The 72089-nt window shown below is 40.3% G+C and overlaps 1 protein-coding gene across 2 annotated transcripts; it reads left to right on the forward strand.

Moving 5' to 3' along the window:
- The first annotated feature begins 12184 nt into the window (after positions 1-12184).
- On the forward strand, positions 12185-42454 carry LOC307157019 (uncharacterized protein). 2 transcript variants are annotated; one of them, XM_079868759.1, is made up of 3 exons: positions 12185-12238; positions 18616-18762; positions 39567-42454. In XM_079868759.1, exons 2-3 carry the CDS (start codon positions 18678-18680, stop codon positions 40613-40615), a joined length of 1134 nt encoding a protein of 377 aa, XP_079724885.1. In that variant the 5' UTR covers positions 12185-12238; positions 18616-18677; the 3' UTR covers positions 40616-42454. The 2 variants fall into 2 exon arrangements, with proteins under 2 accessions (XP_079724885.1, XP_079724886.1); XM_079868760.1 differs by lacking the exon at positions 12185-12238 and adding an exon at positions 12926-12982.
- Positions 42455-72089: the final 29635 nt, after the last annotated feature.

The following is a 72089-nucleotide window of genomic DNA, read 5'->3' on the forward strand; positions in this document are numbered from 1 at the left end:
TTGTTTTGTATGTAGACCACTGTATGTACAACTTAGTGTTGGTTGGGATGTACACTGTGTACATTGTTTTTGTGGGAAAAATAAAATATATTTGTTACCGTGTATTTGTGTGTTCTGAGTAAAAAAAACAATATTCTCAAATATTTTACAACACACTTATGTATGTCTGTAGTAAGTGTAACACTGAACCAAAAAAAGGCCTAAGTCATTATGATGAATGGAGAAGAAGTGTTTTCCATTCATCATAGTGTTTTACATTGAGCACATCTGTGTTCAACTGGTTCTTATAAATGTCTATTCATATGATAGTTTGTGTGTGTCATTTGATAACAAAATACCATTTTGAGAAGAAATAACATTGTTTTGAATGTAAAGTTTCATTTTGCAGGAGAATTGAGGGGTTTTACCCATTGTGTGTGTTTTTTGATTTGTGTGTAGAGTTCTGAGAATATGAGGCATGCTTTCAGAAAATGTGTGTAAACAATCGAGAAAAACTGTAATAAAAACTACACAGTGGGGGTCACGTGATGCATTCAGAGTGAGAGGATCGTTTTTACCGACCTCTCGCTTCCTCAGCCGATAATCTTCATTTTTGACGGTCAAAACCGCAACTATTTTAGCTCCTTTCGGAGGAAAACATGTATGGCACTAAAGGGAATACTAATACTCGGGAGACATCGCGTAGAGCTCGTCCTGAAGCAAAGAAGCCGTCCGCGTCAAACTCGGAGGCTAGCATGGATGATGGCGACATTTCGTTTGAGGAAAGCGTGGCTAACACAGTTTCTAAAACTGTCACTGAAAAGATCGGCGCTCTCATGGATCAGAAGTTCACCGAGCTGCATTCTACTTTGGACAAGTTAAGCAGCCGTGTAGAAGACAACGTAAAGCGTTTAACTGAGGCCGAGAACCGCATTTCTGATGGCGAGGACCGTACAACCACCCTGGAAAACAAGTTAACTGAACTTGAACAGAGAGTGAAGATCCTTACCGACCGAGCCGAAGACAGCGAGAACAGGAGCCGCAGGGATAACATTCGAATTCTCGGTCTTAAGGAAGGTACAGAGGGGAATCAGGCCGTCAAGTTCTTTGGGTCATGGCTTCCAGATGTACTGGGTCTAGAAACCAAGCGAGGCTCGATTAAAATTGATCGGGCACATAGAGCCTTGGGCCCGCCGAAGAAAAACTATAATCGACCAGTTATGATCAAGCTGCACAATTTCAGTGACAAACAACAAATCCTCGCCGCAGTCCGAAAGAAAGGTGAGATCATTTACCAAGGCGACAAGATTAACATCCGTCAGGACCTATCAATCCAGGTGAGGGAGTCCTGGCGTCAGTTTAATGGAGTCTGTGAACGCCTCATCCAGAGAGGACTACGTTTCCAGATGCGCTACCCGGCCAGCTTATGCTTCATCTTCAACGGAGAGGAACGCTCTTTTAAAAGCCCACGAGAAGCAGAGGAATTCCTGAGCAAGAATGGTTAATTCCGCGTGTGGAATATATGGATAACTTTGTTTTCTCTTATTTTATTTAATTTAATCTTTTTTCACCTGATTTATACAGTAGGCCTAGACAGTGACTAAACTTTTGCCGAACGGAAGATGAGGAGTGAAAGGTTATATCGTCTGTGACTGCTGACATGGGACAGCATCGGAAGAGATGGATACTGGGCGACTATTTTTCGTTATTTAACTGGTTTGCTAATTGGACCACTTATATGAGCCTTATCTTTTGAGAGTTTACCTTCAGAGTTACAAGATATGAACGTGGACCTCTCTCCTAATTTTTTACAGGTATTTGTCCCTAATTATTAACTTATAATTTTTGTTCTGAGTTTATTTTTATTTAGATATTCTGGATATACACAATCTATCGATATTTTGGCTCTGACCAGCCCTGCTACATATACCGGTGCAATTTTTTTTTTTTTTTTTTATTATTATTTAATTGTTTTATTATTATTTATTGTTGCTGTTATTACTGTCATACTCACTTGCTCACTCATTGCTGTGATAGACACATGCGCAGGCAATGTGTCCGCGTTTTGTTTCCTGACGATATTTAACCACTTAAAGTTTACGGTTTAATCATACCGGTTGTTTGGCTGGGGATGTGGGAGGGTTGTGGAGAACGGGTATTGGCGGTGGGATGCTGGTGGCCATTCCTACTGCTGGTGTGGCTTTTTCTCCCACAGGTGGGAAGATACCTCTCTGCCTCACCTACCCTGAGACTTTTAACGCCCTTGCTGGGTTTTTTTTTTCCCCCTTGTTTTCTTATTTGGGGGGCTCTATTTCGTTCAAGGTTCTGAGCCACTGTTCCGGGAGGGGTTCCCACAGACAGCTTCATTTTTTGTGTTTCTTGTGTTTTTGATCTTACAATGTATGTTTATCGCCAGTCCTTTATTGATTACCAGATTGATTGCTGCCTTTTCTCTTCTGTGTTTCTTTAATGACTGTATAGAATATCTCCAACTATATGAAGGGTTTAGCTTTACATGAGTGACCTTAAGGTTGTTTCACTTAATGTGAAGGGCATCAACCATGTCATTAAACGACAGAAAATCCTGTCCTTCCTTAAAAAAGAGAGATGCCAAATTGCCTTTCTTCAAGAAACCCATCTCTCGGATCTGGAACATATAAAATTGAGGAGAAGCTGGGTGGGCCAGGTATTCTATTCTTCTTACAACTCAAAAAGTAGAGGGGTTGCAATTCTTCTGCATCGCTCCCTGCCTTTTACCCTTGATAAAACAATATCGGATAAGGATGGACGTTACGTACTTTTGTCTGGCTACCTATATGGGGAACATGTCGTTTTTGGATGTATCTACGCTCCAACAATATATGAAGCCTCTTTTATTCCACAGCTTATCTCAGATTTGGCAACATTTTCTTCTCCATATTTACTTTTAGGAGGTGACTTTAATTGTACATCTGACCCAAATATTGATGTGTCCCCCCCTCAATCTACTCGTTCCAAGAAAAGTATAAAAACGGGCGAATTTTGTAAAGATTTAGATTTATATGATGTCTGGCGGGTCTTATACCCCCTAGACAAGGACTACACATTCTTCTCAATCCCCCACCAGGTTTTTTCCAGAATAGATTACTTTCTGTCTTCAAGGACAGTTTTAGGCAGAATAATGGATTGTACAATTGCTACCAAATTACTTTCTGATCACTCCCCTATCAGCGTGACTATTTCTCCTCCTTACAGAGATCCAAACTGCAGACATTGGAGGCTTGACTCTACCCTATTAAGTAATAATTTTTTTACTGAGTATATCACTTCTGAATGGCGGCAGTTTATTTCTATAAATAAAACCCCAGATATTAGTCCTTCCACGCTATGGGAAGCTGGCAAAGCATATATACGTGGGGCTATTATGTCCTATACGTCAGCACAAAGGAAAGATGCCCTTAAAAAACAATTGGATTTAGAGAAGACTATTGCTACTTTGGAAGCTCAGTTCAAGAAATCCTATAGTAACTCATTGGCAAAACAGTTGGATGCAGCTCGCTCTGCTTTAAATCAGCTCCTAACCAGGAAAGCAGAGACAACGATTTTTTTTGCTAAACATAGACTGTTTGAATCGGGCAATAAACCAGGCAGGTTACTAGCTCGCCTTGCTCGCGGTAAATCTGAGCCGAATGTAATCCCGTCTCTTATGGACAAAAATGGAGTCAGGCGCTTCACCTCATCTGAAATAAATAAAGAAATGAAATTGTATTATAAAGACCTCTATAGTTCTGGAAGTACAGTCTCTTCTGAGAACGTGGCAACATTTATAAACAAAATAAAACTACCATCTCTTTCAGATGCACAGAAGGCAGATTTATACAAACCAGTTAGTACAGAAGAAGTCTTACAAGCCATACACGCACTTAAGGGAGGTAAGGCTCCAGGGCCAGATGGTTTTGGCCCTGAATTTTACAAAACTTTCAGTCAGGAACTAGTCGGCCCTCTAACAGATATGTACTTGGACTCCTTTAATAATGGTTTTCTCCCCCCTACTCTAAGTACTGCTAATATATTGGTTATTCTGAAGAAGAATAAAGCCCCTGATATGTGTGGCTCTTACAGACCGATTAGTCTAATTTCTGTGGACAGCAAACTGCTATCAAAACTCCTTGCCAGGCGACTGGAGAAATTACTCCCCACACTTATAAATTCTGATCAGACTGGCTTTGTTTATGGACGCTATTCATCCAGTAATGTGAGAAGGCTCTTGAATATTATACAATTTACCTCACAGTTCAAACAGAAGGCACTGGCTGTCTCCTTAGACGCGGAAAAAGCCTTTGACAGGGTTGAGTGGGGCTATTTATTCGATGTTCTGGGAAGATTTGGCTTAGGGGGGGATTTTCTTAAATGGATCAAAACCATATATCATTCACCTACAGCTGTTGTCATAACTAATGGGCAGCGTTCCGAACCCTTCCCAATAGCAAGGGGTGTCCGTCAGGGGTGCCCTCTCAGTCCGCTTCTCTTTGCCTTAGCATTGGAACCGTTAGCTGAAACCATCCGGCTTCATGCTGATGTAAAGGGAATAACAATAGGAAGTAAACAACATAAAATTGCCTTATACGCAGATGATATCCTTATATTTCTGTCTTCCCCTCAGCGTTCAATTTGTGCAACTATGGATATTCTCAATGAGTTCAGTACTATATCAGGTTATAAAATAAATTTTAATAAATCTGAAGCTATGCCACTTGGAGCCCTAAATACTGTGGATGTTCAGGAGAGTTTTCCTTTTAAATGGTCGAGATCGGGCATTACTTATTTGGGAATTAAAGTGTCCTCAGATTTGAAGGATCTCCGAAAATTAAATTTTGCCCCAATTTGCACTTCAGTCAAAAGAGACCTGGAGCGATGGCAGAACTTACCTCTTTCACTGTTTGGTCGAATCAGTCTAATTAAGATGAATGTGCTCCCTCGTCTTTTATACCCTTTGCAAATGCTCCCTTTATATATAACAAAGAAAATAAACCTAGATTTAGAAAAGACACTCTCCAAATTTATTTGGCAAGGCAGAAAACCAAGGCAGAAGCTTAAGATATTACAATTACCTACAGACATGGGTGGTCTCTCTATGCCTAATATTCTGCTTTACAATTGGGCCTGCCACGCACGTCACTTTTGGTGCTGGTTACATTCATATATTAACAGAGAGACCTGTATTGACTCCTGGCCCTGCCACCCACATTCCCCATGGAGCTTAATTACATGTGAGGCAAAGAAGATAAGCTTGGAAATAAAACGCAATCCTATTATTTACAACAGTATCAGGATATGGCGTGATGTATCTAAATACCTAGGAAGGAGAAATGTAAAATCTTTACTGTCCCCCATAACTCAAAACCCTGACTTTCCCGCTGGTGTCAATTCACCCATGTTCCTCTCTTGGAGGGACATGGGAATTCATATACTCGGCAATTTATTCAAAGATAGCACTTTGCTGTCCTTCCAGCAGTTACAGGAGACATTTAATATCCCCAAGCACCATTTTTTTGGGTATTTACAGATTAGGCATTTTGTGTCATCACAATCATCCTCTTTCCTTGTTAACACTTCTTTCAGTGAGATGGAGAGTCTTCTTTTAAAGTGCAAAAACAGAAAACATCTTGTAGCTAAATTTTATTCGCTCCTTGGTTCTGCCGCCATGTACCACTTACCAGATATATCTCATAAGTGGGAAAAAGACCTGAATAATGAATATATTGAGGATGACTGGCTGACCACTATACGCCTGATCAGATCTACCTTTACCTGTAACCGGCTGAGAGAAACTCAGTACAAAATACTTCATAGGCTGCATATTACTCCCGTTATTTTAAATAAAATTGATGTCTCCATTTCCCCTTTATGTACAAAGTGTAACTTAGAAAGAGGGACATATTATCATTATTTTTGGGAATGTAAACTTATTTCCAGATTCTGGACACTTATTTCAAAGGTGGTTAGTGGGATATTTAAAATGAAAATCAAGAAAGACCCTGGGGTTTTTCTCTTAGGCCTTCCCTCTAGAGACTTACATCTCAATGCACTACATCATAAACTCCTTGATAAACTCCTTTTAATTGCTCGAAAGTGCATACTTCAAAACTGGATCAAAACTTCCCCTCCTAGTATCACCCTTTGGTACAGGGAGATCTTTAATATCCTCCCTCATGAAAGATTGCATGCGGTTGTAAAGGGTAAGGACGAATTATTTTTAAAAGTTTGGTCTCCGTTCTTAGTTTATATACCTGCAAATCTGAAAAGTCTACTACTGATGGGCAGACAGTTTTCTGATTGGAAGAAGGCATCTTCTCTGAAACCTTCAAATTATGAGACATAGAATATGATAGAATGCTGATGACTGGTGTATGTGTATTTTTATTCTTTTTTTTTTTTTTTCTCTTTTCTTTTTTCTCCATTTGTATTACAGTTTTTACCAATTGCTTACACACGTTTTCAAAACTAAGTCTCCTTTTTTCAAAACTCTACACACAATTCTCAAAACTGCACACACAAAATGCAAAATGCCTCAGATCTCCTTCAAAATGCAACACTGCATTCAAAATGCCATAAACACATGTCAGAATGAAGCATTTGCATCAAATGGCAAACACTTCTTTCATAATAATACATTTTTGGATATACCATGTAAACACTGCTGTTCTAAATCTAAAACTCTTTGGTCTTTCATAGGCTTATATCTACATTTCAATACAATGTTCTACAGTGAAAGTAATCTGATGTAACAAGTACACTGTAAACACCAAATGCAATGTAGAAACAGAAAATATTTATTAGGTCTAACATTATTGTTGTTTACAGTAGCATACAACAAAACCATAAACATATGTACTGTAAACCAAAAGTATATTCTTTAGAATACAGTAAATACAGTTTTTCTCAGTCGCTTTGGTGCATTTCTCACATTTGCACAACAGTTAATGCAGTTCTCAAAACAATTAGTAAAAACTGCAAAACCTAGTTGATAACCTGCAAAAGCGTGTCACTTGCTCAAAATGGAGAGCTCATTCCTCAAAAGCAAGTATTCATGTCACTGAAAGTGTCAGTGTCATCAAGATGAAAAGTCCTGACACATTGTTTATGAACAAGGTCTTCAAATGGCTTTGTCATGTTTTCATTAGGACAGTTTACTCTGTAAATGTTTTCCAATGCAACAAAGTCAGATCTTGGTGACACTACCTGAACATGCTCAAGACAGCACTATATACTATTGGCACAGCCATTTGAAAAATACAGTTAAGTTACACATTACTGTATTTAGTGAGGTAACTGAGTACAAGACACTAAATATATGTATGTTTCACATTTTTACTGCATATGCTCTTTGCAATTCTAATTTGTTCACAGCATTGTGCAAAAGAAAAAATACACCCTTATTTACAACAAACACAAACTCCCTTTGGGTAGAGCTGTGCACAACTGTAAACAATATTGCAGTACATATTGGAACTGAACATACAACATATTATAGTACTGTAATCATTCATGCACATCCAGACGTTCCTCATCAGTGAAAGCTGAGATTCACCTGAGAGAAATCGTTCAATTTAGGAGGCATTTTCAGGAAAAAAAAAAAAACATTTTCATTTGACAGTTTTTCTCGATTGCTTAAACACATTTCTTGAAACTATGCCTCGTATTCTCAAAACTATAAACACAAATCCATAACGTCTCACCCAATTCCCCAAACATCCTATTTTCAGGTCAAAATGAAGCTCTACACTCAAAACCATTCACTCTTGCTGAAAAACCAAACCTTGACCTCAGACTGGACACACAAGCCATCAAAATCACACACACTACAACATAGTCTAAGACACTGGTGCAATAAATTCAAAACAACATTTCCAAAACTGGTAAGTTATGTTGCTTGTGGTTCCCCCTCACAAACCTTTTCACACGATGAACACAAAAGACACAACCAATGGATACATTGGCACATTTTTATTCATACACAGAAAACACACACAAATATTTTTTTTTCCCGTTTTACTCTTTTTTTTTTTTTTTACTCTCTCCTCTAAATTTTTTTTTATATTTACTTACAGTAAGATGTGTGTGACCAACATATGACAGTAAAAGAGCACACACAAACCATATTCTAATATGGAATTTGAATTGTATTGGAATGGTAAAGAGTGTTGGGACGTGAGGGTCTCCACTCAAGGATACAATATGATGAACACGTCTAAGAATGTTTCACGTATACGGTTGAAATACCATCATTGGCCTAGAAAGATAACATTCTGGGAGTCCAGACTATAAAGGAGAAAGGATGCCCTCCCTTCACTGTCACACTCTGCAGCCACTCTGTGTGACTGTACGACTGCTGGCCTTTTCTTGCAAGAAAATAAACCTCATCAAAGACTATTGGAAATGTTTGTCTCTTATTCAGTAATTTTGTTTGCCACCACACCTCCCTGAAGGCTCTCGAGGCGACGGTAAAGCGACTCAAATTTGGCCTTACTCGTAGCCCAGCCTCCCTCATAGTCATACCATTGAATAACACATGGGCAACTAGAGTGGCTTGAATTTCATCCGAGACTGCTTGTCTTCTAGCCCTTCCTCCTCCTCATTCTTATCCCTCTTCCTTCATGTCTTTCTGGATCCATTGTTCCAAAACTCAATAATCTGATTTGGGCCCTTTTATATATCTATTGAAGGTTCTGATTGATGTGTGTTAAATTTTGACTCTTAGTGTTTCCACCTGGATAATTGTGTGCTAACTGAGCTGAAGCTGTGCTGATTGAGTGAACAATTTTGAATGCTAGTGCTTTCTATATGACAACATGGTGTAGGCAATGAGAAATGAAGGGATTTGTGTGTAGAGTTTTGCAGTGACAGTTCAACAAATTTGACTCATGTGTCAAAACAGGGAATAGTGTTTATAGTTTAGTGAAATGGGTGTGCTTTTTGAAAAATGACATTATGGTTTTGAAATTTTAGTTCAAAAGCCTGGTTATAGTGTTTAAGCAATCGAGAAAAACTGTAAAAAAATGCGTAAAATTTGCTTGACAGATTTTGACAACTAGTTCAACATTTTTGCATGTAATGACTCAAGCAATGAAATGAGGACTATTAGTTTTATATGGAATGACTATTCGGCATTCACAAGTATAGTTAATTTTGACTGACATGACATAAGCAAATGATAATGTTATAAAACAGCAGACTTGTATGAAAGCAATAGATGCATGTCCAAAAGCATTTGCAATTTGTTGGAAGGAATGAGAAACTGCTACTATGATGTGCACAAATGACTAAATTTTGTGGAGGTTTGATTGGTTGGGTCCCGGGGGGTCCCAGGAATCCATTGTTCAAAACAGATCATCTGACCTTTGACCTATTTAGGCCTATACTACAGTAAAGCAGTGATTGGTTAGTGATCAGTTAAGCAATTAGTGTTTGCACATGTGAGGAGTGTGTCTGTGTGACCTGGTGAATAAGTGTAGCATTTTGATTGGTTGTGTTTGGAAAAGGAAAGCAAGTCACTTCCTGATAGATCTTTGTGTTTTAGGTAGAGAATTGTGTGTAGTGTTTCGCAAAAAGTGTTTTATGCAATTGAAAACTGAGTCAAAGGCTGAGAAATAGCTTATGGTTTTGAAGATTTGGCATGTAGTTTTGCACTTTGAGTGAGAGGTTTCAAAAATCGTGTGACATGAAAAGATTTTGTGTGTAAGCAGTTGGTAAAAACTGTAGTTGTAACTTTGCCATATGCTGTCTGATGGGGGGAGGGGGGTCTTGTTTCTTGTTTCTGTATTCTGTATGTCTAAAAACAATAAAATGTGTTTAAAAAAAAAAAAAAAACTACACAGTAGTAAGAGCTGAACTGTTGCTTCATTTATCCAATATGGAAAAAGTGCTAATTTGGAATTCCACCATGGAAAAAGAGGGCCGGTCTTGGGCCTGAAACTCCCGGGCTGAAAAGTGGCCCCACTCCGGCCCTGCCTCAACCTCTTCCTTCATGTCTTTTTGGATCCATTGTTCCAAAACCCAATGAACTGACTCTGGCCCTTTTATCTATCTATTGAAGGTTCTGATTGGTGTGTGATCAATTTTGACTCTTAGTGTTTCCACTTGGGTAATTGTGCTAACTGAGCTGAAACTGTGCTGACTTGAGTGAACAATATTGTCAAGTCAAGTCAAGTCAAGTGTATTTATATAGCGCTTTTCACAATACAGATTGTATCAAAGCAGCTTCACAGTATTAAATTAAAATAATACATCAATGTTTGTTTCTAGTGGAAAACGTCCACGTTTGGTAATGCTGATCAATAGTATTGTTGATTGATTAATTAAATTAAGTATCCCCAACTGAGCAAGCCAAAGGCAACAGTGGTAAGGAACCAAAAAAACTCCATCAGGTGACCTGATGGAGAAAAAAAAAACCTTGGGAGAACCCAGGCTCAGTCGGGGGCCAATTCTCCTCTGGCGTTTATGAACTAGAGGTCGGATTTAACTGTAAGATTAAAAGTATTATATGAATGCCTGGCTGACGAGATGTGTCTTTAATCTAGTTTTAAACTAGATTATTGAATGCTAGTGCTCTCTAAATGACAGCATGGTGTAGGCAATGAGAAATGAAGGGATTTGTGTATAGAGTTTTGCAGTTACAGTTCAACAAATCTGACTTATGTGTCAAAACAGGGAATAGTGTTTATAGTTTAGGGAAATGAGTGTGCTTTTTGATAAATGGCGTTATGGTTTTGAAATTTTAGTTCAAAAGCCTGGTTATAGTGTTTAAGCAATCAAGAACAACTGTAAAAATGTTTATTTTTATTTTTCAAAAACATTGATGCGTTATTATTATGAACTAGCACTTTTTTGTTCTCATATTATTTTATCCAATCAACTTGTCATCAAACAATTACCATGTCTACGCTATCAGCATGAGCGGAAGCATATATTTATTAACTCTGTCAACTCACCTAACATTCCTTGACAGTTTTCAGCATCCCTCCACTCACTCTTGGCTTGTTCTTCCACCGCCTGGAATACGGGGGGAGTACTTTGGGTTCGGGCCGAATACCGAGCCCGGAGCCCTCTCCTCGGACAGCACGCCAAATAGGCATTTATTCTATCTAACTTATTTGTAAGTGTGAAATCTCAATTCTCCAGCGGCAGTCATCTTTGTTGTAAACGAATTCAACCCAAGTGCTCGTTGGTGACGTGGATGATTACGTTACTGTTGATCATCTGTCCATCATCGTATAAAGCCCGCCCTGACAATATGATTGGTCCGAACAGCTTTTGTTCTGGCATAATAGCTCAACAACGGATCAAGTCCAGACCAAGACTTCCAGACTTCCTGACCTAAAGACAGGGACAGGGATGGGTAGACTATATAATTGGATATTGCGATATTTTAAAGGAAATTATCAATACGATTTTTTTTCTTACATTTCGCCCAGACTTAACTACCACCTTCAGCAAAGGTAAAACCGCCCACCACACGATTTGTCTTGGGTCTTGTGGGATCCCAATCCCAGTGCAGTATTCTACTGTGGGGTTTGATGAGGGGTTTGAAGATGCCAACTTGAAAGTATTTGGGATGGGTCCTATAGAGAGTAAACAATATTGACAAAAGGTTCTGAGGTTACACTTCTTTCAGGAGCTTTGTGGATATTAGATCTAGCATGCATGTTGTTGGATTTAATGCTTTACATCTTTAAATGTCCATTGCTACTATGTGACATTAATAACTAACAAAGTAGGGGAAGTATCATTAAAATTATTACATAGCCAAAGCATACTTAAAAATATTTAAATAAGATATAAATACAAACTGGTCTTTTTGTGGAACTCCTAGTGAAACAGCACTTAATATATTTCTGGGATTGTCCTTATACACAATGATTATGCATTGATTTTGTTAAACGTATTAATTTAAATTGGCTTTTTATTTTTTTAAAAAGAAGAAGAAATAAACAAAAATGAAATACTGAGGCACTAAGAGCTATATTACTCAGATGTCACTGCAGATTTAGTTAAATATAGATTCATGAGTGTTTAACATTAATATTTAAAAGATACAAAATTTGAAGATTTAATACTTATATATATATATATCTATACTACATGTAACAGGCAGAATGTGCACAATAAGCTGGTTTGCAAACTGCCATGAAACGTCAAAGAAGGACTTTTATTTTAGTCTGTGATGTGACGTCATAAGGCTGCGCGTCCCCTCGTCTGTTGTGATTCGGGCTGAAGAAAGGTTTGTGTTTGTAAACATTTAAAGCGTTTAAATCGATACAAATCGTTCAATCACATTTATACCAACGATGTAAAACGAGTGAATTATAATTCCTTGAAATATCATATTGCTTGTTTAACATTAATTAACGTTATTTTTGTGAGTAAAGCGCATCCTTACATAAAAGGTGCTTCTCATTTTGCTCCCTATGAATCAGTTTATCGTAAACACGAATTTGGTACGGCAATTAATGATAAAGGAACAGCTTTTCCAAATAAGGTTCATAATGAATCATGATTTCAAGCGCTCGTTTCATCGCATGCTGAAGAAACATGTTGGTATAAATGCAACGAGAACACAAACATTGACAACATTTATTAACCAGTTGCTAATGTTTTGAACTCATTAAATAGCCTACAACTAAGTATGAAATGTCTGTATAATTTGTGTGTTTTTATATTAGTTTTTAGTGCTAGTTTTGAGGGGGTTTTGAGGCCATTTAACCCTTTAAGCCCAAGGCATTTTTTCGAGTTGTTTTTTTTCTTTCTTTCTGAGTGACATACACACAAAGACTCATAAGTCCAAAACTATAGCAAGGAGAGTCAAAAGATTGGTATTGATAGAGAACCTTTTAGAAAAAAAGTCATTACATTTGGACATCCTCATGCTGAGAAACTGCTGAGAAAATACTTTTTTTAAATTACATTACACAATTAAATTACACATCTTTTTTTATTTAACATGCAATAACTCGGAGGAAATAAGGTAGGAGGACAAATCTTTGTTTGGTCATGTTCCCCTACATGTGAGCTGAATGTAAAATAATTTAATTTACAAGTGTCATGCTTATGATTTATTACATCAATTACTGCTTTATTTAATTCAGTGACCCAAGTAACTTCAAGTTATTAGTGTAACAACAGCCACCCCTAAATGGGTCATTGACGCATAAGACTTTTTAATAGGCCAATTTTAAAATACCAAAAATATGGATATGTTTGGCCATTTTCTAAACATTTGGAATGTAGTGTACACATGCCTTTATAAAGAAAAGTAAAAAAATGGACATTTTAGTGTTTTTACACTTAAGTTAATAATACATAGCCTTAAAAAAGTCATCTGGGGTGACTGTAATATATCTCAAAATTCACATTTTTATGTATCATTAAGACTAGTTGAACTCATATCAGTAAGTAGATAAACTTTAGTGCCCTTTCATTTTATGAAAACCATTATTTCACAAGTTTATTCTATAATATCAGAGTCTCCCTCATAATCCAGTTACAATACTGATTTTCACTTTAAAAGCAAAAAAACAGAATTACATTTAGATATTACACATTCAACAATAGCATACCACTGATTAATATTTGAGGCTAAACTGATGGATATTTGGTTATGAATTTATTCATTTATTCATTCATTTGTTGGTTACCCCACATGACATATGGTCGCCCCAAATGATAAGAAAACCACAGGTATAAAAATTTCAGTTAAAATGTACACAAAAGAGTTCAAGACGAAAGAAAATTTAACTCTTTTTATTCAAAGAACATTTCAACATTTAAATATAACAAATCAGAAGGACATTAACATTTAAAATTATATAATTTTATTGCAACACACATTAAATGCTTCAAGAACTTAAGAAGCTGAGTAAAGAATCTCTTTTTTGGAACCTTTTTGATTCATTGGACAGGGATGAACACTACTTGCATCTCAATTAACCTTTCAACATTCAAATATCACAAATAATAAGTTTCTTTTTCTGGACCCATTTAGCCACATAAGGCAGTGATGAACACGACTTGCATTTATCTAAGCTGAGGTATTTCTGAACTTCACCCAATCTTGGAGAGTCAGCTTTGAGAAGCGTGATGTTGCTGGCTCAGGCTCTGAGATCACAGCATGCACATCTTTTCTGTAGTAGAAAATTAAATCTACAGTTTGTGGCCACATGAAGAGGTTTTTGTCACCAGATTGTAGCATACAATTGACCTGCACTTCTTCTCCCACAACCTCAAGCACTTGGCCAACATAAGGCTTTTCATCATAAATGACAATAACAAACTTGCCACAAAGATCTAGATTTTCTTGTTCCCTAGGTGGTTGAGGAGGAGAGCTTGGGGGATTCTCAGTGTTGCACACAGTGCGTCTCACTCTCAGGTCTACTGTTACGGGCTTGTAACAAGGGCATGGACTCCTCTCTGTTTTCCTACAGAAGCATGACACAGTCCTGTGAGTGATCTGTGAAGGCTGGGTAGACCAAACCTGGTGTATTTTAAAGGTGCCCTTCACAGCCTCCAAGTTGTCAGGAATTAGCTCATCACACTTTTCAATGCTTTCTCTGTTTACCCAATAGTGTGTGATGCTTGAGCCTAATCTTGTGTTCAGCATCTCATAGAGTTGCTGTGGTGTCTGAAGTTCACCACCTCTTTGGACAAAGCGATCTGCTTCTCTTTTTATTGCCCCACCAATCCCATCTGGGGCCCCTTTCCCATGAGACTTTTCTGAATAATTCCAGGTCACCTTAGTGGGGACAGTACTGAGGAGGTAGAAGTTGTTTTTATTCCGGTACTGTGTAACCAGCCCATCACTCTGAATGTGGAGGGTTGTGATCTGTGGGAAGGTTTCACGAAGCTCTCCTAAGATGGGCTCTAGATGTGCCCACACCGCCCGCTCGTCATGGCGCAGGCTGTCAGAGAGTGTTGCATAGGACTTTGTTCCATGCACAGTGTACAGGACTGCTGTGTGGATAGTCGCTTGCTGTCTGCTACCTCCAAAGTGAAATGCCTGAACCTCTGTGTTCAGCTTACATGCATAATTCTCTGAGAAGTCAACATGCAGAACAGCTTCACACCCTGTGATGTTTTGTTTAAGGTAGCGGAACTGCTCTGCCTGGTGCAGCCAGTTAAACTGATGTATCGCCAAGGACTCTAACTTCTGAGAGAAAAGCTCCATCAAGTCCTTGATGGTTCCACTATAGATCTGTTTCACCATGTTGCCAAACATTCTCTCTCCATTTGTGGAAGTTACCCTCTTCCACTGCTCCCAGGTGACTTCTGAGCTGCTCTCTGTCTCAGGGAATTCTACCTCCTCAAAGCAGCACTTGGCACAAACACGGTCCATACAGTCCTTATTTTTTGGATCACACACTATCATAACCAGCAGCTCAGAAATGCTTTTTGTCTTCAACAGCCCTCTGCTGTAGAGCTTGTTGGCCAGCAGGTGGACATTTTCGTGGTCCATGCATGCACATGTGTCCCGATCCTTGGCTTTTGGCTCAGTGACATAGAAGGGGCGTCTTCTAGCAAACTGCCTGTAAGATAGGTGGAGGCTCTTCTTCATTTCACTATTGTACAGCCCATGGAGCTCTGTGAGTGGCTTTGTGAGAATTCTTCGCTGTTCTTTTATTTTGTTTTTTGTGATGGTATCTTTTTTCCATGGTAAAAGTCGACTATTCTCATCTCTAGTCAGAAAACTAACAACAGCCAGCTTTCTCTCTTTTGCCAGTTTCTTCCCCCCTTTTGGCTTGAGCCTCTCACTGTGGCTTAACCGTTCTTTTGCCCTCGTCTCACCTTTTCTGGCCCTTTCCTTTTCTTTTCTCATCTTTGCAAGTTGTTTCCTCAGATTTATGTTTAGCTTTCTTAATTCATGCTTCTCAGCCTGCAGTCGTTTACAACGTTTCTCAGCTTTCTTTTCTCTATCTTTTCTCTCTGGTGTGGAGGACATCTGTGGATGGAAATCCTCATTTTGAGGTGGAGCATCCACCACCACACACCCCCCTGGACTCTCTTGCTGCCCCTCCACTCCTTCTACACCTGCTGGATCTGGCAGAGTGTTCTCTATGGATTGAGGTGTCAGGTCCAACATTGCCTTCTCCATCTTTCTTCTCTCCCTGTATCCTCTGGATGCAGCCTTCCACTTGTTTCTCAGATTATTCCTCTCCCTCTCTGATAACTCATCTGACTTCACATTTGGATTCTTCCCCTCATGCTTTCTTTTTTGGTAGCTGAAACAATAGTGTACAGAGTTGTTCATCAACAACAAGATAAACATTCTACACCTGTGCTCTTTCCTCCTTATCCTGAACCTACTCTCTTTAGAGAACAGCTGTTTCGGTGACCAATGTTTAATAGCTCATTGAGCATACAGTCTAAACTGTTTATTTGATCTACCCTGGTCTCCTACTTTCTGTAGCTCTAGTGACTCTAGCTCACTGCTACAGAAGCTCTTTTTTCTTTACCTCTCTCTTTTCCTTGCAAGATACTCTGCTCTTGCTGCAGGGTCGGAGTTGACTTTCTGTCTATAACGAGCAGTCTTCTCTTTGCTTGTTAATCGTGCCATCTAGGAAATAGGTAAAATAGGTTAAAACTTGTTTTAAATGACTAATACATGTATAGTCACATAAATAGAATGTCATTGTGTAGTTTTTTATTTATTTATTTATTTATTTTTTACATTTTTCCTGTAGGATTGTACTACAACAAAAAATAAATGTTTATCCCTATAAAAGGAATGGAAAATGGCTGAATTAAAAAAAAAAGATAAAATATACAAATAATTATGATTAAACAATTAACTCCACAAATTTACAAAATTAAAACTACAAATATAGGACATATATCTATCATTTAAAACACTCAGCAGTGGTCGCCCCACATGATACTCGGTCGCCCCATATGATGTTTTCAAGTTCACTCAAGTATAACAGGCTAACAGTTAGCCTCAGAAACCAAACTAGCTTCTTCTAGTGACAAAGCACTATCAAATTTATCATCAAAATATAGATTTGTGGGAAAAAAATTATAATTCACAGTTTTGGGGTGGTCGCCCCACATGATGACCAAAAGTGACTACGACATTACAGCAGTTAAAAAACAGCTTTTTCTTACTATATGAGAGAGACTGATTTACCTTACAGTTGTTTCCAGGGGGTCTTCACTTGTGTCTGGCTGATGCAATATCCCTTCCTTGAGATGTTTTTCAAAATAAAGGTCCCAAAATTGTGGTTTGTTGATGGTCGCCCCGGATGATATGGATAGAATCAACTTAATTCGGACAACATTCGTTTGTATATCATGATAGAAATATATGTGCAAAAGCTTTATAGTTTTGTCAATGGATGTAAAACATGTTTGAAATTATGCCAACTAGGAAAAGGGATATATTTAAGTTGATTTAAACTGTTTTTAAACCAGTTGTCCTAACAAAAGTCAAGGCTGGACGGTCGCCCCATATTATGTTTTGGCACTTCGGATAGCAGAAAAATGATAAAAAACTTAAAAATTTGGAGAAGTTAGAGTTGTTTAGTAGGTGAAGAAGGTATAACAAGTAGATGAGAAATTTGTATGTATTTTTTATTTTTTCTGCAAAATAAAATTAACCTGGACAGAAAAAGGGGGCGTCACGTCATTGACCCAAATACATTCTACTGGCTAGGACCTGGAGGACGCATCTGCGCATGCTAGAGAGTAGAGCGTAACTGTTGACGGTTAACAGACAGGTCCTTCTGTACTTGCATTCTCAAAATCAAGGTAGCAATTGACCACACTGCTGACATGATCTTATCTCTAGCACTCCTTGCACACGTGAGTTATTGCAGGCACATATCAGCACATTATCAAACCGGCATAATTTTTTCATATGACAATTATATTTTCAGCCTTTATCGGCCGATTCGGATGTCGTGCTGATAATATCGTGCATCCCTAACATATGTGTTATTCCATTCAGTGGTTGCTTAGTAATTCTTGCGAGAGCACAATTTGAATTTGCTCAGCGAGTTACTCTGGTGTCGAGTAATGATGCTCATTAAATATGCCCCTCGATCCGAGCTTCACCAATCACATCGGGTAATCTGATATAGGCGGGCCAGAGGCGAGCTAAACAGATGACGACAGTGCTGTGACATCAAAGTCATTAGTAAACATTGCAAGATGCCTATGGATGAACATCAGTTGTTTGAAATGGCTTTGGCCGCTACAATGAACAAGTTAGACTTGGCTTTTTATCTATAACAGGAACAGAAGACGCCGCTCGAATCGTTCCTTTGCAAGAAGGACGTTTTTGCTGTTTTGCCGACCGGATACGATAAGAGTGTAATCTACCAGTTAGCTCCGCTGGTAGCTAAGCATATGGAGTTTATTGTTGTGATTGGTCGTAGTGTTATCCTATTGCGTGCAGTGAGATTTTCAAATGCATGCTTGGTGCCGCCCCTTGAGCTGGCCGATTTTCATTAGTCGACGCCAGACCATTAATCTTTTACATTTAGGTCTGGATTTACAGGCTATCTTACTAGTGCTCTGACTACTGAACTAGGGAGCTGATTGAGACACACACAGAGATTTAGTTTTGATTGAATTATTTCTGTTAATTATTGTTATCTTAAACAACAGTTTGTCCAAACACAGAAAACTCCTGGTGAAGCAGCTGAGATCCACGTGACACTATTATAAAGATGGCGTTTGTTAAAGAGGAGAGTGAAGACATGAAGATTGAAGAAACATTCAGCGTGAAACAAGAAGATACTGAGGAACAAACAGGTTGGTTTTTTTATTCTCAAAACTGAACTCAATCATTTAATATATTGACATCAACAGAAATGAATTATATTTTTGAAGAATGTCACATGAGTGTCCTAATTCAAGTTATTTTATTTGACATGGAGCGGGTCACTTGATGTTGAGCATCAGTTATTATGACATGTTACACATTAAGTTAGAAAAAAGTAATATGAATTAGGGATATGACGGTTAGGAAATTTTCCCACCGCTTATTTGTCGTGTTACAACACCGGTATGATCGGGGTGGGTGGGTAGTTTTTCCCTCTTTTGCACCTCGCTTTTAAATCGCTCATTCGAAGGCGAAAGTAAAATTCGCACGGCCACACTGGCATTGATAAAGGTGCAGAGCGAGCGTTTCAATTAATTCCTATGGCATTTGTTCTTCCATACGAATAAACTCAATACGCTCTGTGCCAGTGGACACTGTAATGAATATGTCCGTGCGCATTTTACAAGCCGGGGTGACATTTGCTTGAATGGTGAGTTCATTATTATTCTTAATGAAAAACACAGCAAGTAGAAAGACACAAGTCAGCTCCTGGATTGAGCAGACACATTCAGTTTTTAATTGTCTGTTGTCTAACTGAACTAAATTATTTTTGTTACTATAAGAAATCAAAAGGGCGGTGCTACAGTGGGCAAGTGATGTAACAGGTGCTGCGGCTGAACACTGGTAACACCGACTATCGCTGCAAGCCTAATATGAAAGTAGAATAAAAAATAATTACTAACACTATATCAAAGTTCCTTTCAAGGATGGTCTGTTAACTCGGCGGCCATAGGTGTCCTCCGTCTATTTCGGGCATCCAAGACCAAGGCTGCATCCGAAATCGCATACTCTCTTGAGGAGGTTCTTATTTTGAATAAGTAATTACTTCACAACCACTAACAAAGTATGTTCTATATATCATGAGTGTGTATGAATGTAATCCGGAAGTACTACATTCACCATGCTGTCATTACTACTACCAGCATCAGTTATGTCGCTTCACTGCAATTCACAAATCCTCTGCTGTGGCCTCATGGTATAGCACACTTCAGAATTTAGCCAGAAGTCGTCACCCAGGTACTTTTTACCTACTCTTTTATGAGTACTGTGAATTCGGACAATTATTTCTTCTATTAATCGGATGAAAAATCCAAAAAATTATTGAAATTTGTTTCATTAAAAAGTTCACAAATATTGATAGTTGTTTAAAACAAATGTTATTCCTAGAGATGTATCGATTGATTGGCCAGGGACCGGAAACAGACGATTTTTCACATGATTGGCCCGTATCGTTCACCGGCCGGTCAGTCTCACGTCTTTCCAATTCCGAGCCGTTCCGTTTTGTTGCCAGTGGTGCAGGCAATAAATGTCACAACCACGCTCACACTCACACTCACAGCCACATGTAAACATCTCATTGGCTTGGGAGTTCTTTACTGTGAGTAAAGACACAAAGTTTGCAATTTGCAATACTTGTAAGGCCAAAGTAAACCGTGGGGAAGCCACCACAAAAATGTTTAGAACATTGCTTTCCTAATTATACACTAGTTTTGTCAATACGTCCATACATATTGTCAATACAATTTGATACATATCAATACTGAAATATCTTAAACCGTTCTAATATACCTTTTCTGCAGTATTGATACCCTGATACCAACTGCACGTTCTTGGCCTTTTCTTTCTGACAGTAAATTGACACACACCCGCCTGCTCACTCACTCGGCTCATTCGTTCTGGTAGAATAGTGCTTGTATTGCGCATAATTTTACTAAGTCCCACAGGGCTCACACCAAAATCAAGCGCACCACTGATCTATACAAGTGGCGGACACATAAAGCCTTCTCTCAAACATCTTGTGAGTCTCAAGTACCAAAATGGCTAAAACAGAGAACGGTGTATCTACAGTGACAGTTTTTGAACAAAACATATTTTGTATCCGTATACCAGGAGAAGGGTAAATTTTTACAGTTTAAGCCTGTGCATTGCTCCTGGCTTTAGGTGCTGTTTACATGACACTGTTTTCAACTAAAAACGGAAAACTTTTCAGCGTTTATTTACATGACAACGGCAATTGTTGTCTGTACGTGGAAAACGTTTTTAGTACATTGGTGTCGTGTAAAACATAACCTTTGAGCAAGAGAGAGAGTTTAACATTTAAAATTTGCACAGATTCTAAATCTTGCCTCAAAGCACTTAAATCTTATAAGAACGACCACCCCACAATTGTTAAAATAACAGCAAAATTGAATCTTTTAAAGGAAGAATATTTTAATATTACTTTCTGCTGGATTCCGGGTCAAATGAGGCTAATTGGTTATGAACAGGCAGATGCTGCAGCAAAGAAAGCTCTCCCTGAGAATTACAGAATGTCAAATTCCTCCATCAGATCTCAAACTTGTACTAAAATTGTATAAAATGGAATGGGACAACTGTTATATGAAGTCAATCCAATCATCATTTTTTTTTTTTTTTTTTTTTTTTTTTTTTTTGCGCCGTGTTTCGTTATTTAGTGTAGACATGACCAGACTGTTTACACAAGATGCTTAATTGGTCATTCCAGACTTACTCAATTGTTTTTATTGAAAGTAATGTATCACCAACATGTACTGTTTGTCAGACTCTGTTTATAAAACATTTTTTGTTGGAATGTACTGCCTTAAATGCCACTAGGCTATGTTTATACTCAGTCAATTTTTTTTAATCAAATATTGAAGTGAAAAATCGTATAATATTTGTTATAATGATGTGAGTTGGTTGTCAGTTTCTGTTTTCCATTACTACTGCATGTTACTACTATTTGTTTCTTTAAAAATACATGGATCTTGCCATAAAAATAGCCATAGATGACAGTAAAAACAAACAAACATACCAAACTGTTATTCTGAAAATACATTAATAATAATAATTCATTGTATTTTTGATTTTACTGTATGCTAGTATTTTTTGCAATGTAAAAATATTTATTTGATTTATTTTTTTTTATTTTTATTTTTTGGTAATTTAATAAAAATAATACTTTGAATAATAATGGTTACTATTATTACAGTTTTACTATAAGTGAAATCTGAGCCATACAGCTATGTCCGTCTTGAGTCAAAGATTTCAAAGTTATACCTTGAGTCTGTGACTAACGGTTCAGGAGTTATGGCCAAAAATTTACAACTTTTATGTTTTTAGTGCTGTAGCACTAAAATAGTGTAATTGCCTCTAAAAATTGAGCCCTACCATCTGGTCAAGTTTCAAGCCTTACAGTTTCGTCTGCATAATCAAGTTTAGGGCAGACAAAATATAATAATAAAAATCCAAACAATAACAATAGCGTTTTAGTGCTATGTGCTTGAACCCCTAAAATCCTTACAATGACAATAAGGTTTCCATAATAAAAATCTTTACAATTACAATGGGGTTTCAGAACTTTGTGCTTGAACCCCTTATAATAGCCTGATAAAAATCTAAACTTACATTTTATTAATACACAACTGATTTTTTTTTCAATTCTCCAAACCAAAAATTCTTCGATTTAACCAAATTGAGCTTATTTATTGACCCTGCAACTGTTTTAAGGTGGAAGAAGGCTGTTCTACAAATGTTAGAAATCAGAGGACAAATCCATTCAGATCTACAATCTATTGTGCAGAGGTTTTTGATGCAATAATTAATTCTTCAGTTTGGTAGGAATTAATAGAATAAATTATCTTGACATTCCATAGTTTATAACATTAATACATTCTGCTACAGAGTTGATGTTTTGTTAGGTTGTGGGGAATTTTAAAACTGAATATCATCTGCATGAAATAATGATAAAAGCAGAGGACCTAATACTGAGCCCTGTGGCACACCAATACTTGTGTTTGATAAGATATTTCTTAATTTACACAAGTTAAGTTATAGCAGTCGAATAGATGGGACCTGAACCATGCTGATGCTTGTCCACAAATGTCAACATAATTCTCAAGCTGTCCAAGAGAATGTTGTGGTCTGTGTTGATGAAAGATGTAATGAAAGATGTAACTTTATTAAGCACAGTTTCTGTGCATCAGTTTTTACAGATACTTTTACTCTGCATAAGTGATTATTGTTGAGAGAACAATGTTTTTCTAATATTGTTGACATGAATGTTAGATTTGAGATTGGCCTATAATTAACCAGTTCCCCTGGACGACTGTGTGTGTGTGTGTGTGTGTGTGTGTGTTTAGACTTTATTTTGATGGTCCCCTTTGAACATTCTGTTGACTATAATTATCGTTAATGAGAGTTAGTAATAATAATAAAAAATAGTGTAAGAATTGAGAAATTAGGAAATGCCGGACAGTCTGTTTGAAGAGCGACCAGACCCTGAGAGGACAAAGGACCGCTCTGGATATTACCATTTGAACTCACCATGTGAGAGGCAAAGTCTCACCTCAGAACACATCTCTCCCCTTCTCTCCCCCTCACACCTGAATTCACCCAAGAAAATGTAATGGGACTGGTACAAATGTCTCATTTCTAAATAAGTAAAACAAAAGGTAATAAGGTTTTTAAGAGTTTAAAGATAACTGACTTACAAAGGAAGGTGGTCTCTCAAGACAAATGGTCACACACCCCCAAAAGGTGCAACCTCTGAATGCAAATTTCTTTTGTTAGCACATGTTTCCATGTGAAAGAGGTCTAGCTATTTAATGAAATGCAGCAGGGAATTCAGGGCCTTTTCTGTAACTCAGATTAGCCCGTGAGGCTGAGAGGGAGACCTCTCAGCCTCATGTATTTCTTAGTGTTGGGTTGCATCTTTTCTCTTTATTTCTGAGCATTTGATGTTTTGTATCGATTATCTTTGAATTGATTATGAAATTGGCATGATACATTTACCTGACATAATAAATTGTTACATTAGATTATTCTAACTGACTTTGACATTGTTTTCATTAAAGAGTTAAAAGGAATAGTCAAACATTCGCTCACAATTAATGATCCAAAGATATCATTAAAACCTTTTCATTTATGGAGTCAGATGAAATAACGAGAGAATACATATTCAAATGTATTGCATTTAATCAAAAAATACTTTGCCTTGAGAAAAGGACAGTAACACGTTAAGACCTTCCGCGCTGGTCAGATGCCTGTTTTGGGCCGATTGAGCGCGAGCTTCCAATAGTAATTTGGTACATTTATATAGAGCTTTTCTGGGTACTCAAAGCGCTTTACATGGAGGGGGGAATCTCCTCAACCACCACCAATGTGCAGCATCCACCTGGATGATGTGACGGCAGCCATATTGCGCCAGAACGCCCACCACACACCAGTTTATTGGTGGAGAGGAGAGAGAGTGATGAAGCCAGTCAGTATGTAGGGATGATTAGGAGGCCATGGTGGACAGAGACCAATGGGCAAATTTGGCCAGGATGCCGGGGTTACACCGTACTCTTTTTTTCAGAAGGACATCCTAGGATTTTAATGACCACAGAGAGTCAGGACCTCAGTTTAACATCTCATCCAAAGGACGGTGCTCTTTTACAGTATAGTGTCCCCATTACTATACTGGAGCATTAGGACCCACACTGACCACAGGGTGAGCAGCGCCCCCCACTAACATCTCTTCCAGCAGCAACTGTTGTGGCAAATTCAAAGTTCTTTTTGGTTCAGGTCTCAAAGAAGTCTCACGGAGTCGAGGCTCCAGGTCAGAAGAATTAACTTTATTGTACAGACAATAAAGGAGAAGCCAGCTGGTCATTCTGAAGTTACAATATCCAGCACTCATTTTTTATACCTTTTTCATATCATCAAGTCTCCAATGGGTACCCCCAAACCTATCTCTTCCCCTCTGTCACGCCTGGTGACCTTGGCACAGTTAAACGTGTCTTCTCAATTGGTCAAACCTCACACAATGGTGCTCTGTTTCATACTGTATTTTGACACTTTGCATGTCTGGGTATTTTTCCATTTTCTCATCTTTTTCAGACCTATTTTTTCATGCTTGTCATTTTTATTACATCATACTTAGACATGAATCAAGGAAAATTCTCCAACATATCCCCCCTTTGGGACTAATCCTAGTCCCACCTTCATTTCTGTCCCAGAATGTATCTTCATGATCAGGCTTCTCTCCATTATCTTTCAATCATGGCCAATATGGACCATCCATCTCTCTTATCAATAAGCCCACTCACAAAGGTACACCCTGGAGGAATAGTGAGACCAAACATCTCCGCCCCCACTTGACTAGAGTGGAGTAAAAGATCCCACCTTCCTTTTCTATTATCAGTCTTGAAGGGATAGATTACTTCAAACATTTGATTTTTCAGCATAATCAACATATCTCAGTGTATAGGCTTAAAATTAAGATTGGTTTCAGCATAATCAACATATCTCAGTGTATAGACTTGAAGTTAGGATTATCCCACGGTGCCAGAGGAACTGCACAGGCGCTTCCGGTGGCCTGGAGTGCTATCTGGGTTGCTCCATCGTTGCCAGAGGTGCCCTGGGCACTATCTGGTGTTGGAGCAGACAGCGGGTTTTTAAACCACCAGTTGAGTCTGCCCTTGCTGGTCCGGCAATTGGCGACCGCACTTTGTAATTAATTTCTCTTTTTACCCCGTGGAAACATCTACCAGTAGTCTAATGCATGTACTTCACTTTTGATTCATAAAAAACTTTAAAATATTAAAAGAACTCTGTTATAAGAGTAAAAGGATTAGTAAGTGATAAAAAATAGTAAAAACATTCTTATCTTTTTCGTTTATATCTGGTTGCATTACCTCGTACCACGGGCAATGACCTGCTTCAAACCTTGTATCGTCCCCTCTCATTCACATATTCATATTTGTGACAGTTAGTGTGATTATATGTAAAAATATTCTCAGTAGGATTATAAGTGTAAAAAGAATAGAAAAAACACTCAGGAAGGGGTCCTTTATAAAAATCATATAAACAATTAAAAACCCCTCTAACTAACTCCCTGCTCTACTCATGTTCTAATGATCTGTCTAATTTTACCCCAAAAATAAAATGCACAGTGATACTACCTCCCTCTCTATCAAAAACAGAATCAAACTGTCAGAAATCAAAAGTAACAAGGTACCCCATTCCTTACTCCTTCACCAGAACTCCTTACAGGAAGTCATCTAGCTCGTCCAGTCCTGGCCCAATTTGGTGCACTCTTGTGTTTGTGCACCCGATGTCAACTCCCGATGGTTTGACTGACACATTAATCATCTGTTTGGCGGCCACGTTGGCTAGCATGGATCTGAGAAAAGGCACAACACAGCAGAACAGCAAAAGAAACATAACAACAGCCACAGCTATTATTATTCCCACCTTAATGAACCATTCTTTCCAAGACCCAAACACAGAATCAAACCAGTATCCAACGTCTCTGTCTTTCCCCGCATTTTCAGCAACTTCTTGTCTCAGATCCTTCAGCTTCTTCATGGCCCTAGTAAAAGCTCCATCAGGGGCTGTATTATTCGGAATAAAGGTACAACAGTCAGTTCCAAACATCACACAAACCCCTCCTTTTTCTGCCAATAGCCAATTCAGAGCTTGTCTGTTTTGCCATGTCATTTTGCTGGTGTATTTTAGTTGATGGCCTAAGGCATCCATTGCTTGATCTGTGTAGTTAATAAATCTCTGCTGATTATAATAAATATAGTTGATCCACTCTTATTTGGTAATATCCATACAAGTATTGACTCCCATCCTGCTGTTATCTCATTTCTAGCTTTATATTCATGGGGTATCCCCCTTGGTTGTCCAATTGAGTCTATCGTCACTTTGGGGTCTGGGACATAGGCTCTTTTAACTCTTTAACTTTTAGGCTCTTTAATGTTTTTGTCTATTAAGTTCCTCCAGTGTTCCTGTGTCATTAGGATCCCAGTCTACAATTCCCACCTCCTGGGCTAATCTTACTCTGACACAAAGTCCCTTCCAGTCTACTAGGGTGGCTCTTAATCTCTTTCCTCCACACAACCAGAAATAGTCAGCTATTGCTTCAGTTTGATTTTCTAATGGTCCTATCAAAGGAAAGGTCAAGGTGGCATTTTCACAGTTCTCTTGAACAGTCGTTATTGTCATATTATTGTTCACTGTTGCTGTGGCATATATAATGCTAGAGGACTTATACACATTCGGGTCATAATACATTTCTTTGTCTAGATGCCATATTATGGCACATTTGCCTCGGAACGTCCCCATATCTCATTGGCCTATGGTTTTTTTAAAGCATTCATATTCCAATGATCTGTCTAGTATGTAGTTAGTTGGGGTTTCTCGTTTGGTTGGGTCTATTCTTACATCAAGCTTTTTGCATTCACTCCCCCACCCTCTCTGATTGTAAAACTGTTTGTAATAATGATTCCCCAACATTGCTAAACATTCCGCTGGGCAGTACGGAGTTATTTGTCCAGCTTGACTGCTACAATATCGCGAACCAAATCTGGCACAGTGCACATGGTCATATTGGTTTGGTACTATCATTAGCTTTTTCAAAGGAGAGGGTGAACATAACACGCTTGTGCTCCTTTTTGCCTGTTTTACTGTATACTCTGCCCACCTGTACCATTCATTGTGATAAGCAGAGTCCAATAATTTCTCTTTTCTTAATTCTGATTCAAAATAATATTCAGTTTGTGTGTATTTCTCATGAGTGGCCATAGCCCACTTCAGGGACCTTCTTACATTGTGTTTGCTTGTTTTGTTACCTCGTGTTGGTTTACTCATGTTATGGTAACTCATCCCATTCAACGTTGGAGAAGTCGATGTCAGGAAGATCAATGTCGGGGAAATCAATGTCCCGGAGGTCGAGTACATTGATCCCTTCTTGTTGGTGTGGTTCACTGGTGGAAGGTCCTGCTTCAGCAGACTGCCCTTCTGGAGGCCCTGTGCCTGAGGCAATTTCTGCATCAGAGATATCACTGCTAGGATCAGTATCAGGACCTCTCTCACCCTCATGGCCTGAGTCCTTCGGAGAGGGTACACCATCCTGCATCTGCATTTCATCTCTTGGCTCAGCGTACTCAGCTTCCCTAGAATGAGGTTCAGCAACATTATTATCCTCCCCTTCAGCTCTCCATTCCCCATGGGCATTTTGAGCTATTCCCTCTTGGTTTCCCTCTGATCTATCTGTTTCCTCTTCTTGTCTCCTATTCCTTAGTCTTGGGACCCTGGTGCAATGGTTCAAATGATACCAAGTTGTGCTGCCCTCTACCTGTCCTGCTGTTGGAGTTGCTCTTATTACAGTATAAGGTCCTTCTCGCCTGGGTTCATTCCACTTTCTCCTAAAAATTCTTATATACACTTGGTCTCCAGGAACTACTGGACAGGGAACTTCCTCTTCTTCTCTCTGTCCCCTGTTATGCTCCTGCAAATGAATAGCTTTATGAATAGCAGTCAATTGTCTCATATACGCTCTCAGTTCCACTTGCAATTGTTCTAAAGATGGTCCTTCATATGGACCCCTCAAATGAGGTACAGGCATTGGTCGTCCTGTTAGCATCTCATGTGGAGTCAAGTGAGTGATTCTGCTGGTCTGCATTCGGTAGCTCATCAGTGCAAGCGGTAAGGCATCTACCCAGTTCAGCTTAGTGTCAACGTAATTTTGTTGATTTTGGCCTTAATAATTCCATTCAAACGTTCCACCGTACTTTGTGATTCCGGATGATAAACAGCCCCGAATCTTTGTTTTATTCTTAGCTGTTGAATAACTGCCTTTACTGTCTTTTGGATAAAAGCAGATCCATTGTCGGAACTTATCTGAGATGGAATGCCAAACCTTGGTATGACTTATCTGGTTAGGAACTTAATCACAGTTTGTGCTCCTTGATCTGCTGAAGGCTCTGCTTCCACCCATCTACTAAATCTGTCTACAATAACTAACATACACCTTTTTCCCCTTACTGATTTTATCATATCCACATAATCCATTACCAGATGTTTAAAGGGTCCTTCTGGAACTGGGATGGAGCCTATTGGAGTTGCGATTCCCTTTCTGACATTATTCTTTGCACAGATTTCACATTCACTTAAGAATTCATCTACCCTTGCTTGTAAGTATGGGGACCAGAATCCTTGTCTTTTTATCTTTCTTATAATCTCCCCCCTTGCGCAATGGTCAAAACCATGCGCATCTGCAATTAAAATGTTCAGCAATGGGGTGGGGGCTATCATATGACCTTCATGTGATCTCCATATATTGTTAGCATCTCTTGTCGCTCCCCTTTGCTGCCATAAAGTTACTTCAGATAGACAGGCTCTGGATTGCATTTGAGCTATACTGTCTATGGTTGGCAGGGGCTGAATCAGAACAGATGGAGCCATGACTGCTAATTGACATCCTGAAGCTTGTTTAGCTTTTAGATCTGCCTCATTGTTACCTTTAATCACAAAGTCATTGCCTTTTTTATGCGCTTGACACTTGATTATGGCCAATTTGGTTGGAAACATCATAGCTGTGATTAGTTTAGCCACTTGGTCCCCATGTAGAATTGGGGTGCCATCACTCTTTTTGAAACCTCTTTGTTTCCATACTGCACCAAAAAGATGGCATACACCATGGGCATATGCAGAATCAGTATAAATGTTGGCTATTTTATTCTTAGCCAACAGGCAAGCTTCAGTAAGTGCTTTTAATTCGGCCAATTGTGCCGAGCAAGGTTGTTCACAATGCTGCATCACAACAGAATTGAAATCATCTCCATCTCTCTGTACAACAGCAAAACCAGCATGATTGCCTAAATGGTCTCTAAAACACGAGCCATCCACAAAGTAGTCCACGTCTGCATCAACAATTGGTGTTGATTCCAAATCTGATCTCAGACGAGGAAAGGCCAGAGCGGCAGCAACACATTCATGTGGTGTTCCCTCCCCCTCCAACGGGACAAAATTAGCTGGGTTTGCTGTGGCACATTTCTTTATTGTAACATCAGGATATGTTAGCAAATTGGAGTATGTCAAACATCTGGCTTGAGTCAAAACAAAGCGTCCTTGCTCTATTAATTCAGCAACTTTATGATGAGTGTATATTATGACTGGATAACCCATGGTGACACAAAGGCTTTATCATAAGAAAAATATACAGCAGCTAAACCTTGTTGATAGCATGGGGGGTAGCCTTGAGCTACATCATCTAATTTTGTGCTATAGTATGCAATAGGTTGTTTTTTCCTACCGCTGCATGTTTCCTGCATCAAAACAGCAGAAGCAAAACCATCCTTTCTGTGTGCGACATACAAGTGGAAATCTTTATCATACTGAGGTGTTGCTAATGCTGGGGCAGTTTGCAATTCTTTCTTTAACGAGTCAAATGCTATCAGTGCCTCAGAATCCCACTTCAATTGTGCTCTAAGATTTTTATTACCTGTTTGTCTTAATAAAGCACGCAATGGGGCCGTTTTTATGGCATAATCCTCTATCTAATCAGCACTGAACCCCGTCATCCCCAAAAATGTCGTCATTTGTCCCACAGTTTGGGGCTGTGGTGCTTTGCTTATTCCCTCTAATTGATTAGGTGATATTGCCTTTTTCTGGTGTGAAATTAATCATCCCAAGTATTCAACTTGAGGCAGGCAATACTGTAATTTCTCTTTTGAGGCCTTATGGCCACCTTCTGCTAATTTAGTCAGCACTTTGATTGAATCCTGATGGCACCGTTCTAGCGTTTTTGAGCATATTAACAAATCATCAACATACCGTATCAATGTGCTATCCAGTCTTAGATCTTCCAAATCTAATTTCAGAACATATTGTTTAGAATATATTATTTACCTTGGTAAGTGAAGGAAAAAAGATGTCTGCTTTCGTCCGCTAACGGGATGCTGAAAAATGCAGAGCAGAGATCAATCACAGTGAAATAATTAGCAGCAGGTGGAACATTTGTCAATAGCGTATGTGGATTTGGGACCTCTGCCGGCCAATCTTCCACTATTTCATTGATTGCCCTTAAATCATGCACTAATCTCCATTTTGACTTACTGGTCTTTTCAACTGGGAGAATAGGCGTATTACAACAACTATCAGTTTCAACCAACACTCCAGCCTTTAACAGCCCCTCAATTGTTTTCCTAATTCCTTCTATTGCTTCTTGCTTTAAAGGGTATTGTTGTTTTCTTGGCTGTAGCACTCCTGATTTGACTCTAATCCTACAGGATTTGCTGACTTCACCAGGCCCACATCTGTATCATGTTGAGACCACAATTGTATTGGTACCTTTTGTTCCATATCCAATATCAGGTCCTCCATTTTTTACTTCAATTCATCTTTCTTTTCTGTCTCTACTATTAATTTAGGGATCCCTAACATGTTGGTTGAGCATATAATTTTAAGATGTGTCATATCTGATGTTTGAAAAATGAAAGGGTTTTCAGTGGCTTCCCACTGTTTTTCTGTGGCTTTCATCATCATTGGGCCTAAATCTGTCGCCTGATACCCTTCATTAACCCTCTGGGGTCTGAGCTGTTTTCTGGGCCCTGGAGGTGTTCTGACATGCTCTGACATTTGTGGTTATTTCTGTTACTTGTGACATTTTCATGGCTAAAGTCTAATTACACTGTATTCAGCACAAACTCTGCTACAATAATATATCAGCAGTAGTTTTGAGATAATGACATTTATGCGTGGTTTGTGAAAATACAAAAATAAATTCTCACTGAAATAAGGTCATGAAACCCATACTGATTATTTCTTCACAAGACTTTTGAAAATTGTATGACGTAGCCTAGAATATTTGCTCTAAAACTATGTGAGAATCACCCTGACTGCTCATTCAGAGAAGACAATATATTGATTTAAAAATTTTACGACGTGTTTTGTGTGATAAAGCAATATGCGAAGGGGCGGATCATCTCATTAATATGAAAGCTTTCCACACCTGAGAAAGACAAAGAACCTCCCTAATGGCCCTATTAGGAGCTTATCAGGGCCCATCATTCTGAGCACCCTTGCACAAAGAATGAGGAGATTTAAAAAAGAATGGCTTTTAAAATTGTTTGGATTTATTTACAACACAACATAATCCAAAGATACACAACAAAAAAGTACCATGTTCATGTACAGAGACATGTACTGTGAACGTTGAAGTCAGCAAGACTCAGTGGCATCTAGGCCCTGAAAAAAAAAAAAAAAAAAAAGGTGAACATACTGATATCAAGAGAAAGGCCTGCACGATTTTGGGAATACATTTTAGATTTTTCTTGTTAAAATTGCTTTTTAAAATTCACAGAATACACACACACACTCACACAAATGTTTCCAACAATATATTATATAATGAACACCAGGTTTGTTGTGCCTTGTAGGTATAGGCTATGCGCAGTGCTGCATAAAATAATAACAATATAGCAGCCTATATATATTTTCAAAAAGATTTCAGTAACAACTAAGCTAGAGAAAAATATATTGATTATCATGTTACTTCAAATGTTTCTATCCGTTATGACGATATGAAATGAGATAATAATAAAAACATGAAGCCGTTTGGTGCGTTTTGCTTTCATCCAAAATATGATGTGTACATCAAACGCGATCGCGCAGGAAAATATGATACATTCAAACGCGATCGCTATCAAAAATATGATACATTCAAATGCGATCGCGCTCAAATATAAAACATTATGGTTACCATATACATATCTACGTTTGAGCAGATATCCACAAACACAGTAACAGTAAACACGGGTCTAAATATTATAATATTCCCCATATATCTAGCAACAGTTCAACTGCAACGTGACATTTATGCAACAATAACAAACTAATATGTAAGAATTTCTTACCTTACACCTTTCTTGTCTTCAAATCGCGTTCTTTTTCTTCTGAGGTAGCCTAAATCCAATGTAAGCTCAGGCACGTCTTTCAAACTCGACGAAAAGTGAAGTGAAGTGTTTTGTTGTTGAGGTAATGAGCGAGACGCGGTCCATGTGGAGATTTGCATGTGAATATCTTTTGCGCGAGTGGGCGTGGCCAAATTAACTGTAATGAGGAAGCGTTTGAGAAGCTGGACATCTTGTTGGTTTTATACAAATTACTTAAACAGAGAATATTTGTTTTCGTTTTGAATCCGATCATTTAAAAGTACACACTTAAATGTTTATAAAGGTATATGGCTCATAAATGTGTGACAAGTATTCGCTGAGTTTTGTTTCAGTTTATAGACGTGCTCAAGAAAAAAAAGTTCACCGCGACGGAGAGGCAGAACGCACACCCTGTTTATTTTCTTTATTTTACAAAAGCACAATGTTTTGGTTTGATTGTAAGTGGACACATACAAAAGGAGAAATATCACAGATTCTTTTTTTATATTTCTTTTTTCTGTATGACTATAAATGACTGAGTAATTTAAGTTTATAGTGCTACAATGTGGAGAAAATCCAGCAAAACGCGCCCGCGCGTTTGTCGACCTCAGAGGGTTAAGGTATAGAGTAACATGTGGGATTGAACCGTCTACCCTAAACCATGTTTTAGTAAAGTCACATTCTTCAATTTGCAATGCTGCCCCTTCTGGTCCTACGATTATATAATTTGAATTCAAATATACTTTCTGTCCCCTTGTTTTTTCTAACCAGTCATTTTCTAATCTCGGGTTTCTAAGGGGGTCATATATCAGTGTACAATGAAACTCGGTTCCTGGTGGACTTGGTTTTCTAAGCTGTTCTTTTATATACTTTCCCCATTTTTCAATTGTTTATCCTACTCCCTTTTCTATGTTCCCTAACCAAAATATGTTTGCTTGTGGTTCCTGCAGGTCACTATAGCCTATTACTGTCATTTGTTTTATGCCTGTATCATCTATGTATATTCCTTCAGGAGAACACCATATCTGTAATTTCAGTTTGCATATGGCATCCCTACCCAAGAGATTAACTGGTGTTTGTTCTGACACTAGTACGGGAATTTTTATCTCTGAGTCTTTGGTTTTTATGCTAACAGGGGCCGTCATTGGAATTAGCTGCGTTAGTCCAGAGAATCCTACTGTCTTGACATATTTTCCAGATTTAGGGAGGTGAGAGGCATAATTTGGGCTCAAGCACGTAAAGGTTGCCCCCGTATCAAGCATAATGGGTGTTATTTTGTCCTCTATTTCAACCTGCAGCATAGGTTCTTGGTCAACATTAGATTATATCATTGGAAGCTGACCCCTCCCTGTAGGATTCTCTGGGCATCCCTAGTAGCCTTGATCTGGGCCGCGCCATGGGTTGACAGGTCCTGACACTTGATGTTGCTGGTTCTGATGAGTCTGTTGCCATGGCTGGTACATCTGATCCTGTGGGGGCTCATTTTGGGGCCATGGGTTAATAGGACAGTTCCTCCTGGTATGTCCAGGCTGGTTGCATCCCCAACACGTGTCAGGTGTTCTTTGTTGATTGTTGTATGGTCTTTCCCTTCCTCTTCCTCCATTTGGCCTTGATCTGTTTTGCTGTTCAGGAAGGTATATCACAATCGGTGCATTTGGTTGCTGCGGATTTCCCAAGGTGATGGGTGTAGTCTGACCCATAGTTCCTGGTGCCTGCGGCATAACCTGTGTAGCTGGGTTTGGTATATTCATCGCTGCCATCACTGCTGACTGATCTTCAACATCTTTTATGGTAGCTTGGACTTTCTTCTTTTTGTTGACTAGGTCATCCAGCTGTAATTGGGTCAGCCTTCTTTGAAGCTCTCTTTCTTGATTCTTCATCTTCTGTTCACTCTTCCTGTATTGTTCTATTGCATGAGTCACATGGTCACAGAACTCTCTTGTCGTCTTTGAATTCAGTCCCACTACATCTTCCAGTTTGGCTTTTACAACGGGTGGCATGGCTTCCATTATAGCAGCCCTGAACAGAACTGTTATCACTGGATCTCGTTCAGGGTCTTTTTCCAGCTCTTGCTTCCATCTTCGTGATTGTCTCTGGACGTAGGTAGTCGGGTTTTCTTCTTCGCCCATTGGTTCCCCTTTTAATAGCTTTGGATCCATCTGGGTGGGATAATGTCCTCTGAGGGCTTGCCACATCACTGTTCTGTAATGGTCAAGTGGTATGGCATCCATCCTCGTCGAGTCAACTGCTTGGTTAAGTCCTGAGTCATCCAGGATTTCATTCGTTCTTGCACCTCCCACACACTTTGCCAACAAGGCTTTGATGTCTCCGATGGCTAGTATCTTGCCCACTGTCTCTTCTTCCAGTAGTCAAATCCATTTGCCCGCCCCTTCGTGTATGTCAGGGAGGCGTGCTATCAGTCCGTCCAGATCTTGTCCCGCCCACGGCACATACTGTCCTTGATGTTCTTTAATCAGGATGGGGCACTGTTTTTGTTCCTCTCTCAGTTGGTCTCTTCCGTCTTCATGCAGATATGCTCCACTCATTGACCTTCTTCTCAAATTGTCCCCTCTTATCCAGTGTGGTTTGCTTTGGGGGAGTTCTTCCAAGAGCAGGGTCCCTGACACATTCTTGTATTCTTTGTTAAGGATGGCTGAGTGGGGTCTGTTTCTTGTGTAGTTCTGAAGTCTCTGATGTTCTCTTCGCATGTTTTCCTCCAAGGCTTTTCGCATGGATTCAGTCTCTCTTTGGATTTGTTATTTGGTGATGAGTATGTCTCTTTCTATTTCATCCTGTTCAGGCTTGGATTGCTGAGTGTCAGCTTCCATCTCCTTCTGCAGTCTCTCTTCAAGTTCTTGCAGGGCTTTGCTTGCATGATGATAAGGATTGGAGAGGGTGGGGTCTGCGGTCACCCTGGTCAGATGTTTCATGCTTAGGTTGCTGTCTTGACTTCCCCCATAGTTCAGTGTGTCTTGCTTTGAGACCTCAAAGATGTCTGTAGTTTTTCCTTCTCTGCGGCCAGGGCTCACTTTTCTGTCGTCATCCTCTCCTCCCTCCCTTCTTGCTTCATCGCTTGGCTCATCTTCAAAATCCACTTTACCTTGAACTGTTAAAGTTGCATTCACTAGTGGCAGTTGTTTACCAGTTGAATCATACAGGGGTAGATAAGGGGGTGGGGTTGCCATTATATCACTTTTATTTTTTATCTTCTCCCTAATTCCCTTAATTAATTTTATCCCCATGTCTCTAAAAAGATTCAACACTTCCTGCTCTTTTTCTCTCTTCTCTACTCTTTTTTTGCTTCTATCTTGGGCTTTGTGATTCTTTATTAGTGCTCCCATTTCCCTGCACATAGCCAAATCAAATGTTCCCTCTGCTGGCCACTTAGTGTTTAACTTTCTGGTCCTTTTTTCCCACTTCCTAGATAAGTTTTTAATAGCATCCCTACATATCGGATACTGTGATATAATCTGCTCCTCAGGGGTCTCTTGTTGCTGTGACATCGAAGCCATTGCTGCAAGCCTCAATTATTTTTACTTGGTTAATCAAATTATAATTTTGTGTTCTCAGTTTTCTGTTAAGTTTAAAAATTCTGGTATCTGTTTAGTTTTTTGAAGATACCTCAAAATGGTTTGTATTTGTACCTCAGACAATGGCTTCGGCGTCACTTATAGCAGGGTGTGTATATTTCGTTTCCAAATGATGTCCTCCCCCAGGCACACCAGTTTGAAACTCCAGATAATGTTCTTTTCAAACCACCGTCCTCGTGCAGTTGCTTCTCCTGCCCTATATAGATAAGTGAGAGATGGGGTTAATTTCACTTCATGGCCGTTCAACATGATGACTGAAATATTCAATTCTTCTTTGCTACAAGTGTCTGATTCAAATGGTTCAAATAAATCAATTAAAGTCTTTCTTCCTTTTTTGTTTAAAATTCTTCTCCCTCTATTGCCCCTCGCGCCCCTCCTACTCTTCCAGAACTGCGGCATTCTCGGGTGATGCAGGCTGTCTTTCTATCTCCTGCCTGTTTTGGTGAACTTCAACCCACAACCGAGTTATATCTCTTGGATTGTCTTTCAAAACAATCAACACTGCCAGTCTTTCCAATGTCCAATTATCTACAAAGACTGGCCTGATTTCTCCTCCCTGCTTGACTTCAAAGATTGTGTCACTCTCCCATTTCACTGACCTAATGTACGAACCCACCTTTATGTATACATTTCTCAGAATGGTTGCCACTTTCAAGTTTCTAGGCCAGTCCCTCCTTTCCTTCCTTTTCATATATGGAATCCATATTGAATCTATCTTTACTTCAGTGGCTGTGAGCTGTGGGTTCAAAAGAACTGTTTTTGGAAGATTAAATTTGCGTGGTCTCAGGGCTTCAAGAGTTATCTGTTTTTTTTATCACCTCACGCCAATTCACTAAGGGCCACTTTCGTTCAACCTGGTTCAAATGTGTTATTCTTGTCAATTTTTTCAAAAGCTGCTCTCACATGCAAAGCTGCTCTCTCACCCACTCGAAGCCACACACACACACACACACACATACATACACACACACACACACACACAGCTGCTCTCACACACTTATTTATTATTTTCCTCTTTTTCTTGTAACATATGAAAAGACAAAGTCAATCAATCAAACTTCTGACAATATGGGCTGTGCTTCCCTCTCCGGATCACAATGCTTGCAGTCCGGAAGATGGCCAAACAGCCGACAAAGCCAATTTCGGGGAATATTCTTTGTTCTTTGATATCTTGATTTTTTTTATTTTCCTGTCATCAATTTTTGTTTTATTATCCATTAAACTTTTAATAACACTGATTCAAAAATTATTTCTTGTAAGAGTTTTATTTTATGTGACTTTGTCTGTCTCAGCCTAATTAATCCCTTTTTTCTCACTGAGCGGTGCCAAGGTCACTTTGTAACAATTTCGGGACAGTGGCTCAAGTGTGATTTTATGCAGAGCACAGAGCTCAGTTAAAAGCACTCTCTCTCTGCGTCTCCGTCCTTTCTATGAATTCTGCTCAAACATGGCTATATCATTTATAACTTTTAATTTCTATCACTTTGGGTTTTTAGAAAAAAAAAACACATTATAAGTAAAAGGTATTATTATTATTATCACTTTTGCTAATTTTCTCCAAAATGACTTTTCTCCTTATTTTTAAGATGAAAAATCACTTATACATACAAACACAAACCACTTTTCTCCTCACATAAAACAGATCACGTGCTTCTCATTTCAAACGCACTTTTCACGTAGGGCGTTGCATGCACACAATACAACAAATAAGACTAACAGATCACGTGCTTCTCATTTCAAACGCACTTTTCACGTAGGGTATTGCACGCACACAATACAACAAGTAAGACTAACAGATCACGTGCTTCTCATTTCAAACGCGCTTTTCACGTAGGGCGTTACACGCACACAATACAACAAATAAGACTAACAGATCACGTGCTTCTCATTTCAAACGCACTTTTCACGTAGGGCGTTGCACGCACACAATACAACAAATAAGACTAACAGATCACGTGCTTCTCATTTCAAACGCACTTTTCACATAGGGCGTTGCACGCACACAATACAACAAATAAGACTAACAGATCACGTGCTTCTCATTTCAAACGCAATTCACGTAGGCCGTTGCACGCACACAATACAACAAATAACAGATCACGTGCTTCTCATTTCAAACACACTTTTCACGTAGGGCGTTGCACGCACACAATACAACAAATAACAGATCATGTGCTTCTCATTTCAAACGCACTTTTCACGTAGGGCGTTGCACGCACACAATACAACAAATAACAGATCACGTGCTTCTCACGTGCAACGCGTCTTCTGCGTTGGGGACACGCGCTTCTCGCATGGGCACGCGCTTCTCGCGTACACAATTAACGTGCTTTTTCACGTTAAAACGCACCTTCTGCGTTTAGGGACAATACAACATATCATTTTGCAAACAGACAAACAATTACTGCATGCACTGTTTCTCAAAACCTGGAACCTACCCTCCTTTTACCTCCTTATCTTTTATCACTTCTAGGTTCTTTTTGGTGGAGTCTTTTGTTTAAGGCAGTCACCAACCAGGCGTTAGCTTACCAGGGGCAGCACAAAACAAATATAAGCAAAAATTTGCTTACCTTATTTTATGGCGCGCCTTTGTTTTGTGAGGCCTCTGCCAGCACGCCCACCGTGGCCACTCCTCGACCCCTCGTCCACTCCTGGCTGAAGGTCGCCAATTATGTTGTAGCAAATTCAAAGTTCTTTTTGGTTCAGGTCTCAAAGAAGTCTCACGGAGTCGAGGCTCCAGGTCAGAAGAATTAACTTTATTGTACAGACAATAAAGGAGAAGCCAGCTGGTCATTCTGAAGTTACAATATCCAGCACTCATTTTTTATACCTTTTTCATATCATCAAGTCTCCAATGGGTACCCCCAAACTCCATCTCTTCCACTCTGTCACGCCTGGTGACCTTGGCACAGTTAAACGTGTCTTCTCAATTGGTCAAACCTCACACAATGGTGCTCTGTTTCATACTGTATTTTGACACTTTACATGTCTGGGTATTTTTCCATTTTCTCATCTTTTTCAGACCTATTTTTTCATGCTTGTCATTTTCATTACATCATACTTAGACATGAATCAAGGAAAATTCTCCAACACAACCTGGTTTTCCCAGGAGGTCTCCCATCCAGGTGCTAACCAGGCTCAACCCTAGTAGCTTCAGTGGGCAACCAGTCTTGGGCTACAGGTTGATATGGCTGCTGGCATGAAGTAGACATGAAGGTTTTTTGGATAAGGGGGTTTGATAACTGCCAGTTTTAAAGTTTTTGGGATGTGTCCTAAACAAAGCAAAGATTTGACAATGTTGTTTTGAGATAACAGGAAACACCTTTTTCAGTAGCTTAGTAGTTATGGGATCTAGCATAGTTTACATGTCTAAATGTTCTGATGTCTGTTGTTCTGTGACAGAAAACTGGGGTTAACTTTTATTTGTCTTTTTTCGCTTAGACCTGATGCCACTAAAAGAGGAGAGTGAAGTACTGAATGAAATGGAAGAAAAAGATCTGTATCAGAATCATCATGCTTTCATGACTCAAGAAAAATCATTTAGTTGCTCACAGACTGAGATGACGTCCTCACAAAAAACAGCTCAGAGGATAGGAACTGAAAATAATTTCACCTGCTTTCAGTGTGGAAAGTGTTTCAATCAACATGAAAACCTAATAGTCCACATGGGAGTACACACTGAAGAGAGCTCTTTTACCTGCCAACAGTGTGGAAAAGGATTTACTCAAAAAGGAACCCTTAACAGGCACATGAGAATTCACAGTGGTGAGAGCTCTTTCACCTGCCAACAGTGTGGAAAGAGTTTTGCTCAAAAAGGAAACCTTAAGAAACACATGCGAATTCACACCGGAGAGAAGCCTTATACCTGCAGACTGTGTGGAAAGTGTTTCACAGTAGCGCTAAACCTGAGGTATCACATGAACAGTCACAGTGGAGAAAAGCCATTCAGATGTGATCAGTGTGGAAAGAGATTCACACGTAAAGAACACTTTAAAAACCACATGAAGATTCACTCGAGAGAGAACTGTTTTGTATGTCATCAGTGTGGAAAAAGTTTCCCTGAAAAAGGAAACCTTAAAATCCACATGAGACTTCATACTGGAGAGAAGCCTTACACATGCACTCAGTGCGGAAAGAGTTTCACATATAAAAAATCCCTTGATGCCCACATGAGAAATCACACTGGAGAGAACCCTTTTATCTGCCAACTGTGTGGAAAGAGCTTCACTCAAAAAGGAAACCTTAAAATCCACATGGGAGTTCACACTGGAGAGAGCTCTTACACCTGCCAACAGTGTGGAAATAGTTTCACTCAAAAAGGAACCCTTAACAGACACATGAAACTTCACACAGGAGAGAGCTCTTTCACCTGCCAACAGTGTGGAAAATGTTTCAATCAAAAAGGAAACCTTAAAAAACACGAGAATTCACACCGGAGAGAAGCCTTATACCTGCATCATTTTCCCGTTATAACTTTAAAGCTGCTTTGAAACAATCTATTGTATTGAAGGGAGTGGATTCTAGAATCCACTGCTGCTTCAATCTATATCTGTTTATATCAAGGTATTAATCAATATTTTTCTTTCTAAATATCAAATGAGTTTAATGACTTCTCCAAGCGTATGAGATTTGACTTTGTTATAGAAGTAACCAATGTGATTACAGTTTTTTTTAATGTTCTTTAATGTCTGTATTAAATATCTTAGAGGTGACAGGGTCTGGCCCATCCTAGGAATGCAGTAACAGTGCTTGCTCATTCATCCCAGCTTCCAGAAATGAAATATGGACTTGTTTTGTTTGAGAAAAGTCTTCAACGTGTGTTAAAACATCTTCTAGCACACCATGACAACTATAGGTCACGAGGGGTTACATTGGAACCAATAGTTTAAGACACACAGTCTTGTGACCTCGGAGGGCCACTCGTACAGATGGTAACCAACCAGAATGCCTATTACCGCCGCAAAACTACCGTGGCAAAAATAAACCAGTCGCATTTCAAAGTCATTCACGAAATGACCGCCAGGTGGCGCAAAGGGATATTGTGCAAAATAGCAGCAATTGCTGCATTTTTTTTTCAATTGCCGTAAGTGGGGTTAATGTCAATTAACAGTAAGGATGAAACTAAAACTATGGTGAACAGAATAGAACATTTTATAGGGCCAGAACAATAGAATAAGTTAAAAATAGAGACGATAACAATATAACCTGTATTTCATATTGTAGGCCTAGATGTCGGTGGGCGACAAGCCTATTCCCCGGGGAGCAGTGCGATAAAACACACACACACACACGCGCACACACACACACAAATAAATTTAATACCCAAAATAACAAACAAAAGTAAATTATGTGCAATGAAGCTGATTATGTGTACTATTCTTTTGAGGAATGAGACGAATGAAGAGCGCTTCTCGCTCGTGTGAGCGAACACACATTGGAACGTTTGGGCTCTTCGCAACGACTCCAGTCTTGGCCGAGTGGCAGAACTTACGTGTTGATCATTTAGATGACACGGGTTCAAATCCCGAACCAACTTAGACTACTATAATTTTTATATTAGCCTATTAATGCATTTTATAGCCTATTATTGATGCAGGGAGATTTGTCTAGTTGTAAAACTCTGTTGCACCATAGTTTTTTTGCTTATATTTATAAAATAAAATTACCATGCATTTCCATTTTACACTAAGGAACAAATATTATACAATGGCTTTACTTCTGTAGCCTATAATAATTCCAATCATAATTTCAAAAGCAGTTCTGTTAAAAAAATGCTAATTCAATAGACCATATGAAATATATAAAATAAAGATATGCAACAGGCACGTTTAAACGACAAACAATAAAATCAGAACCAGTATTCTGTTACGTTCATGGTTCCAGTGGCAGTAATGCATTCACGGCTTTTCAAAATGTCACAAAGCGTTCTGAGATTGTTTTGAATGAAATGTTGAAGTTTATAATTAAGTGTTTGGGCACACCACGACGAGTAGCGCTATGCATTGTTCTAAAGCCAGGTTTTATTCTGGCATGTTGAATTAGTGTTCGACAAACGCGGCGGCGCGTTCATTTGAATGAAGAGCGCTTCTCGCTCACACACATTGGAACGTTTGGGCATTTCACAACGAGTCCAGTCTTGGCCGAGTGGTAGAACTTACGTGTCGATCATTTAGATGACACGGGTTCAAATCCCAAACCAACTTGGACTACTGAAATTTTTATATTAATGCATTTATAGCCTATTACTGATGCAGAGAGATTTGTCTAGTTCTAAAACTCTGTTACACCATATTTTTTTGCTTATATTTATAAAATAAAATTACCATGCATTTCCATTTTACACTAAGGAACAAATATTATACAATGACTTTACTTCTGTAGCCTATAATAATTCCAATCGTAATTTCAAAAGCAGTTCTGTAAAAAAAATAATAAATAAAAATTATATATATATATATATATATATATATATATATATATATATATATATATATATATATATATATATATCAATGCTAATTCAATAGACCATATAAAATATATAAAATAAAGATATGCAACAGGCACGTTTAAACCACAAACAATAAAATCAGAACCAGTATTCTGTTACGTTCATGGTTCCAGTGGCAGTAATGCATGCACGGCTTTTCAAAATGTCACAAAGCGTTTTGAGATTGTTTTGAATGAAATATTAAAGTTTATAATTAAGTGTTTTGGCACACCACGACGAGCGGCGCTATGCATTGTTCTAAAATCGGGTTTTATTCTGGCATGTTGAATTAGTGTTCGACAAACGCGGCGGCGCGTTCATTTGGATTTATTTTTCTCTTAACAGCTAAAATAACTTAATAGGCTACTCTGTAGTTTTTTGGTCATACAGATAAGAGTAGAGTATAGCCTACATCGTTCAAAACTGTAAACTTTTATTCATATTAGGCTGACGACAAAAGTTTGTCTGTCTCTGTCTCCGGGAACTGCGCGTCACAAAAATGAACCGAAAGCCACTTGCCTCAGCTCAGTCACGATACGAAATTAATCGGCTATGTCAAAAGCCTGATTATGAAATCCATATGAAACCGAGAGGTACAGAGGATCTACTAAAACATGTTATCATGTGATGGCTTCCCAATGAGGAAAGGAAAGACAGGGTGAAAATATCGCTCAAATTAAATGTATAGGCTAAATCGCCCTGAATTAAATTGTAAAAACAGCTCAAATAAATGTAGGCCTATTTGTCAATGTTGCGATATTGTTTCATTTAAGTTCATAATTATTCTATAAATGTTATTTAGTTAAAAAGCAGCACGAAGCACTGTGGTTCGAGATTTATTTGAATACAAAAATAAAAAACTTTATTCACAAATCGCACCCTGGTTGTAAGGATTCAAAGATCCCTGTGGAATTTAATATTGAGTTGAACATTTTGTTAATGACAACAAATGAACATGCGTTTGAAGATTGTATTTAGTTTTGCTTGGAAAAAGCTGGCCCAAACTGAATTAGCGTTTTAATTCTACAATTATTGAAATATGCCTAATTAAATATTTAGTAATAAACATTTATGACAGAAATATTACTACATAGCCTAAATTATTTAATTCCTTCTTTATCAACACTTGAATAGCCTATTGCTAATGTCTAGAATAGCGATTTAAGTGTGAATTGCAAACTCTTTGTTTTGTTTTGCAAACTCAGATAGCCTGTGGGGGGTTTGGAGAAGGCAGTGGCTTTATCGTGGGGGTGCAGGACATGAGGTGTTAATGTTCCGTCTTTCATATGGAGAGTGTCGGATAGCCAGCCTGATGAGCAGGCAAAGGGAACATTCTTTTAAGGATAAATCTCAAAATCTCCAAAAGTCCATATAGGCCCTATATCTTATTAAATTATAAATATTGTAGTTTTATTGGTTGTATTTAAAGGTTTCCCACACACAATTTCAATTTAGCAGATCACAGAGCTCTTCAATTCGCGATCAACCTCGTTTTATTGTAAGGTGAATTCAGCAAGGCATGCTGTATCTTTGAAGCAACAAAGGCTATTTGTTACAGTTTTTTATTTCGTGATTTCTGTGGATGACACGCAGCGACATAGTATTATCAGTTGTATGGTGTGTTTTTACCCTGAAATGTTTAATTTCGAGAAAGACCCGGCGCGTGCAGTGGGAGACAAAAGAAACTTACTAAAAAAAGATCCAGCGCGAGAGAGAGGCAAAGAAAAACGGCTGTTCTTAATTTGTTGCTTTGAACTATTTTCGTTTTGTACCGTTTTAATTTTTTAACTTAGCTGCAATTTCTTTGACAATAGAAATTTAAAATGTTGCAAGAATAAGATTCTGTGTTTCTTATTTTGCATCGCAAAGGAAATAAACTCTATCGATGCAGCACTGTTTTAAATTTATTTATACCTTGAAATGTGCGATGGGTTTTCAAACTTAATTACTTTTATTTTTCTTTTACATTTTCATTGTTTATTTTTTTTAATTGAAAGCAATAGGCCTACTGTATTGAAAGTATTTTTCTGATTTGTTCGATCTGTTTTGAAAAATGTCTTCCGTTGCTATGGCCGGGTATCACTGTCAGTCATCTCAATTTCGTGAATGATTCACAAAAAAAAAAAAAAAAAAAAAAAAAGAGCAGATTAAAGACGAACTTCATCATTTTCATTTTCATCATTTTCATTTTCCATCTCTTCCACTCTGTCACGCCTGGTGACCTTGGCACAGTTAAACGTGTCTTCTCAATTGGTCAAACCTCACACAATGGTGCTCTGTTTCATACTGTATTTTGACACTTTACATGTCTGGGTATTTTTCCATTTTCTCATCTTTTTCAGACCTATTTTTTCATGCTTGTCATTTTCATTACATCATACTTAGACATGAATCAAGGAAAATTCTCCAACACAACCTGGTTTTCCCAGGAGGTCTCCCATCCAGGTGCTAACCAGGCTCAACCCTAGTAGCTTCAGTGGGCAACCAGTCTTGGGCTACAGGTTGATATGGCTGCTGGCATGAAGTAGACATGAAGGTTTTTTGGATAAGGGGGTTTGATAACTGCCAGTTTTAAAGTTTTTGGGATGTGTCCTAAACAAAGCAAAGATTTGACAATGTTGTTTTGAGATAACAGGAAACACCTTTTTCAGTAGCTTAGTAGTTATGGGATCTAGCATAGTTTACATGTCTAAATGTTCTGATGTCTGTTGTTCTGTGACAGAAAACTGGGGTTAACTTTTATTTGTCTTTTTTCGCTTAGACCTGATGCCACTAAAAGAGGAGAGTGAAGTACTGAATGAAATGGAAGAAAAAGATCTGTATCAGAATCATCATGCTTTCATGACTCAAGAAAAATCATTTAGTTGCTCACAGACTGAGATGACGTCCTCACAAAAAACAGCTCAGAGGATAGGAACTGAAAATAATTTCACCTGCTTTCAGTGTGGAAAGTGTTTCAATCAACATGAAAACCTAATAGTCCACATGGGAGTACACACTGAAGAGAGCTCTTTTACCTGCCAACAGTGTGGAAAAGGATTTACTCAAAAAGGAACCCTTAACAGGCACATGAGAATTCACAGTGGTGAGAGCTCTTTCACCTGCCAACAGTGTGGAAAGAGTTTTGCTCAAAAAGGAAACCTTAAGAAACACATGCGAATTCACACCGGAGAGAAGCCTTATACCTGCAGACTGTGTGGAAAGTGTTTCACAGTAGCGCTAAACCTGAGGTATCACATGAACAGTCACAGTGGAGAAAAGCCATTCAGATGTGATCAGTGTGGAAAGAGATTCACACGTAAAGAACACTTTAAAAACCACATGAAGATTCACTCGAGAGAGAACTGTTTTGTATGTCATCAGTGTGGAAAAAGTTTCCCTGAAAAAGGAAACCTTAAAATCCACATGAGACTTCATACTGGAGAGAAGCCTTACACATGCACTCAGTGCGGAAAGAGTTTCACATATAAAAAATCCCTTGATGCCCACATGAGAAATCACACTGGAGAGAACCCTTTTATCTGCCAACTGTGTGGAAAGAGCTTCACTCAAAAAGGAAACCTTAAAATCCACATGGGAGTTCACACTGGAGAGAGCTCTTACACCTGCCAACAGTGTGGAAATAGTTTCACTCAAAAAGGAACCCTTAACAGACACATGAAACTTCACACAGGAGAGAGCTCTTTCACCTGCCAACAGTGTGGAAAATGTTTCAATCAAAAAGGAAACCTTAAAAAACACGAGAATTCACACCGGAGAGAAGCCTTATACCTGCATCATTTTCCCGTTATAACTTTAAAGCTGCTTTGAAACAATCTATTGTATTGAAGGGAGTGGATTCTAGAATCCACTGCTGCTTCAATCTATATCTGTTTATATCAAGGTATTAATCAATATTTTTCTTTCTAAATATCAAATGAGTTTAATGACTTCTCCAAGCGTATGAGATTTGACTTTGTTATAGAAGTAACCAATGTGATTACAGTTTTTTTTAATGTTCTTTAATGTCTGTATTAAATATCTTAGAGGTGACAGGGTCTGGCCCATCCTAGGAATGCAGTAACAGTGCTTGCTCATTCATCCCAGCTTCCAGAAATGAAATATGGACTTGTTTTGTTTGAGAAAAGTCTTCAACGTGTGTTAAAACATCTTCTAGCACACCATGACAACTATAGGTCACGAGGGGTTACATTGGAACCAATAGTTTAAGACACACAGTCTTGTGACCTCGGAGGGCCACTCGTACAGATGGTAACCAACCAGAATGCCTATTACCGCCGCAAAACTACCGTGGCAAAAATAAACCAGTCGCATTTCAAAGTCATTCACGAAATGACCGCCAGGTGGCGCAAAGGGATATTGTGCAAAATAGCAGCAATTGCTGCATTTTTTTTTCAATTGCCGTAAGTGGGGTTAATGTCAATTAACAGTAAGGATGAAACTAAAACTATGGTGAACAGAATAGAACATTTTATAGGGCCAGAACAATAGAATAAGTTAAAAATAGAGACGATAACAATATAACCTGTATTTCATATTGTAGGCCTAGATGTCGGTGGGCGACAAGCCTATTCCCCGGGGAGCAGTGCGATAAAACACACACACACACACGCGCACACACACACACAAATAAATTTAATACCCAAAATAACAAACAAAAGTAAATTATGTGCAATGAAGCTGATTATGTGTACTATTCTTTTGAGGAATGAGACGAATGAAGAGCGCTTCTCGCTCGTGTGAGCGAACACACATTGGAACGTTTGGGCTCTTCGCAACGACTCCAGTCTTGGCCGAGTGGCAGAACTTACGTGTTGATCATTTAGATGACACGGGTTCAAATCCCGAACCAACTTAGACTACTATAATTTTTATATTAGCCTATTAATGCATTTTATAGCCTATTATTGATGCAGGGAGATTTGTCTAGTTGTAAAACTCTGTTGCACCATAGTTTTTTTGCTTATATTTATAAAATAAAATTACCATGCATTTCCATTTTACACTAAGGAACAAATATTATACAATGGCTTTACTTCTGTAGCCTATAATAATTCCAATCATAATTTCAAAAGCAGTTCTGTTAAAAAAATGCTAATTCAATAGACCATATGAAATATATAAAATAAAGATATGCAACAGGCACGTTTAAACGACAAACAATAAAATCAGAACCAGTATTCTGTTACGTTCATGGTTCCAGTGGCAGTAATGCATTCACGGCTTTTCAAAATGTCACAAAGCGTTCTGAGATTGTTTTGAATGAAATGTTGAAGTTTATAATTAAGTGTTTGGGCACACCACGACGAGTAGCGCTATGCATTGTTCTAAAGCCAGGTTTTATTCTGGCATGTTGAATTAGTGTTCGACAAACGCGGCGGCGCGTTCATTTGAATGAAGAGCGCTTCTCGCTCACACACATTGGAACGTTTGGGCATTTCACAACGAGTCCAGTCTTGGCCGAGTGGTAGAACTTACGTGTCGATCATTTAGATGACACGGGTTCAAATCCCAAACCAACTTGGACTACTGAAATTTTTATATTAATGCATTTATAGCCTATTACTGATGCAGAGAGATTTGTCTAGTTCTAAAACTCTGTTACACCATATTTTTTTGCTTATATTTATAAAATAAAATTACCATGCATTTCCATTTTACACTAAGGAACAAATATTATACAATGACTTTACTTCTGTAGCCTATAATAATTCCAATCGTAATTTCAAAAGCAGTTCTGTAAAAAAAATAATAAATAAAAATTATATATATATATATATATATATATATATATATATATATATATATATATATATATATATATATATATATATCAATGCTAATTCAATAGACCATATAAAATATATAAAATAAAGATATGCAACAGGCACGTTTAAACCACAAACAATAAAATCAGAACCAGTATTCTGTTACGTTCATGGTTCCAGTGGCAGTAATGCATGCACGGCTTTTCAAAATGTCACAAAGCGTTTTGAGATTGTTTTGAATGAAATATTAAAGTTTATAATTAAGTGTTTTGGCACACCACGACGAGCGGCGCTATGCATTGTTCTAAAATCGGGTTTTATTCTGGCATGTTGAATTAGTGTTCGACAAACGCGGCGGCGCGTTCATTTGGATTTATTTTTCTCTTAACAGCTAAAATAACTTAATAGGCTACTCTGTAGTTTTTTGGTCATACAGATAAGAGTAGAGTATAGCCTACATCGTTCAAAACTGTAAACTTTTATTCATATTAGGCTGACGACAAAAGTTTGTCTGTCTCTGTCTCCGGGAACTGCGCGTCACAAAAATGAACCGAAAGCCACTTGCCTCAGCTCAGTCACGATACGAAATTAATCGGCTATGTCAAAAGCCTGATTATGAAATCCATATGAAACCGAGAGGTACAGAGGATCTACTAAAACATGTTATCATGTGATGGCTTCCCAATGAGGAAAGGAAAGACAGGGTGAAAATATCGCTCAAATTAAATGTATAGGCTAAATCGCCCTGAATTAAATTGTAAAAACAGCTCAAATAAATGTAGGCCTATTTGTCAATGTTGCGATATTGTTTCATTTAAGTTCATAATTATTCTATAAATGTTATTTAGTTAAAAAGCAGCACGAAGCACTGTGGTTCGAGATTTATTTGAATACAAAAATAAAAAACTTTATTCACAAATCGCACCCTGGTTGTAAGGATTCAAAGATCCCTGTGGAATTTAATATTGAGTTGAACATTTTGTTAATGACAACAAATGAACATGCGTTTGAAGATTGTATTTAGTTTTGCTTGGAAAAAGCTGGCCCAAACTGAATTAGCGTTTTAATTCTACAATTATTGAAATATGCCTAATTAAATATTTAGTAATAAACATTTATGACAGAAATATTACTACATAGCCTAAATTATTTAATTCCTTCTTTATCAACACTTGAATAGCCTATTGCTAATGTCTAGAATAGCGATTTAAGTGTGAATTGCAAACTCTTTGTTTTGTTTTGCAAACTCAGATAGCCTGTGGGGGGTTTGGAGAAGGCAGTGGCTTTATCGTGGGGGTGCAGGACATGAGGTGTTAATGTTCCGTCTTTCATATGGAGAGTGTCGGATAGCCAGCCTGATGAGCAGGCAAAGGGAACATTCTTTTAAGGATAAATCTCAAAATCTCCAAAAGTCCATATAGGCCCTATATCTTATTAAATTATAAATATTGTAGTTTTATTGGTTGTATTTAAAGGTTTCCCACACACAATTTCAATTTAGCAGATCACAGAGCTCTTCAATTCGCGATCAACCTCGTTTTATTGTAAGGTGAATTCAGCAAGGCATGCTGTATCTTTGAAGCAACAAAGGCTATTTGTTACAGTTTTTTATTTCGTGATTTCTGTGGATGACACGCAGCGACATAGTATTATCAGTTGTATGGTGTGTTTTTACCCTGAAATGTTTAATTTCGAGAAAGACCCGGCGCGTGCAGTGGGAGACAAAAGAAACTTACTAAAAAAAGATCCAGCGCGAGAGAGAGGCAAAGAAAAACGGCTGTTCTTAATTTGTTGCTTTGAACTATTTTCGTTTTGTACCGTTTTAATTTTTTAACTTAGCTGCAATTTCTTTGACAATAGAAATTTAAAATGTTGCAAGAATAAGATTCTGTGTTTCTTATTTTGCATCGCAAAGGAAATAAACTCTATCGATGCAGCACTGTTTTAAATTTATTTATACCTTGAAATGTGCGATGGGTTTTCAAACTTAATTACTTTTATTTTTCTTTTACATTTTCATTGTTTATTTTTTTTAATTGAAAGCAATAGGCCTACTGTATTGAAAGTATTTTTCTGATTTGTTCGATCTGTTTTGAAAAATGTCTTCCGTTGCTATGGCCGGGTATCACTGTCAGTCATCTCAATTTCGTGAATGATTCACAAAAAAAAAAAAAAAAAAAAAAAAAGAGCAGATTAAAGACGAACTTCATCATTTTCATTTTCTGGTGCGATCGGTTGACAGTCTTCCTTCATCAGTTGTGAACGTCTTTGCAGCGGCTCAACTGGCATGTAGCAAATTTATGTTGTAATGTAGGCTACAATTGATAATTAAACAAGATGCTTGACTTTAATAAACAGATACATATTTAAGCATCAAGAACGAAAAAAAAAAAAAACATTAACACTGTCGGCTACACTGAGATTCGATCTCAGAGCGCTTGACGTTCCTTTAAGCTTGATGCTTATGTTGCATTGACCACAGAGCTATCATCTGAATACAGTTAAACTAATGTCTTATGCTCTTACAAAGCCTTATTGATGTGGCTTAATATTTTTCTATTGCAATGTTTTATGTTGAATTTTTTTTTTCATTATTCAATTTAATTTCAGTAATTTCAGTATTGTGATTATGAATTCGTTAGAGAATAAACTGACACTTTGCGACGTCTGTGATTGTAGCGCCTCTTAGCGGTAAGAGGCTGCAAATACACACCCGCAATTTACCGCCGCGGGAACGTAAGTATTATTCTGGTTGAGTATCATCTGTACCTAACTCAGGGTCCTGGTGGCTGCCCTATAGACTATGGAGATGTGCTACTGCCTATCAGTCCATGTGTGGAAATTTACTATGTTTATCTATTTCTTAGCCAATCAGAAACTGCAACCTGAAGCAAGGACATTGCTTAGACCTTGGTGAAGGGTATAATTGCTGTGATCTTTGTAACTGTAAGCGGGGCGGCCTACGAACTCCTTGTGAGTCTTGAAGCTGACTTCTGCTGATGAAACTGCAAACTATCTTCAGTAAAAAAAATCTTCAATTTATTATAATTCTGACTCTTGTCTTAAATTGACTGCACCTCTAACTCCTGGTCTTAATTAATCAAATCTGGTCCTTGGGTCTTTAACTGTAAATTCCCTAACAGTATAAAGCGCTATTTAAATGAAGGTGATTTGACTTGATTTGACTGTGGAAAGAGTTTCACGGCAGAACTAAACCTTTTGTATTACATGAACAGTCACTGGAGAAAAGCCGATCAGATGAGATAATTGTGAAAGAGATTCACAAAAGTAAACCTTAACCCTTTTAAACGGGGTGTGTCATCGCTGACACATCCAACTAGCTGTATTTATGTTATCATAACTTTTCAACCATTTGCACTATCAGAATAATTCAAATTACTCCTGACATTAGATGACAGTAGTCATGTGCTTTTTGGCAATATATGGCTTATTATGGTAATTCCATGGTTTCCATCAGCCAATGACAGCAGCTTTTGGGGAGAGCAGAATTTTCAAAACACCATTCAAAATGCTTGCTACAGATGCGAAAAATGCAGAAAATCGAACCTGATTCGATTTTTTTTTTTTTTGACGGACGAAAGTTTCGGAGGCAGTGTACAAGGGTGATTGACATAATGTGAGGTCGTATTTATTTTTTAACGTGCGGAAATTTTGGACGCGAACTTCGGACTTAGTGTGCAAGGGCCTTTAGGAAGGATTTGAACAGAGATACGAAGCATGGCAGGTTAGTGTTTTGGATTGCATAATATAATAATGAAATTAAAAAATGATTGCAAATGTAGGAGTATACACTTTAGCGATTGCGATGATTGTTAATGAGACTTGGGAGGAGGCTGAGCTGGGACTCCTTAACAGATCTTAGCATGCGTATGTGTATATGTGTATGAAAAAAGGCTCCTCAGCCTGAAAACTGCAACAAATATGTTACTAAAATGACTTGTATATTTGTTGTAACATAAACGACTCTGGGTAAATGCGAATTAGCTCAAGGATATAGGGAATTTTGGAAATATTAATAATCATAACTCATGGTCATAATAATTCAGAAATCGCATGTACATTTACTTTATCAATTATCGAGATTACCTTGTTCTGTAACTGGTCTGGGGCCTCATTTATAAAGCTTGCGTACGCACAAAACGGGGCTGAAAACATGCGTACGCCAGTTCCTGCGCAAAAGGTGGGATTTATAAAGAAAAACTTGACGGGAAAATTTGCGCACCTGCACGCAAACTCTGATCCATGCGTACGAACGTTTTGGAGATGGAGCACTTTGGCGACACCGATGGTGAGCTGGAGTTAAATGTATTTTTGGTCACTTTTATACAGAAAATCTAAAGAAAATTAAACATATACAGAAAGATTATACAAATAAAATTTCGATCACCAAGCCTGTCACTTGAAGCAAATATCCATTCCTTCTTAAATGTCCGCGGCAGCGAGCGTGTTGAGCCGTTTAGTGAAACTGACGCAAATAACAGTTTAAATAAATAAAATACTTCTGATATAAACATTTAGGTTAAATATGCCATTCAAATTAATGGAGTTAAACACCTAAACATGAAATCATTACTGAAGTTACAACATTTTTTTTAAATTCAATCATTAGAAATATTTGTTGTGGATGCGATTGTTTTTGAACACTTTTCCTGTGGCGTGCTTTAATGTTTTAACCACAGAGATAATTGCTTATCATGATAATACCAGATTGTCTGAGAAAATAGTTTCGTGCAAATAATGCCCAAGGCCTATCTGTTTCCATTAAAAATATAAATCAATTAAAAATACAATTCGGCAAGTGGAAAAGATTGAGAAAAACTTTCTCTGAAATGTATTTTACACTATTTGATTTTCAGGCTATTCAAAAACAAGGCAAGGATAGACAACTACTTGATTTGTATTAATGTAATGTTTCTTGTACCGTTTATATCATTTGCATATGATTATTCATCCACGTGATAACGTTTAAGTTATCACGTGGATGAATAATCATATGCAAATGATATGTAGATGAGGATCTGCATAGTAAAACTAGGCGTTGTAAGCTCCATATATGGTTATTTTGGGTGGAGACGCATGTACGCACAATCTTCCGCTGACTGGGATTTATAAAGTGAATTCTGCGCAGGTTCTGGCGTACGCATGGTTTTATAAGTCTGAATATTTTTTTGCGTACGCCATTTTTGGCTTTCGGGCGCACGTACACTTTTAGTAAGGTTCCAACGCACAGTTTTATAAATGAGGCCCCTGGTCATCAATCATTCGTCCAGTGAATAAATGTAAGATTATCACAGTTAAGAAGGGGTATCTATTTACAAACTCCAAGAAAGTTTATCTTCTGGCCACGAACATCAAACTTTCTGAGTTTATTAATTAAAACTACTCAATGTAGTCTATAATATCGAGCTTGTAGCTTAATTAGATCTTTTGTTTCATTGACTTTATAAAAGCGGGCTTTCAAACACAGAGACAGTTAAAGTATACATGGATTTTAATAAATGTAAAACTAGAGATTATATGAGCTACAAATACAAACGTACGTAAAAATACAAACAATAAAACAAACAAACATTTAACCAAACAAGAACATATGTGATCAGAATGAATGAAAGAAAGAAAGGAAGAAGGATATAGAGAGAAGGGAAAAGCTAGTAATTATTACATACAGAAACCTAAGAGCCAGACACCTGAAATCAGCTTTAGAGAGATCAAAAGATACTTGCAAGTCTGTTCTCTGTTCGGGTGAGGCTGAGACAGGAAGGAAGCGCGGACGATGTCCTGTTTCTGCTACGTCTTCCGGTGTCGCGGGAAGCTTGAAAGGCTCACTGAATGTAACGTTTACCGGAAAATAAGATTCATCTCCCGTGAAGGAAGAGGCAAAATATAACTTAGTTGCAAAGACCGGCAGCTACGACAGGCAGCTGAGACAGGAAGGAAGCGCGGACGGTGTCCTGTTTCTGCTACGTCTTCCGGTGTCGCGGGAAGCTTGAAAGGCTCACTGAATGTAACGTTTACCGGAAAATAAGATTCATCTCAAGAAAGAAAGGATTCATCAGAAAGAAAGGAAGAAGGATATAGAGAGAAGGGAAAAGCTAGTAATTATTACATACAGAAACCTAAGAGCCAGACACCTGAAATCAGCTTTAGAGAGATCAAAAGATACTTGCAAGTCTGTTCTCTGTTCGGGTGAGGCTGAGACAGGAAGGAAGCGCGGACGGTGTCCTGTTTCTGCTACGTCTTCCGGTGTCGCGGGAAGCTTGAAAGGCTCACTGAATGTAACGTTTACCGGAAAATAAGATTCATCTCCCGTGAAGGAAGAGGCAAAATATAACTTAGTTGCAAAGACCGGCAGCTACGACTTGAACACGTGTTTGTCCGAGGAGAAGGCCGGAGCCTTTCAGATGTGTCTTGAAGCCGGTGAGAAGAGGAGGAAGCGGTGAGAGAGAGAGAGAAGTGGGGGTAGGGGTGGGCGATATGGAAAAAATATCATATATCACGATTTTTTCAGGAAAAATCACGATTAACGATTTTATCACGATTCTTTTTCATGTTGCTTTTTAAGACTATTTTGCAAATTACTGAGCCGCAATACAAGCAAACTTATATCCCCATTTAAAAAATATAGCCATACAAGGTAACAAAACATAAAAGGGATAAAAAATGACAAAGTAGCATATTTGAATCAAGTGTATATTTAATGGAAGTGCAATTGTGCAAAGTAAGAACAGTCAACAGGACTTGCATTACAATCAGACTTCTCATCACAAAATGAACATTGTTTGAAAAAAAAAATCAAACATTGGCAACAGCTGTAACAGTCAGTAGACTGACCCTGAGCAAAACCCATGTCAGCATGTTTTTATCTTTCTATTTTTTGAGGTAGCATCTAGCATGAAAAATATAGATAAACAGATGCATCAAAAACAATTAAGTAAGCTTAAAAAGTTAAATAAAAATGTTTAAATTAAAAATATTAACTAGTTATAAATTAAGTACAGTCAGAGACTAGGCTATAGGATAAATCCCCAAATAAACATTTGTTTCAAAAGGTAAAACAACACAATAAATAGTGCAATGTGATTCAGGAACCAAACAATCAACCAAAGGTGCAAACATATTTCTGAATCCTGACTCTTTGAAACTTAGCAGCTTTAGAACAAACCTTTCACATTCCTACAAAGTATATATCCTAAGAACGTAAAGTATGACTGAGCCCAATCACAAATTTTTAGAGAGGAAAACCAGTTGATTGACTTTATCTGGCTTGAGAGTTGCCCTCTGGCATGTGACAATATTGCCACCAGTGCTAAAAGCTCTTTCTGAGGGAGCACTTGTGGCCGGAATGCACAAGTACTTTTTTGCAAGTTGGCTAATTCTTGGAAAGTTTGCCTCATGGACTTTCCACCATTCCAAGGGATTCACCTCACTTTCTGCATTCGGTATGGACACGTATCCCTTCAGTTCCCCTTCTATTGCCTCTTTTAAAGAAAAGGAAGTTGATCCTGAAACTGCAGCAGATGCACTTGCACCACCTGAGGTTTTCAAAAAGCTGGCAAGTGATTTCTTTACTTTCTTGTGTGGGGTTTGTTCTGCGTCAGGGCTCTGTGATGTGGAGGCAGATGTAGGCTGTTGAACCGATGCTGCTGGATACTGTACGGTCAGCAAAGACTCCAGCTCAGATACAGCTCTGGCTTGTATTCCCTCTATCTTGTCGCTGGCAATGTATTGGGTTTTGAACCTGGGATCAAGAAGCGAAGCCATATCCAACAGGTCATCAGTGGTGGGATCCTGATATTTGTCAGTGAGGTAATTGAGAATTGTTTGCTTCATTGTTTTTGTTAACTCAGTGTCATCATCATTCAGGCTCAAGATGTTGACTTTCAACAGGGAAAGCACTGGCTTTACGTAGGACACACTCACATAGTCCTCACCGGAGAGTGCATCAGTGAAGTCTCTCAGTGGACTCAGTGCCTTTTTCACAGACTCCATCACGTCAATGTCTTGCCATGATGGGACCAAATGCCTTGCCTTCCGGTCTGCCTTCAGGACCTGCGAAATGGCCTTTTCCTGGTCAAGCACTCTCTCAATCATGTTGAGTCTGGAACCCCATCGTGTAGGGGATTCAGTGATGAGTTTATGTTGAGGTAGTTTCAGCTCTGTTTGAGCTTTAATTAATTCCCTCTTTTTCTTCCAACTGAAAGAGAATGTACTGACGACTTTCTTGCAGATAGATGTTATGCGTTCAACACGAGGGTCTTTGGCACTTTTTTCTAAAAAAAAAACACAAAAAACATTCATTGATTAGATTTATTTACATTTTAATTAACAAAGGTTTATATTTTTCAATTGTAATATTTTATTGAAACCAAACAAATTGTGCTACAATACCATATGTTTTTCATATACGAAACATTTAAATATAATAATCCAATTTATATAGTAAACTAGTCTTATCATTTTACTCTGTTCAGTGTTCCTAATCTACCCTTATTAGTAAATATTTAGTATTACAAACAAACTTCTAAATGCCAGTGACAATATTTTATTTTTAGTTTCACTCACCAATAGCTAGGTGAAGTCTGTGCCCAAAGCACTGCAGACGTGTCCAACTGTTGAGCTCCAAGGCCCTCACCATGTTAGCCCCACTGTCAGTGGTCATGCAGGTCATGTTCGCTTCTTTCAGTCCCCAACATTCAAGCGCTTCCCTAAGGCCTTGTGCTATGAGCTCTCCCGTGTGGTCTTGTGGGAAGTATGTTGTTTCTAGACACGCACTGCACAACTTCCAGTCATCAATGAAATGAATTGTCAGACTTAAATATGGTTCTGAAGTGCGACTAGACCATAAATCAGCTGTTGTGGCAAAAATTTTTACATTTTGAACTTTGTGTTCCATCTTGTTGCGGCATTCGGAATACAGCCGTGGAATGGCCGTGGCAGAAAAATATTTGCGGCTGGGAATCTCGTAACGCGGATCTACAACTTTGAGCAGTCTTTTGAAGCCCTCGTTTTCCACAGTTTTTATGGGGATCATATCCTTGGCCAGGTAAAATGTCACTGCATCAGTTACATCTTTCCAGCGCTTACTTGTCCTGTCATACGGAGTTCCCTTCTCGAATACCTCCTTCGTTAGAGTTGTTTGTTTAAGCCGTGTAACGTTAGCCTCTGGCTGCTGCGTGGATGTACCTGATGGACTCGCGTGGGGTCCCTTCATAATTTGACTGTCAGCATATTCTTTATGGTGTTTTCTCTTGAGGTGGTTAAAAAGATTAGTTGTGTTGCCGTCTGACGTGCGAATCTTATCATTGCAACATTTGCAAATAACGGTCGTTTGCGCCGTGTCTTGTTATGGAAAATCCAAACCATTTCCATATTATCGATGTTGAATTTTTTTTAGGGATCAACTCCTCTGTGTTTTCATCCATCGTCCTTGCGTTGTTTAATCTCACAAGCAAGTAGTTTATGATCCTGTCAACACGCTGACATCTAGCGCGCCGCGCATCGCATGTTGTATACGTAGCTGAAAAATAGCCATAGATCTGCATCTGATAGAACGTGCACTGGAGCGCGATTCTACGATATTTCCGAAAAAGTGAATCGTGGAGACATTTTAATCGTCCACGATTAAATATCGTCATATCGCACACCCCTAAGTGGGGGTCTCTTCCTTTTAAAAGACATCTGTTTACGCCCTCTTTTTGGGACAACAGCAAATCAGATCTTCTGATCTGAAGCGGGAAGAAAGTTTCTTTGTTGGTAGTGATTGAAACGTTTCTTTGTTGGTAGAAAGTCACTACCTTGACCATATGTCTTATGAGAGAAAGAATTCATATTTCCTCTTAAGATTGTACACACTGAACAATACATTTTACTGTAATCTCCTATGTGTGACTGGTTGAATTAAAACAGGGCGGTCAGACAGATACCAAGTATGACAGGTAAAGATAGGGGAAACATAACATTACATTTATATGCATAATTACACACAAATAAAGTTTGATTAAACACACAATAAAATTGTCAGTGTTTCAGTTATGGCAAGTGACGACACTTGAGAAACACAGGAATACATATCAACTTTTAGTGGCTTGTTATGTAAGGGATTTCTGTTTGAAAGTCCACGAGTGTGTGTGTGTGTGTGTGTGTGTGCGTTGGAATGTCATGAGGCTGTAAAGTCACAGGGAGTCCATGCTGAACTGGGGGGAAGCCAGCCACACAGGCGCTGGTGAATTACCCCTAGAGAATAATTAACCAGAGCTGCCTTCCTAAGGACAAAGACGATGTGTTCGACACCCTCATGATTCACTTAATTTGAAACGCAGATGTCTGTATGTCATTGTTGCTACAATGTATTATAGTTAGTTTATTACTTTTTTAACTTAAATTTCTCCATTTTCCAATTTTCATCATTCAGTCCATATTTACGATTCTTTGTATCCTTTAGCCACTGCCCACGATGTGCTGGATGCTTCACAAGAAACCAAAAGTAACTCACTCACGCTATAAGTTTACTCTTTTAATTCTTGCACCCAGGAACAAAACAAGTTGACACAATTATGATTATTATGCTTTGTTTAGAACTATTTCTTACTAAAGTAAGGTGGTATTTGATGCTGGTAAGCGTATCCATAGCAGACAGGTGGGAGTTGCCTTGGGCTATAGGCTGCCAAGTTTTACTGAAAGCTCAGTTTGCCGGTGGTGAAGTACCCCTTTAATAACCACATAAAGATTCACTCAAGAGAGAACTGATTTGTATGTCATCAATGTGGAAAAAGTTTCCCTAAAAAAAGAAAACCTTAAAATCCACATGAGACTTCACAATAGATAGAAACCTTACACATCCCTCAGTGGGGAAGAGTTTCACGCATAAAAAATTCCTTGGCTCCCACATGAGAAATCACACTGGAGAGAGCCCTTGAGATAAACCAAACAGTATATTTTAATTTAAAAAAACTAAACTAGCCAAAAATATAAGCATTCTTTAAAAATATGTTGAAATAATGCAAACTGATGACTTTAACAAACGCATAGACTGAGATGAAAAGCCTCAGATAGTTACAGTAGGTCTACTTACAGTAGTTCTATCTTTAACAGTTTATAAGTTTCAGTTAACAATCAATTTCTTTATGGAGAAAACAAACTACTATGAAAATTGTTTCAGTTATCGTGTTTTTTAATAAAAAGCTTGGTAGGTCAGGTCAATAAGTTCATGCGTTTTTTTTTCAGTTCCGGGTCCAACCAAAGAGAGTTTCAGTTCTGAGAGTTTCACCTGCCAGTTGCTAATGTGTTGCGAGCATTCTTGCTGACCGCACAAGCCGTCATCCAGCCTATTTCCAAACGCCTGCGTTGGTGGTATAGTGGTGAGCATAGCTGCCTTCCAAGCAGTTGACCCGGGTTCGATTCCCGGCCAACGCATTGCCTTTTGTATGGCCAACTCCTTCTGTAACTCGTGGCTAGAGCAAAACTTTTGTATGGGTCTTTGGGCAGCAGTAAAGGACTAGGTCTCCCCGTCGGGGAATCGAACCCCGGTCTTCCGCGTGACAGGCGGAGATACTGTCCACTATACTAACGAGGAGTTGCACAGACGGGTAGTCGCGACTGGAGCCCGCTGCAAACAGCCTTCCCATTTTCAGGAACGGCCTCATGCGTCATTTTAGGCCATGGCTTCACAAGGAGCCAGTGCAGCCAAAAAATCATCTAATACTTTTTAAATATGAAGTTTCTGTATAAAAGGTGTTACGTCATTAAATTAGATAGCTTGTTTTTTAACAAAAAGCTTGGTGGGTCAGGTCAGTAAGTTCATGCGGTTTTTTTTCCAGTTCCGGGTCCATCCAAAGAGAGTTTCAGTTCTGAGGGTTTCACCTGCCAGTTGCTAATGTGTTGCGAGCATTCTTGCTGACCGCACAAGCCGTCATCCAGCCTATTTCCAAACGCCTGCGTTGGTGGTATAGTGGTGAGCATAGCTGGGAGCCAGTGCACAAGGAGCCTTCCAAACGCCTGCGTTGGTGGTATAGTGGTGAGCATAGCTGCCTTCCAAGCAGTTGACCCGGGTTCGATTCCCGGCCAACGCATTGCCTTTTGTATGGCCAACTCCTTCTGTAACTCGAGGCTAGAGCAAAACTTTTGTATGGGTCTTTGGGCAGCAGTAAAGGACTAGGTCTCCCCGTCGGGGAATCGAACCCCGGTCTTCCGCGTGACAGGCGGAGATACTGTCCACTATACTAACGAGGAGTTGCACAGACGGGTAGTCGCGACTGGAGCCCGCTGCAAACAGCCTTCCCATTTTCAGGAACGGCCTCATGCGTCATTTTAGGCCATGGCTTCACAAGGAGCCAGTGCAGCCAAAAAATCATCTAATACTTTTTAAATATGAAGTTTCTGTATAAAAGGTGTTACGTCATTAAATTAGATAGCTTGTTTTTTAACAAAAAGCTTGGTGGGTCAGGTCAGTAAGTTCATGCGGTTTTTTTTCCAGTTCCGGGTCCATCCAAAGAGAGTTTCAGTTCTGAGGGTTTCACCTGCCAGTTGCTAATGTGTTGCGAGCATTCTTGCTGACCGCACAAGCCGTCATCCAGCCTATTTCCAAACGCCTGCGTTGGTGGTATAGTGGTGAGCATAGCTGGGAGCCAGTGCACAAGGAGCCTTCCAAACGCCTGCGTTGGTGGTATAGTGGTGAGCATAGCTGCCTTCCAAGCAGTTGACCCGGGTTCGATTCCCGGCCAACGCATTGCCTTTTGTATGGCCAACTCCTTCTGTAACTCGTGGCTAGAGCAAAACTTTTGTATGGGTCTTTGGGCAGCAGTAAAGGACTTGGTCTCCCCGTCGGGGAATCGAACCCCGGTCTTCCGCGTGACAGGCGGAGATACTGTCCACTATACTAACGAGGAGTTGCACAGACGGGTAGTCGCGACTGGAGCCCGCTGCAAACAGCCTTCCCATTTTCAGGAACGGCCTCATGCGTCATTTTAGGCCATGGCTTCACAAGGAGCCAGTGCAGCCAAAAAATCATCTAATACTTTTTAAATATGAAGTTTCTGTATAAAAGGTGTTACGTCATTAAATTATATAGCTTGTTTTTTAACAAAAAGCTTGGTGGGTCAGGTCAGTAAGTTCATGCGGTTTTTTTTCCAGTTCCGGGTCCATCCAAAGAGAGTTTCAGTTCTGAGGGTTTCACCTGCCAGTTGCTAATGTGTTGCGAGCATTCTTGCTGACCGCACAAGCCGTCATCCAGCCTATTTCCAAACGCCTGCGTTGGTGGTATAGTGGTGAGCATAGCTGGGAGCCAGTGCACAAGGAGCCTTCCAAACGCCTGCGTTGGTGGTATAGTGGTGAGCATAGCTGCCTTCCAAGCAGTTGACCTGGGTTCGATTCCCGGCCAACGCATTGCCTTTTGTATGGCCAACTCCTTCTGTAACTCGTGGCTAGAGCAAAACTTTTGTATGGGTCTTTGGGCAGCAGTAAAGGACTTGGTCTCCCCGTCGGGGAATCGAACCCCGGTCTTCCGCGTGACAGGCGGAGATACTGTCCACTATACTAACGAGGAGTTGCACAGACGGGTAGTCGCGACTGGAGCCCGCTGCAAACAGCCTTCCCATTTTCAGGAACGGCCTCATGCGTCATTTTAGGCCATGGCTTCACAAGGAGCCAGTGCAGCCAAAAAATCATCTAATACTTTTTAAATATGAAGTTTCTGTATAAAAGGTGTTACGTCATTAAATTAGATAGCTTGTTTTTTAACAAAAAGCTTGGTGGGTCAGGTCAGTAAGTTCATGCGGTTTTTTTTTCAGTTCCGGGTCCATCCAAAGAGAGTTTCAGTTCTGAGGGTTTCACCTGCCAGTTGCTAATGTGTTGCGAGCATTCTTGCTGACCGCACAAGCCGTCATCCAGCCTATTTCCAAACGCCTGCGTTGGTGGTATAGTGGTGAGCATAGCTGGGAGCCAGTGCACAAGGAGCCTTCCAAACGCCTGCGTTGGTGGTATAGTGGTGAGCATAGCTGCCTTCCAAGCAGTTGACCCGGGTTCGATTCCCGGCCAACGCATTGCCTTTTGTATGGCCAACTCCTTCTGTAACTCGTGGCTAGAGCAAACCTTTTGTATGGGTCTTTGGGCAGCAGTAAAGGACTAGGTCTCCCCGTCGGGGAATCGAACCCCGGTCTTCCGCGTGACAGGCGGAGATACTGTCCACTATACTAACGAGGAGTTGCACAGACGGGTAGTCGCGACTGGAGCCCGCTGCAAACAGCCTTCCCATTTTCAGGAACGGCCTCATGCGTCATTTTAGGCCATGGCTTCACAAGGAGCCAGTGCAGCCAAAAAATCATCTAATACTTTTTAAATATGAAGTTTCTGTATAAAAGGTGTTACGTCATTAAATTAGATAGCTTGTTTTTTAACAAAAAGCTTGGTGGGTCAGGTCAGTAAGTTCATGCGGTTTTTTTTTCAGTTCCGGGTCCATCCAAAGAGAGTTTCAGTTCTGAGGGTTTCACCTGCCAGTTGCTAATGTGTTGCGAGCATTCTTGCTGACCGCACAAGCCGTCATCCAGCCTATTTCCAAACGCCTGCGTTGGTGGTATAGTGGTGAGCATAGCTGGGAGCCAGTGCACAAGGAGCCTTCCAAACGCCTGCGTTGGTGGTATAGTGGTGAGCATAGCTGGGAGCCAGTGCACAAGGAGCCTTCCAAACGCCTGCGTTGGTGGTATAGTGGTGAGCATAGCTGCCTTCCAAGCAGTTGACCCGGGTTCGATTCCCGGCCAACGCATTGCCTTTTGTATGGCCAACTCCTTCTGTAACTCGTGGCTAGAGCAAACCTTTTGTATGGGTCTTTGGGCAGCAGTAAAGGACTAGGTCTCCCCGTCGGGGAATCGAACCCCGGTCTTCCGCGTGACAGGCGGAGATACTGTCCACTATACTAACGAGGAGTTGCACAGACGGGTAGTCGCGACTGGAGCCCGCTGCAAACAGCCTTCCCATTTTCAGGAACGGCCTCATGCGTCATTTTAGGCCATGGCTTCACAAGGAGCCAGTGCAGCCAAAAAATCATCTAATACTTTTTAAATATGAAGTTTCTGTATAAAAGGTGTTACGTCATTAAATTAGATAGCTTGTTTTTTAACAAAAAGCTTGGTGGGTCAGGTCAGTAAGTTCATGCGTTTTTTTTTTCAGTTCCGGGTCCATCCAAAGAGAGTTTCAGTTCTGAGGGTTTCACCTGCCAGTTGCTAATGTGTTGCGAGCATTCTTGCTGACCGCACAAGCCGTCATCCAGCCTATTTCCAAACGCCTGCGTTGGTGGTATAGTGGTGAGCATAGCTGGGAGCCAGTGCACAAGGAGCCTTCCAAACGCCTGCGTTGGTGGTATAGTGGTGAGCATAGCTGCCTTCCAAGCAGTTGACCCGGGTTCGATTCCCGGCCAACTCATTGCCTTTTGTATGGCCAACTCCTTCTGTAACTCGTGGCTAGAGCAAAACTTTTGTATGGGTCTTTGGGCAGCAGTAAAGGACTAGGTCTCCCCGTCGGGGAATCGAACCCCGGTCTTCCGCGTGACAGGCGGAGATACTGTCCACTATACTAACGAGGAGTTGCACAGACGGGTAGTCGCGACTGGAGCCCGCTGCAAACAGCCTTCCCATTTTCAGGAACGGCCTCATGCGTCATTTTAGGCCATGGCTTCACAAGGAGCCAGTGCAGCCAAAAAATCATCTAATACTTTTTAAATATGAAGTTTCTGTATAAAAGGTGTTACGTCATTAAATTAGATAGCTTGTTTTTTAACAAAAAGCTTGGTGGGTCAGGTCAGTAAGTTCATGCGTTTTTTTTTTCAGTTCCGGGTCCATCCAAAGAGAGTTTCAGTTCTGAGGGTTTCACCTGCCAGTTGCTAATGTGTTGCGAGCATTCTTGCTGACCGCACAAGCCGTCATCCAGCCTATTTCCAAACGCCTGCGTTGGTGGTATAGTGGTGAGCATAGCTGGGAGCCAGTGCACAAGGAGCCTTCCAAACGCCTGCGTTGGTGGTATAGTGGTGAGCATAGCTGGGAGCCAGTGCACAAGGAGCCTTCCAAACGCCTGCGTTGGTGGTATAGTGGTGAGCATAGCTGCCTTCCAAGCAGTTGACCCGGGTTCGATTCCCGGCCAACGCATTGCCTTTTGTATGGCCAACTCCTTCTGTAACTCGTGGCTAGAGCAAAACTTTTGTATGGGTCTTTGGGCAGCAGTAAAGGACTAGGTCTCCCCGTCGGGGAATCGAACCCCGGTCTTCCGCGTGACAGGCGGAGATACTGTCCACTATACTAACGAGGAGTTGCACAGACGGGTAGTCGCGACTGGAGCCCGCTGCAAACAGCCTTCCCATTTTCAGGAACGGCCTCATGCGTCATTTTAGGCCATGGCTTCACAAGGAGCCAGTGCAGCCAAAAAATCATCTAATACTTTTTAAATATGAAGTTTCTGTATAAAAGGTGTTACGTCATTAAATTAGATAGCTTGTTTTTTAACAAAAAGCTTGGTGGGTCAGGTCAGTAAGTTCATGCGTTTTTTTTTTCAGTTCCGGGTCCATCCAAAGAGAGTTTCAGTTCTGAGGGTTTCACCTGCCAGTTGCTAATGTGTTGCGAGCATTCTTGCTGACCGCACAAGCCGTCATCCAGCCTATTTCCAAACGCCTGCGTTGGTGGTATAGTGGTGAGCATAGCTGGGAGCCAGTGCACAAGGAGCCTTCCAAACGCCTGCGTTGGTGGTATAGTGGTGAGCATAGCTGCCTTCCAAGCAGTTGACCCGGGTTCGATTCCCGGCCAACGCATTGCCTTTTGTATGGCCAACTCCTTCTGTAACTCGTGGCTAGAGCAAAACTTTTGTATGGGTCTTTGGGCAGCAGTAAAGGACTAGGTCTCCCCGTCGGGGAATCGAACCCCGGTCTTCCGCGTGACAGGCGGAGATACTGTCCACTATACTAACGAGGAGTTGCACAGACGGGTAGTCGCGACTGGAGCCCGCTGCAAACAGCCTTCCCATTTTCAGGAACGGCCTCATGCGTCATTTTAGGCCATGGCTTCACAAGGAGCCAGTGCAGCCAAAAAATCATCTAATACTTTTTAAATATGAAGTTTCTGTATAAAAGGTGTTACGTCATTAAATTAGATAGCTTGTTTTTTAACAAAAAGCTTGGTGGGTCAGGTCAATAAGTTCATGGGTTTTTTTTCAGTTCCGGGTCCATCCAAAGAGAGTTTCAGTTCTGAGGGTTTCACCTGCCAGTTGCTAATGTGTTGCGAGCATTCTTGCTGACCGCACAAGCCGTCATCCAGCCTATTTCCAAACGCCTGCGTTGGTGGTATAGTGGTGAGCATAGCTGGGAGCCAGTGCACAAGGAGCCTTCCAAACGCCTGCGTTGGTGGTATAGTGGTGAGCATAGCTGCCTTCCAAGCAGTTGACCCGGGTTCGATTCCCGGCCAACGCATTGCCTTTTGTATGGCCAACTCCTTCTGTAACTCATGGCTAGAGCAAAACTTTTGTATGGGTCTTTGGGCAGCAGTAAAGGACTAGGTCTCCCCGTCGGGGAATCGAACCCCGGTCTTCCGCGTGACAGGCGGAGATACTGTCCACTATACTAACGAGGAGTTGCACAGACGGGTAGTCGCGACTGGAGCCCGCTGCAAACAGCCTTCCCATTTTCAGGAACGGCCTCATGCGTCATTTTAGGCCATGGCTTCACAAGGAGCCAGTGCAGCCAAAAAATCATCTAATACTTTTTAAATATGAAGTTTCTGTATAAAAGGTGTTACGTCATTAAATTAGATAGCTTGTTTTTTAACAAAAAGCTTGGTGGGTCAGGTCAGTAAGTTCATGCGGTTTTTTTTTCAGTTCCGGGTCCATCCAAAGAGAGTTTCAGTTCTGAGGGTTTCACCTGCCAGTTGCTAATGTGTTGCGAGCATTCTTGCTGACCGCACAAGCCGTCATCCAGCCTATTTCCAAACGCCTGCGTTGGTGGTATAGTGGTGAGCATAGCTGGGAGCCAGTGCACAAGGAGCCTTCCAAACGCCTGCGTTGGTGGTATAGTGGTGAGCATAGCTGCCTTCCAAGCAGTTGACCCGGGTTCGATTCCCGGCCAACGCATTGCCTTTTGTATGGCCAACTCCTTCTGTAACTCGTGGCTAGAGCAAAACTTTTGTATGGGTCTTTGGGCAGCAGTAAAGGACTTGGTCTCCCCGTCGGGGAATCGAACCCCGGTCTTCCGCGTGACAGGCGGAGATACTGTCCACTATACTAACGAGGAGTTGCACAGACGGGTAGTCGCGACTGGAGCCCGCTGCAAACAGCCTTCCCATTTTCAGGAACGGCCTCATGCGTCATTTTAGGCCATGGCTTCACAAGGAGCCAGTGCAGCCAAAAAATCATCTAATACTTTTTAAATATGAAGTTTCTGTATAAAAGGTGTTACGTCATTAAATTAGATAGCTTGTTTTTTAACAAAAAGCTTGGTGGGTCAGGTCAGTAAGTTCATGCGGTTTTTTTTTCAGTTCCGGGTCCATCCAAAGAGAGTTTCAGTTCTGAGGGTTTCACCTGCCAGTTGCTAATGTGTTGCGAGCATTCTTGCTGACCGCACAAGCCGTCATCCAGCCTATTTCCAAACGCCTGCGTTGGTGGTATAGTGGTGAGCATAGCTGGGAGCCAGTGCACAAGGAGCCTTCCAAACGCCTGCGTTGGTGGTATAGTGGTGAGCATAGCTGCCTTCCAAGCAGTTGACCCGGGTTCGATTCCCGGCCAACGCATTGCCTTTTGTATGGCCAACTCCTTCTGTAACTCGTGGCTAGAGCAAACCTTTTGTATGGGTCTTTGGGCAGCAGTAAAGGACTAGGTCTCCCCGTCGGGGAATCGAACCCCGGTCTTCCGCGTGACAGGCGGAGATACTGTCCACTATACTAACGAGGAGTTGCACAGACGGGTAGTCGCGACTGGAGCCCGCTGCAAACAGCCTTCCCATTTTCAGGAACGGCCTCATGCGTCATTTTAGGCCATGGCTTCACAAGGAGCCAGTGCAGCCAAAAAATCATCTAATACTTTTTAAATATGAAGTTTCTGTATAAAAGGTGTTACGTCATTAAATTAGATAGCTTGTTTTTTAACAAAAAGCTTGGTGGGTCAGGTCAGTAAGTTCATGCGGTTTTTTTTTCAGTTCCGGGTCCATCCAAAGAGAGTTTCAGTTCTGAGGGTTTCACCTGCCAGTTGCTAATGTGTTGCGAGCATTCTTGCTGACCGCACAAGCCGTCATCCAGCCTATTTCCAAACGCCTGCGTTGGTGGTATAGTGGTGAGCATAGCTGGGAGCCAGTGCACAAGGAGCCTTCCAAACGCCTGCGTTGGTGGTATAGTGGTGAGCATAGCTGCCTTCCAAGCAGTTGACCCGGGTTCGATTCCCGGCCAACGCATTGCCTTTTGTATGGCCAACTCCTTCTGTAACTCGTGGCTAGAGCAAACCTTTTGTATGGGTCTTTGGGCAGCAGTAAAGGACTAGGTCTCCCCGTCGGGGAATCGAACCCCGGTCTTCCGCGTGACAGGCGGAGATACTGTCCACTATACTAACGAGGAGTTGCACAGACGGGTAGTCGCGACTGGAGCCCGCTGCAAACAGCCTTCCCATTTTCAGGAACGGCCTCATGCGTCATTTTAGGCCATGGCTTCACAAGGAGCCAGTGCAGCCAAAAAATCATCTAATACTTTTTAAATATGAAGTTTCTGTATAAAAGGTGTTACGTCATTAAATTAGATAGCTTGTTTTTTAACAAAAAGCTTGGTGGGTCAGGTCAGTAAGTTCATGCGTTTTTTTTTTCAGTTCCGGGTCCATCCAAAGAGAGTTTCAGTTCTGAGGGTTTCACCTGCCAGTTGCTAATGTGTTGCGAGCATTCTTGCTGACCGCACAAGCCGTCATCCAGCCTATTTCCAAACGCCTGCGTTGGTGGTATAGTGGTGAGCATAGCTGGGAGCCAGTGCACAAGGAGCCTTCCAAACGCCTGCGTTGGTGGTATAGTGGTGAGCATAGCTGCCTTCCAAGCAGTTGACCCGGGTTCGATTCCCGGCCAACTCATTGCCTTTTGTATGGCCAACTCCTTCTGTAACTCGTGGCTAGAGCAAAACTTTTGTATGGGTCTTTGGGCAGCAGTAAAGGACTAGGTCTCCCCGTCGGGGAATCGAACCCCGGTCTTCCGCGTGACAGGCGGAGATACTGTCCACTATACTAACGAGGAGTTGCACAGACGGGTAGTCGCGACTGGAGCCCGCTGCAAACAGCCTTCCCATTTTCAGGAACGGCCTCATGCGTCATTTTAGGCCATGGCTTCACAAGGAGCCAGTGCAGCCAAAAAATCATCTAATACTTTTTAAATATGAAGTTTCTGTATAAAAGGTGTTACGTCATTAAATTAGATAGCTTGTTTTTTAACAAAAAGCTTGGTGGGTCAGGTCAGTAAGTTCATGCGTTTTTTTTTTCAGTTCCGGGTCCATCCAAAGAGAGTTTCAGTTCTGAGGGTTTCACCTGCCAGTTGCTAATGTGTTGCGAGCATTCTTGCTGACCGCACAAGCCGTCATCCAGCCTATTTCCAAACGCCTGCGTTGGTGGTATAGTGGTGAGCATAGCTGCCTTCCAAGCAGTTGACCCGGGTTCGATTCCCGGCCAACGCATTGCCTTTTGTATGGCCAACTCCTTCTGTAACTCGTGGCTAGAGCAAACCTTTTGTATGGGTCTTTGGGCAGCAGTAAAGGACTAGGTCTCCCCGTCGGGGAATCGAACCCCGGTCTTCCGCGTGACAGGCGGAGATACTGTCCACTATACTAACGAGGAGTTGCACAGACGGGTAGTCGCGACTGGAGCCCGCTGCAAACAGCCTTCCCATTTTCAGGAACGGCCTCATGCGTCATTTTAGGCCATGGCTTCACAAGGAGCCAGTGCAGCCAAAAAATCATCTAATACTTTTTAAATATGAAGTTTCTGTATAAAAGGTGTTACGTCATTAAATTAGATAGCTTGTTTTTTAACAAAAAGCTTGGTGGGTCAGGTCAGTAAGTTCATGCGTTTTTTTTTTCAGTTCCGGGTCCATCCAAAGAGAGTTTCAGTTCTGAGGGTTTCACCTGCCAGTTGCTAATGTGTTGCGAGCATTCTTGCTGACCGCACAAGCCGTCATCCAGCCTATTTCCAAACGCCTGCGTTGGTGGTATAGTGGTGAGCATAGCTGGGAGCCAGTGCACAAGGAGCCTTCCAAACGCCTGCGTTGGTGGTATAGTGGTGAGCATAGCTGCCTTCCAAGCAGTTGACCCGGGTTCGATTCCCGGCCAACTCATTGCCTTTTGTATGGCCAACTCCTTCTGTAACTCGTGGCTAGAGCAAAACTTTTGTATGGGTCTTTGGGCAGCAGTAAAGGACTAGGTCTCCCCGTCGGGGAATCGAACCCCGGTCTTCCGCGTGACAGGCGGAGATACTGTCCACTATACTAACGAGGAGTTGCACAGACGGGTAGTCGCGACTGGAGCCCGCTGCAAACAGCCTTCCCATTTTCAGGAACGGCCTCATGCGTCATTTTAGGCCATGGCTTCACAAGGAGCCAGTGCAGCCAAAAAATCATCTAATACTTTTTAAATATGAAGTTTCTGTATAAAAGGTGTTACGTCATTAAATTAGATAGCTTGTTTTTTAACAAAAAGCTTGGTGGGTCAGGTCAGTAAGTTCATGCGTTTTTTTTTTCAGTTCCGGGTCCATCCAAAGAGAGTTTCAGTTCTGAGGGTTTCACCTGCCAGTTGCTAATGTGTTGCGAGCATTCTTGCTGACCGCACAAGCCGTCATCCAGCCTATTTCCAAACGCCTGCGTTGGTGGTATAGTGGTGAGCATAGCTGCCTTCCAAGCAGTTGACCCGGGTTCGATTCCCGGCCAACGCATTGCCTTTTGTATGGCCAACTCCTTCTGTAACTCGTGGCTAGAGCAAAACTTTTGTATGGGTCTTTGGGCAGCAGTAAAGGACTTGGTCTCCCCGTCGGGGAATCGAACCCCGGTCTTCCGCGTGACAGGCGGAGATACTGTCCACTATACTAACGAGGAGTTGCACAGACGGGTAGTCGCGACTGGAGCCCGCTGCAAACAGCCTTCCCATTTTCAGGAACGGCCTCATGCGTCATTTTAGGCCATGGCTTCACAAGGAGCCAGTGCAGCCAAAAAATCATCTAATACTTTTTAAATATGAAGTTTCTGTATAAAAGGTGTTACGTCATTAAATTATATAGCTTGTTTTTTAACAAAAAGCTTGGTGGGTCAGGTCAGTAAGTTCATGCGGTTTTTTTTCCAGTTCCGGGTCCATCCAAAGAGAGTTTCAGTTCTGAGGGTTTCACCTGCCAGTTGCTAATGTGTTGCGAGCATTCTTGCTGACCGCACAAGCCGTCATCCAGCCTATTTCCAAACGCCTGCGTTGGTGGTATAGTGGTGAGCATAGCTGGGAGCCAGTGCACAAGGAGCCTTCCAAACGCCTGCGTTGGTGGTATAGTGGTGAGCATAGCTGCCTTCCAAGCAGTTGACCTGGGTTCGATTCCCGGCCAACGCATTGCCTTTTGTATGGCCAACTCCTTCTGTAACTCGTGGCTAGAGCAAAACTTTTGTATGGGTCTTTGGGCAGCAGTAAAGGACTTGGTCTCCCCGTCGGGGAATCGAACCCCGGTCTTCCGCGTGACAGGCGGAGATACTGTCCACTATACTAACGAGGAGTTGCACAGACGGGTAGTCGCGACTGGAGCCCGCTGCAAACAGCCTTCCCATTTTCAGGAACGGCCTCATGCGTCATTTTAGGCCATGGCTTCACAAGGAGCCAGTGCAGCCAAAAAATCATCTAATACTTTTTAAATATGAAGTTTCTGTATAAAAGGTGTTACGTCATTAAATTAGATAGCTTGTTTTTTAACAAAAAGCTTGGTGGGTCAGGTCAGTAAGTTCATGCGGTTTTTTTTTCAGTTCCGGGTCCATCCAAAGAGAGTTTCAGTTCTGAGGGTTTCACCTGCCAGTTGCTAATGTGTTGCGAGCATTCTTGCTGACCGCACAAGCCGTCATCCAGCCTATTTCCAAACGCCTGCGTTGGTGGTATAGTGGTGAGCATAGCTGGGAGCCAGTGCACAAGGAGCCTTCCAAACGCCTGCGTTGGTGGTATAGTGGTGAGCATAGCTGCCTTCCAAGCAGTTGACCCGGGTTCGATTCCCGGCCAACGCATTGCCTTTTGTATGGCCAACTCCTTCTGTAACTCGTGGCTAGAGCAAACCTTTTGTATGGGTCTTTGGGCAGCAGTAAAGGACTAGGTCTCCCCGTCGGGGAATCGAACCCCGGTCTTCCGCGTGACAGGCGGAGATACTGTCCACTATACTAACGAGGAGTTGCACAGACGGGTAGTCGCGACTGGAGCCCGCTGCAAACAGCCTTCCCATTTTCAGGAACGGCCTCATGCGTCATTTTAGGCCATGGCTTCACAAGGAGCCAGTGCAGCCAAAAAATCATCTAATACTTTTTAAATATGAAGTTTCTGTATAAAAGGTGTTACGTCATTAAATTAGATAGCTTGTTTTTTAACAAAAAGCTTGGTGGGTCAGGTCAGTAAGTTCATGCGGTTTTTTTTTCAGTTCCGGGTCCATCCAAAGAGAGTTTCAGTTCTGAGGGTTTCACCTGCCAGTTGCTAATGTGTT

Source organism: Squalius cephalus, assembly GCF_949319135.1.
Source record: "Squalius cephalus genome assembly, chromosome: 4".
In the NCBI taxonomy this organism is placed as follows: domain Eukaryota; kingdom Metazoa; phylum Chordata; class Actinopteri; order Cypriniformes; family Leuciscidae; genus Squalius; species Squalius cephalus.

What these genes read in the sequence shown, in the direction of transcription:
- LOC307157019 (XM_079868759.1), top strand. Translation starts at nt 18,678, where the DNA reads ATGGCGTTTGTTAAAGAGGAGAGTGAAGACATGAAGATTGAAGAAACA. An exon ending in AGATACTGAGGAACAAACAG is followed by an intron (nt 18,763 to 39,566) that starts GTTGGTTTTTTT and finishes TTTTTCGCTTAG; the next exon opens with ACCTGATGCCACTAAAAGAG.